The sequence below is a fragment of the Chiloscyllium punctatum genome, chromosome 14 (genome assembly GCF_047496795.1).
Source record: "Chiloscyllium punctatum isolate Juve2018m chromosome 14, sChiPun1.3, whole genome shotgun sequence".
NCBI lineage: Eukaryota > Metazoa > Chordata > Chondrichthyes > Orectolobiformes > Hemiscylliidae > Chiloscyllium > Chiloscyllium punctatum.
The window spans coordinates 87,717,348-87,786,363 of NC_092752.1; the positions used below are offsets into that span (position 1 = coordinate 87,717,348).

General features: G+C 55.6%; 1 long non-coding RNA gene across 1 annotated transcript; it reads right to left on the reverse strand.

The window, feature by feature from the left end:
- Window positions 1–1,365: 1,365 nt before the first annotated feature.
- On the reverse strand, window positions 1,366–58,822 carry LOC140485504 (uncharacterized). Its single transcript, XR_011962367.1, has 3 exons — window positions 58,713–58,822; window positions 40,119–40,247; window positions 1,366–1,575 (listed from the first exon to the last, which is right to left on the reverse strand). It is a non-coding gene; the product is annotated as an uncharacterized lncRNA (long non-coding RNA).
- Window positions 58,823–69,016: the final 10,194 nt, after the last annotated feature.

Sequence of the window (69,016 nt, forward strand, 5' to 3'; positions counted from 1 at the left end):
CCGCAATCCAGGCAGCATCAGGAGGTATAGAATTTGATGTTTCAGGTGTAGCCCTCCTTCAGGACTCTTACAGAATGGTTACACCTCCTGATGCTGGCAGGATTGCTGTGTTCTCACAGCTTCCTGCCTGTCTTCTTTGGACTCTAGCATCTGCAGCTTTTCTCTCTCTATCACAGCTTCCCAAACTGGACAGATGTCGAGCCTGCGTTTGAAGATAAGTGCCCTGACATGATCTGTGTGCAGTGTTCCCCTCTGGACAGATTGCTGGGTTGTATTGACCAGTGTAATGGATGAATCTGGACAGATTGCTGGGTTGTACTGAGCAGTACACTGGCCTGGTCTGTACAGTGTTCCCCAGTGAACAGATATCTCCTCTGGGTGTATGGTGTCTGGGCTGGTTCTGTGAGGTGGATTGAGAATGTGGTATATCTCACCATTTCAGCTGATCTGGGAATGCCTTTAGTTCCCATTCCTGTGATTGGACCCTCCGTCTCACACCCCATTAATGTTACAGTGTGTCCAGGCACAGGACATCAGGTTGGTGGGGTGGGTATGGGGGAAAGGTCATGGACAGATCAAGGGGTTACCTGGAACGTTCTGTCCCTGACATTCTATAACTGTCATTCCCTGGAATGTTCTGTCCCCGACATTCTATAACTGACATTCCCAGGAACGTTCTGTCCCTGACATTCTATAACTGACATTCCCCGGAACGTTCTGTCCCTGACATTGTTTGTGAACGGCCGGACGTCAGTGAATTGAACAAACGATAAGATCCCGAGCGAAGAGATCCCATTCCAGGGAGAAGGAGACTCTGTTCCGAAGGCCCCTCAGACAGTTAAAGGGGTGAATCCGTTTTCCCTGCGTTTACATTTCTCCACGACACAGGATCGACCACAATTTAGACCAAAATACAGGAATTCCCAAACTCCGTTTGTCTTCAGGAAACTGGGAGAGAATCCTTCAGGACAGCAACGTTTCCACCCTCCGTATTAGGAACTGGTAAGGAGTGACCTGTGTCTGCTCTCGAGTGATCGAGTGTGTGGGAATGTTCTAGAAACCATCTGTCCTGATGGATGTGTCTCTGTGTGTTTGGGGAGGGAGGGTTCCTTGTGGTTTATGTCACATTTTTGTCAGTAATTCCGACCTTCCCATCTGTTATTCCAGCTCCAATTATTTTAATAAATCCCTGAATGCAGGGACACATTTGAAAATCTCACTGGATCCCCAATCAAACGGGTCCCTTTGCCTCCAGGCTGATGGATAATGGGTTTGTTTTCCTTCCTCACAGTTAACGTAGTGACCATCTACGTCCTGCTTTATAAAGATTGTGGATTGTCTCCATGTGTCAGACGTTACCTGGGGGCCATGGCAGCGGCGGATCTCCTGGTCATTATCCTCGACCTGATCCTGAGACACATTCCCATTGTTTATCCGGAACAGTTTTATTTCCTGAGGTACTCCGTCCCCGTGTGTAATATCCACGCCGTCCTGCTTTATGCAGCCACTGACTGCTCTGTCTGGTTCACCGTCACTTTCACCTTTGATCGGTTTGTGGCCATTTGTTGGCAGAAGCTGAAAAGTAAATATTGCAGTGAGAAAACGGCGGCTGTGGTTCTGGGAGCAGTGACTGTGCTGAGCTGTTTAAAGAACATTTTCTGGTATTTTATGCTCGAGGCTTGGTATCGGCTGAGGAACCTCCCCTGGTTTTGTGATGTAACATTCGCTGTTCTATTCTCCAGTGTCTGGGTCACAATCGAGTCCCTCCACCACATTCTAACCCCGTGTGTCCCATTTCTCCTGATTCTGCTGCTCAATGTTCTCACCGTCAGACACATTTTAGTGACCAGCAGAGCCCACAGGAGACTCCGCGCTCACACCAATGGGGACGCTCAGTCTGATACTGAAATGAGAAACCGAAAAAAATCCATCATTTTACTGTTTGTGATCTCGGCCAATTTCATCCTGTTATGGTCAATGTTAATGCTGTATTCTATATGGAAACGGATGTGGTGGTTTGGATATCAGTCTGTGAATCTCCATCCCTTTGTGCAGGAATTGGGCTTCATGCTGCAGCTCCTCAGTTGCTGCACAAACACCGCGATTTATGCCGTGACCCAGAATAAGTTCAGGCAGCAGCTGAAGAATGTGCTGAAATATCCCTTCACCCAAATCCATCCATTCATCAAATTCCCTCATTAATCAATCCATCCGGGATTTTCTCATTTCAGTTCAGTGTTTCAGCGATGGAGCAGCCTGTCAGTATGGTAACAGACTGAGGGTAACGCTGGTTTGTCCATCCTTATCCCACAGGGGGGTTACAGGGAAACAATTCAATGTTTCTCACAACTCAGGGGCCAGTGAGAAAAGGCACCAAACCAATGACTGTATCCATCACTTCCATTTGTAACCAATAACAATGTTGATTAAATCGTGCCGAGCAGCAGAGTGACCGATGTTGTTGTGTGTCTTTGTGTTGGAGAAGCTGAGCTGGAGAGAGACAGACTCAGCCCCAAGTCCTGGTCCTCAGGGAAGGGGAGGGCACCACGCCCTGAGCTCAGGAGCTGGGTTTAACACCCTCTGTCCCCACACTGCAGCCTGGCCTCCCCATATCCTCACCCCCACTTTTCCTCCTCAATTCTCTCCCTCTCTTTCTGCACACTGTCTCTTTCTCACCACCTCTCCCTTTCACTCTCCCTGGTCCCCTCTCAGACATCCCCCCCAACCCCGGTTTCTCCACCTGCCTCCACTATTCTTTCTGCCTCACTCTCCCCTCTCTCTCACACCCCCAACATGAATTTCTCCACCTGCCTCCATTCTTCTCTCTCCCCCTCACCCTCACTCTCTCTCTCTCCTGCCGTCTCTGTCTCCCTCCTGCAATTCCGTCTCTACCCCCATTTCCCCCGAACTCCTACATCCCGCATCTCTCTATCGTCTCACCCCCACCCCCCACACGCAGCCTCAACACCACCCCCAGTCTCTGGGTCAGAGTAAGAGGGAAGGACCAGGGAGATCGGACTATGTCAGATCTAGAGGAAGGGTGGGAGAGAGATTCAGTCAAAGAGAAACGATGGGAGGTGGGGAGAGAGAGAGAGAAACGGAATTCAGGGGATCGAGAGTAAGAGAAGGTGGAGAGAGAGTGAAGGAACAGGGAGAGAGAGAGCAAGAGAGAAATAGGGTGAGAAGGGGAGAGAGAGAGAGAGAGAGAGAGACAGGGGAAGAGATAATAAAAAGGGGCGAGAGAGAAGGGCGAGAGAGTGAGGGTGAGAGAGAGGGGAAAAGGGTGGAAGAGAGGGGGAGAGAGGGGAGAGAGAGCAGGGGAGAGAGAGTGGACAGAGAGAGTGGGTAGAGAGAGTGCGGAGAGAGAAAGTGGGGGAGAGAAAGAGGGGAAGGAGAGAGAGGGGAGAGAGAAAGGGGAGAGAGCGCGGAGAGAGAGAGGGAAGAGAGAGCAGATAAAGGGAGAGGGAAATGAGCGAGAGGGGAGAGAGAGTGGGAGAGAGAGGAGGGAAGAAGGAGGAGGGGAGAGAGAGGGGGGACAGAGAGGAAGAAAGAGAGGAGGAAGGAGAGAGGAGGGGGAGAGTGGAGGGGACAGGAGGGCGTGAGAGAGGAGTGGGGGTAGAGAGAAGAGGGTAGAGAGAGGGGGTTAGAGAGAGGGTGAGGAGAGAGTGGGGTAGAGAAAGGGGCATAGAGGGAGGGGCATAGAGAGAGGGGGTAGAGAGAAGGGAGAAGACGGGGGGAGAGAGTGAGATGGGCAGAGAGAGGGCTGGGGAGAGAGACAGGGGAGGGAGAGGATGGGGGAGAGAGAGAGGGTGGGAGAGAGAGGGGAGGCCGAGGGAGTGGAGGGTGAGAGAGGGGGCGGGAGAGAGAGGGGGAGGGAGAGTAAGATGGGAGGGAGAGTAAGAAGGGAGGGCGAGAGAGGGGATGGAGAGAGAGGGGAGGGACAGGGAGAGGGGAGGGAGAGTGAGAGGGGAGGGAGATTAAGGGGAGGGAGAGTGAGAGGGGAGGGAGAGTGAGAGGGGAGGGCGAAAGAGGGGAGGGAGAGAGAGGGGAGTGGGTGAGAGGGGAGGAAGAGTGAGAGGGGAGAGAGAGTGAGAGGTGAGGGCAGGAGAGAGGAGAGGGAGTGAGAAAGGAGGGAGAGAGAGTGGAGGGGAAGGCGAGAGTGAGGGGAGGCGAAAGAGAGAGGGGAGGGCGAGATAGAGGGGAAGGCAGGGGTGAGGGTGAGAGGGGGAGGGCGAGAGAGGGGGAGGGAGAAAGAGAGCGGAGGGTGAGAGAGAGGGGAGGGAGAGTGAGAGGGGAGGGAGAGTAAGAGGGAAGGGAGAGTAAGGGAAGGGAGAGTGAGAGGGGAGGGAGAGTGAGGGGGAGGGTGAGAGAGGGGAGGGAGAGTGAGAGAAGAGCGAGAAAGAGAGGGGAGAGAGTGTGAGAGGAGAGGGAGGGTGAGGGGGAGGGAGAGTAAGAGGGGAGGGAGAGTAAGAGGGGAGGGCGAGAGAGGGGATGGAGAGAGAGGGGAGTGGGAGAGAGTGGAGGGAGAGTGACAGGGTAGGGAGAGTGAGAGGGGATGGAGAAAGAGAGGGGAGGGTGAGTAAGAGGGAAGGGAGTTTGAGAGGGGAGAGAGAGTGAGATGGGAGGGCGAGAGAGGGGGAGGGCGAGAGGGGGGAGGGGAGGGCGAGAGAGAGGGGAAGGACAGTGAGGGGGAGGGAGAGAGAGGGGAGGGAGAGTGAGAGGGGAGGGAGAGTGAGAGGGGAGGGAGATTAAGGGGAGGGAGAGTGAGAGGGGAGGGAGAGTGAGAGGGGAGGGCGAAAGAGGGGAGGGAGAGAGAGGGGAGTGGGTGAGAGGGGAGGAAGAGTGAGAGGGGAGAGAGAGTGAGAGGTGAGGGCAGGAGAGAGGAGAGGGAGTGAGAAAGGAGGGAGAGAGAGTGGAGGGGAAGGCGAGAGTGAGGGGAGGCGAAAGAGAGGGGGAGGGCGAGATAGAGGGGAAGGCAGGGGTGAGGGTGAGAGGGGGAGGGCGAGAGAGGGGGAGGGAGAAAGAGAGCGGAGGGTGAGAGAGAGGGGAGGGAGAGTGAGAGGGGAGGGAGAGTAAGAGGGAAGGGAGAGTAAGGGAAGGGAGAGTGAGAGGGGAGGGAGAGTGAGGGGGAGGGTGAGAGAGGGGAGGGAGAGTGAGAGAAGAGCGAGAAAGAGAGGGGAGAGAGTGTGAGAGGAGAGGGAGGGTGAGGGGGAGGGAGAGTAAGAGGGGAGGGAGAGTAAGAGGGGAGGGCGAGAGAGGGGATGGAGAGAGAGGGGAGTGGGAGAGAGTGGAGGGAGAGTGACAGGGTAGGGAGAGTGAGAGGGGATGGAGAAAGAGAGGGGAGGGTGAGTAAGAGGGAAGGGAGTTTGAGAGGGGAGAGAGAGTGAGATGGGAGGGCGAGAGAGGGGGAGGGCGAGAGGGGGGAGGGGAGGGCGAGAGAGAGGGGAAGGACAGTGAGGGGGAGGGAGAGAGAGGGGAGGGAGAGTGAGAGGGGAGGGAGAGTGAGAGGGGAGGGAGAATGAGAGGGGAGGGTGAGTAAGAGGGGAGGGAGAGTGAGAGGGGAGCGTGAGGGAGAGGCGATAGAGAGAGAGGGGGAGAGCGAGGGGGGAGGTCGGGGAAGGGCGAGAGAGGTGAGGAGAGGGCGAGAGAAAGGGGAAGGACAGTGAGGGGGAGGGTGAGTGAGGGGGAGGGAGAGTGAGAGGGGAGGGAGAGAGGGGAGGGCGATAGAGCAGATGGCAAGAGTGGGGAGGGCGAGAGAGGCGAGGGAGAGAGAGTGGAGGGAGAGTGAGAGGGGAGGGAGAGAGGGAGGGAGAGTGAGAGGAGAGGGTGAGAGACAGGAGGGAGGGAGGAGGGAGCTAGAGAGTGGAGAGCGAGAGTGAGAGGGGAGAGAGGGGGTGGGATGGAGACGGGAAGGAGAGGGGGAGAGTGAGAGGAGGGTGAGAGAGGGGAGGGAGAGTGAGAGGGGAGAGCGAGAGAATGGAGGGGAGGGTGAGAGAGATTGGAGGGAGAGTGAGAGGGGATGGAGAGAGGTGAGGGCCAGAGAGGGGAGGGTGGTAGAGCGGATGGTGAGAGTGGGGAGGGCGAGAGAGGGGAGGGAGAGAGAAGGGAGGGAGAGTGAGAGGGGAAGGAGAGTGAGAGGGGAGGGAGAGTGAGGGGAGGGAGAGAGAGGGGAAGGAGAGTGAGGAGAGGGAGAGTGAGAGGGGAAGAAGAGTGAGAGGGGAGGGAGAGTGAGAGGGGAGGGCGAGAGAGATGCAAGGAGAGAGAGAGGGGAGGGAGAGAGAGGGGAGGGAGAGAGAGGGGAAGGAGAGAGAGGAGAGGGAGAGTGAGAGGGGAAGAAGAGTGAGAGGGGAGGGAGAGTGAGAGGGGAGGGCGAGAGAGATGCAAGGAGAGAGAGAGGGGAGGGAGAGAGAGAGGGGAGGTCGACAGAGCGGAGGGAGAAAGAGAGGGATGAGAGAGTGAGAGGAGAGGGAGAGTGAGGGGGAGACAGAGTAAGAGGGGAGGGAGAGTGAGAGGGGAGGGAGAGTGAGAGGGGAGGGAGAGAGGGGAGGGATGGAGACGGGCGGGAGAGAGAGGGGAGGAGGAGTGAGGGGAGGGTGATCAATGAGAGGGTGAGAGAGATGGAGGGAGAGTGAGAGGGAAGGGAGAGAGAGGGGAGGGAGGGTGAGATGGGAGGGCAAGAGCGAGGGGAGAGAGAGTGAGAGGGGAGGGCAAGAGAGGGGAGGGAGAGTGAGAGGGGAAGGAGAGTGAGAAGGGAGGGCGAGAGAGGGGAGGGAGAGAGAGGGGAGGGAGAGAGGGGAGGAATGGAGACGGTAGGGAGGGAGAGAGAGGGGAGGGAGAGAGAGGGGAGGGTGATCAATGAGAGGGTGAGAGAGAGGGATGGAGAGTGAGAGGGAAGGGAGAGAGAGGGGAGGGAGGGTGAGATGGGAGGGCAAGAGCGAGGGGAGAGAGAGTGTGAGGGGAGGGAGATTGAGAGGGGAAGGACAGTGAGAGGGAAGGGCCAGAGCGAGGGGAGGGAGAGAGAGAGGCGAAGGAGAGAGAGGGGAGGGAGAGTGAGAGGGGAAGGAGAGTGAGAGATGGAGGGAAAGAGAGAGGGGTGGGAGAGAGACAGGGAGGGAGAGAGGGGAGGGAGCTTGAGAGGGGAAGGACAGTGAGAGGGGAGGGCCAGAGCAAGGGGAGCGAGAGAGAGAGGCGAAGGAGAGAGAGGAGAGGGAGAGTGAGAGGGGAAGGAGAGTGAGAGGGGAGGGAGAGAGAGAGGGGAGGGAGAGAGAGATGGAGGGAGAGAGAGAGGGGAGGGAGAGAGAGATGGAGGGAGAGAGAGAGGGGAGGGATGGAGACGGTAGGGAGGGAGAGAGAGGGGAGGAGGAGTGAGGGGAGGGTGAGAAATGAGAGAGTGAGAGAGAGGGATGGAGAGTGAGAGGGAAGGGAGAGAGAAGGAGGGAGATTGAGATGGGAGGGCAAGGGCGAGGGGAGGGAGAGTGAGACGGGAAGGAGAGTGAGGAGGGAGGGTGAGAGAGAGGAGGGAGAGTGAGTGGGGGAGGGAGTGAGAGGGGAGGGTGAAAGAGGGGTGGGAGAGAGAGTGGGGAGCGCGAGAGAGAGGGGACGGAGAGTGAGAGGGGAAGGAGAGTGAGACGGGAGGAAGAGTGAGAGTGGAGGGCGAAAAGAGGGGAGGGCGAGAGTTGGGGGAGGGAGAGAGAGTGGGAAGCGCGAGAGAGAGGGGAGGGAGAGTGTGAGGGGAAGGAGAGTGAGAGGGGAGGAAGAGTGAGAGGGGAGGGCGAGAGAGAGGGGAGGGCGAGAGAGGGGAGGGAGAGTGAGAGGGGAGGGAGAGAGGGTAGGGATGGAGACGGGAAGGACAGAGAGAGGAGGGAGAGTGAGGGGAGGGCGAGAGAGGAGAGGGTAAGAGAGAGGGTAGGGAGAGTGAGAGGGGAGGGAAAGTGAGAGGGGAGGGCGCGAGCAAGGGGAGAGCGAGAGAGGGGAGGGACAGTGAGAGGGGAAGGAGAGTGAGAGGGGAGGGAGAGAGAGTAAGGGGAGGGAGAGTAAGGGGGAGGGAGAGTGAGAGGGGAGGGAGAGTGAGAGGGGAGGGCGAGAGCAAGGGGAGGGCGAGAGAGGGGAGGGACAGTGAGAGGGGAAGGAGAGTGAGAGGGGAGGGAGAGTGAGAGGAGGGGAGGGCGAGAGAGAGGGAAGGGAGAGTGAGTGGGGAAGGAGAATGAGAGTGGAGGCAGAGAGAGGGGAGGGTGAGAGAGGGGAGCGTGAGAGAGGGAAGGGCAAGAGATGGGAGGGGGAGAGAAGGGAGGGCGAGAGAGAGAGAGGTGAGCGAGAGAGGGGGTTGAAAGACAGGGGAGGGTGAGAGAGAGGGTAGGGAGAGTGAGAGGGGAGGGATGGAGACGGGAGGGAGAGAGAGGGGAGGAAGAGTGAGGGGAGGGCGAGAGAGGGGAGGGAGTGCGAGAGGGGAGGGCAAGAGCGATGGGAGGGAGAGTGAGAGGGGAGGGAGAATGAGAGGGGAGGGCGAGTGACACGGGAGGGATAGTGAGAGGGGAGAGTGAGAGAAGGGAGGGAGGGAGACGGGAGGGAGAGAGAGAGGAGGTAGAGTGAGAGGGAAGGGAGAGTGAGAGGGGAGGGCCAGAGCGAGGGGAGGGTGAGAGAGGGGAGGGCGAGAGAGGGGAGGGCGAGAGAGAGAGAGGTGAGCGAGAGAGGCGGTTGAAAGAGAGGGGAGGGTGAGAGAGAGGGAGGGTGAGTGAGGGGGGAGGGAGAGAGGGGAGGGCGATAGAGCAGATTGCAAGAGTGGGGAGGGCGAGAGAGGCGAGGGAGAGAGAGTGGAGGGAGAGTGAGAGGGGAGGGAGAGAGGGAGGGAGAGTGAGAGGAGAGGGTGAGAGACAGGAGGGAGGGAGGAGGGAGGTAGAGAGTGGAGAGCGAGAGTGAGAGGGGAGAGAGGGGGTGGGATGGAGACGGGAAGGAGAGGGGGGAGAGTGAGAGGAGGGTGAGAGAGGGGAGGGAGAGTGAGAGGGGAGAGCGAGAGAATGGAGGGGAGGGTGAGAGAGATTGGAGGGAGAGTGAGAGGGGATGGAGAGAGGTGAGGGCCAGAGAGGGGAGGGTGGTAGAGCGGATGGTGAGAGTGAGGTGGGCGAGAGAGGGGAGGGAGAGAGAGGGGAGGGAGAGAGAGGGGAAGGAGAGAGAGGAGAGGAAGAGTGAGAGGGGAAGAAGAGTGAGAGGGGAGGGAGAGTGAGAGGGGAGGTCGACAGAGCAGAGGGAGAAAGAGAGGGATGAGAGAGTGAGAGGAGAGGGAGAGTGAGGGGGAGGCAGAGTAAGAGGGGAGGGAGAGTGAGAGGGGAGGGAGAGTGAGAGCGGAGGGAGAGAGGGGAGGGATGGAGACGGGCGGGAGAGAGAGGGGAGGGAGGGTGAGATGGGAGGGCAAGAGCGAGGGGAGAGAGAGTGAGAGGGGAGGGCAAGAGAGGGGAGGGAGAGTGAGAGGGGAAGGAGAGTGAGAAGGGAGGGCGAGAGAGGGGAGGGATAATGAGCGGGAGAGTGAGAGATGGGTGGGAGGGAGACGGGTGGGAGACAGAGGGGAGGTAAAGTGAGAGGGGAGGGACAGAGGGTAGGGATGGAGACAGGAGTGAGAGAGAGGGGAGGAAGAGTGAGGGGAGGGTGAGAGATGAGAGGGTGAGAGAGAGGGAGGGAGAGTGAGAGGGGAAGGACAGTGAGAGGGGAGGGCCAGAGCGAGGGGAGGGAGAGAGAGAGGCGAAGGAGAGAGAGGAGAGGGAGAGTGAGAGGGGAAGGAGAGTGAGAGATGGAGGGAAAGAGAGAGGGGAGGGAGAGAGAGGGGAGGGAGAGAGAGGGGAGGGAGAGAGGGGAGGAATGGAGACGGTAGGGAGGGAGAGAGAGGGGAGGGAGAGAGAGGGGAGGGTGATCAATGAGAGGGTGAGAGAGAGGGATGGAGAGTGAGAGGGAAGGGAGAGAGAGGGGAGGGAGGGTGAGATGGGAGGGCAAGAGCGAGGGGAGAGAGAGTGTGAGGGGAGGGAGATTGAGAGGGGAAGGACAGTGAGAGGGAAGGGCCAGAGCGAGGGGAGGGAGAGAGAGAGGCGAAGGAGAGAGAGGGGAGGGAGAGTGAGAGGGGAAGGAGAGTGAGAGGGGAGGGAGAGAGAGAGGGGAGGGAGAGAGACAGCGGAGGGAGAGAGAGGGGAGGGAGAGAGAGGGGAGGGAGAGAGGGGAGGGAGCTTGAGAGGGGAAGGACAGTGAGAGGGGAGGGCCAGAGCGAGGGGAGGGAGAGAGAGAGGCGAAGGAGAGAGAGGAGAGGGAGAGTGAGAGGGGAAGGAGAGTGAGAGGGGAGGGAGAGAGAGAGGGGAGGGAGAGAGACAGCGGAGGTAGAGAGAGGGGAGGGAGAGAGAGGGGAGGGAGAGAGGGGAGGGATGGAGACGGTAGGGAGGGAGAGAGAGGGGAGGAGGAGTGAGGGGAGGGTGAGAAATGAGAGGGTGAGAGAGAAGGATGGAGAGTGAGAGGGAAGGGAGAGAGAAGGGAGGGAGATTGAGATGGGAGGGCAAAGGCGAGGGGAGGGAGAGTGAGACGGGAAGGAGAGTGAGGAGGGAGGGTGAGAGAGAGGAGGGAGAGTGAGTGGGGGAGGGGAGGGCCAGAGCGAGGGGAGGGAGTGAGAGGGGAGGGTGAAATAGGGGAGGGAGAGAGAGTGGGGAGCGCGAGAGAGAGGGGACGGAGAGTGAGAGGGGAAGGAGAGTGAGAGGGGAGGAAGAGTGAGAGTGGAGGGCGAAAAGAGGGGAGGGCGAGAGTTGGGGGAGGGAGAGAGAGTGGGAAGCGCGAGAGAGAGGGGAGGGAGAGTGTGAGGGGAAGGAGAGTGAGAGGGGAGGAAGAGTGAGAGGGGAGGGCGAGAGAGAGGGGAGGGCGAGAGAGGGGAGGGAGAGTGAGAGGGGAGGGAGAGAGGGTAGGGATGGAGACGGGAAGGACAGAGAGAGGAGGGAGAGTGAGGGAAGGGCGAGAGAGGAGAGGGTAAGAGAGAGGGTAGGGAGAGTGAGAGGGGAGGGAAAGTGAGAGGGGAGGGCGCGAGCAAGGGGAGAGCGAGAGATGGGAGGGTCAGTGAGAGGGGAAGGAGAGTGAGAGGGGAGGGAGAGAGAGTAAGGGGAGGGAGAGTAAGGGGGAGGGAGAGTGAGAGGGGAGGGAGAGTGAGAGGGGAGGGCGAGAGCAAGGGGAGGGCGAGAGAGGGGAGGGACAGTGAGAGAGGAAGGAGAGTGAGAGGGGAGGGAGAGTGAGTGGAGGGGAGCGCGAGAAAGAGGGGACGGAGAGTGAGAGGGGAAGGAGAGTGAGAGGGGAGGAAGAGTGAGAGTGGAGGGCGAAAAGAGGGGAGGGCGAGAGTTGGGGGAGGGAGAGAGAGTGGGAAGCGCGAGAGAGAGGGGAGGGAGAGTGTGAGGGGAAGGAGAGTGAGAGGGGAGGAAGAGTGAGAGGGGAGGGCGAGAGAGAGGGGAGGGCGAGAGAGGGGAGGGAGAGTGAGAGGGGAGGGAGAGAGGGTAGGGATGGAGACGGGAAGGACAGAGAGAGGAGGGAGAGTGAGGGAAGGGCGAGAGAGGAGAGGGTAAGAGAGAGGGTAGGGAGAGTGAGAGGGGAGGGAAAGTGAGAGGGGAGGGCGCGAGCAAGGGGAGAGCGAGAGAGGGGAGGGTCAGTGAGAGGGGAAGGAGAGTGAGAGGGGAGGGAGAGAGAGTAAGGGGAGGGAGAGTAAGGGGGAGGGAGAGTGAGAGGGGAGGGAGAGTGAGAGGGGAGGGCGAGAGCAAGGGGAGGGCGAGAGAGGGGAGGGACAGTGAGAGGAGAGCGAGAGTGAGAGGGGAGGGCGAGAGCAAGGGGAGGGCGAGAGAGGGGAGGGACAGTGAGTGGGGAAGGAGAATGAGAGTGGAGGCAGAGAGAGGGGAGGGTGAGAGAGGGGAGGGTGAGAGAGTGAAGGGCAAGAGATGGGAGGGGGAGAGAAGGGAGGGCGAGAGAGAGAGAGGTGAGCGAGAGAGGGGGTTGAAAGAGAGGGGAGGGTGAGAGAGAGGGTTGGGAGAGTGAGAGGGGATGGAGAGAGGGGAGGGATGGAGACGGGAGGGAGAGAGAGGGGAGGAAGAGTGAGGGGAGGGCGAGAGAGGGGAGGGAGTGCGAGAGGGGAGGGCAAGAGCGATGGGAGGGAGAGTGAGAGGGGAGGGAGAATGAGAGGAGAGGGCTAGTGACACGGGAGGGATAGTGAGAGGGGAGAGTGAGAGAAGGGAGGGAGGGAGACGGGAGGGAGAGAGAGAGGAGGTAGAGTGAGAGGTAAGGGAGAGTGAGAGGGGAGGGCCAGAGCGAGGGGAGGGTGAGAGAGGGGAGGGCGAGAGAGGGGAGGGCGAGAGAGAGAGAGGTGAGCGAGAGAGGCGGTTGAAAGAGAGGGGAGGGTGAGAGAGAGGGAGGGAGAGTGAGAGGGGAGGGCGAGTGACACGGGAGGGATAGTGAGAGGGGAGAATGAGAGAAGGGAGGGAGGGAGACGGGAGGGAGAGAGAGAGGAGGGAGAGTGAGAGGGGAGGGAGAGTGAGAGGGGAGGGAGAGTGAGAGGGGAGGGCCAGAGCGAGGGGAGGGTGAGAGAGGGGAGGGCGAGAGAGAGGGTAGGGTGAGAGAGAGGGGAGGGTGGGAGAGGGGAGGGCGAGAGATGGGAGGGTGAGAGAGATGGGAGGGAGAGAGAGGGGGAGGGTTAGAGAGGGGGATGGAGAGTGAGAAGGGAGGGCGAGAGAGGGGCGGGCGAGAGAGATGGGAGTGAATAGAGAGGGGAGGGCGAAAGAGGGCAGGGAGAGAGAGGGGAGGTAGAATGAGAGTGGAGGAAGAGTGACAGGGGAGGGAGAGAGATTGGAGGGCGAGAGAGAGGGAAAGGCGAGCGAGAGGGTAGGGCGAGAGAGAGAGGGGAGGGTGAGAGAGAGGGGAGTGTGAAAGAGAGAGTGGAGGGTGAGCGAGAGGGGAGGGTGAAAGAGAGAGGGGAGAGTGAGAGTGCGGAGTGCGAGAGAGCGGAGTGTGAGAGCGCGGAGGATGAGAGAGGGGAGGGCGAGACAGAGGGGTGAACGAGAGAGGGGGTGAGAGAGAGGGGAGGGCGAGAGAGAGATGGGAGTGCGAGAGAGAGGGGAGGGCAAGAGAGAGCGACAGGGAGAGAGAGAGGGGAGGGAGAGAGAAGGCGACAGGGAGAGAGATGAGAGAGAAAAGGGTGCAAGAGCGTGATTGAGAGGGTATGAGAGATCGAATGAGGGAGAGAGTTTACGAGAGAGATGGGGGAGCAAGGGGGAAGACTGAGAGAGAGGGAGGGGATAATTGAGTGACAGAGACAAGAGACAGAGAGACAGAGAGAGGTGGGGTGGGAGAGAGAGGGGTGTAGAGAGAGACAGAGAGAGGGGAGTAGAGAGAGAGAGGGAGGGGGATAGAGAGAGGGAGAGAGGGGACAGATACGAGAGAGAGTGTCTGACAGAGAGAGAGAAAGAGAGACAGTGAGCGAGCAAGAGAGATGGTTGAGAGAGAGAGAGAGAGAGAGAGAGAGAGAGAAGGGGCGGGATAGAGAGAGAGAGAGAGAGGACTGCAGAGAAAGAGAGGTGGGAGAGTGAGAGAGAGAGGCTGTGAGAGAGAGAGAGAGTGAGAGAAGGGAGAGCATGATAGAGAGACGGGCCAAGTGAGAGGTAGAGAGTTGAGAGAGGGGCGAAAGAGAGAGAGGTCGCAAGAGGCGGAGGGAAGGCCGAGAGACACAAAGACAGACCGAGACAGAGGGGTGAGAGATGAAGAGAGGGTGCGAGAGCGATGAGGCAAGAGCGAACGGGGGAGAGAGGTGGCGAGAGAGAAAGAGAGAGGCAAGAGAGAGAAGCAAGAGAGAGGGGCGAGAGAGAGAGCGAAACTGATGGGAGAAAGACAAGAGCGAGACAGATTGAGAGAGGAGAGAGAGGCGGGTGATAGAGGGAGGGATAGAGAGAGAGAGGGAGAGAGTGACTGAGAGTGGGGTGAGACAAGGGTAAGAAAGAGTGAAAAAGAGAGAGAGAGAAAACGAGACAGAGAGGGAGAGAGGTGAGAGTGAGAGAGCAAGAGAAAGGACAAAGCAAGGGTGGGAGAGAGGGAGAGTGTATATGGAAGAGAGGGTGAGGGAGAGAGGGAGAGAATGAATGAGAGAGAGCAAGAGAGGGACGACAGAGGGGCGAGAGAGGTGCGACAGAGAGAGAAAGGGGAGGAGAGAGGGGGAGAGAGAGGGACAGAAACTGCGAGGGGGAATAGAGAGAGGGATAGAGAGAGAGCACAAGCGAGCGAGGGAGACCAAGCGAGTGAAAGAGAGACGGGGAGAGCGAGAGAGAGGAGGACAGAGAGAGAGAGATGGGGACAAGCGAGAGACAGAGTAATGAGAGAGAGGGGTGCAAGAGAGAGAGGAGCTGGGGTGGGGGGAGGACTGAGAGAGAGAGAGAGAGAGACGGAGAGAGAGAGCAACAGACAGACAGAGAGAGAGAGAGAGAAAGAGCAAGAGTGAGAGAGAAGAGTTGAAAGAGGGAGGGAGGGCAGAGAGAGGGAGACAGAGAGACAGACAGACAGACAGAGCACAAGCAATAGAGAGAGAGCACGAGTGAGAGAGAGCGAGCAAGAGAGAGAGTGAGATGAGACAGAGAGGGAGGCAAGAGAGAGGGAGAGAAGGAGGGAGAGAGAGACCGTGAGAGCGTAAGGGAGGGTGAGAGGTTGAGAAAGCGCGAGCGAGATGAAGAGAGCGAGAGGAAGAGTGAGAGAGAGAGAGGGGGCAAAGAGAGGGATAGAGATAGAGCGGGAGAGAGAGAGAGGAAGAACAAGAGAGAGAGGATGCAAGCGAGGGACAGAGGGATGAGAGAGAGAGAGGGCACAAGAGCGAGACAGAGGCAGTGAGAAAGGGAGGGAGAGCTGAGAGAGCTGAGAGAGACAGAGAGACAGACGGTGTGAGAGAGATAGAGGGGGCGAGAGAGAGATAGAGGGATTAGAGAGAGGGAGAGAGGGGCAAAAGACACAGACAGAGGCAGCAAGAAAGGGAGGGAGAGCTGAGAGAGCAAGAGAGTCCGGGAGACAAAGAGACAAAGTGAGAGAGAAAGAGGGGCGGTGGGGGGGGGGGGAGCGGGAGGCAAGAGGGGGATGGAGAGGGGGAGGGAGCGGGAAGGGGGCAAGCGAGATGGCAGAGAGAGAGGGCAGAGAGAGTGGGGGAGAGAGAGGGGGGAGAGAGGGGAGAGAGAGGGGAAAGAAAGAGGGGGAGAGAGGGTAGAGAGAGTGGGGAAGAGAGGGGGAGAGAGAGGGTGAGAGAGAGGGGAGAGAACGGGTGTAGAGTGGGAGTGAGATTTTGGGGAGAGGGTGGGAGAGACAAGGAAATAGAGGGGGGAGAGAGAGGGGAGGAGAAGGGGGAGAGAGAAGGGGAGAGAGGGGTGAAAGAGAGGGGCGAGAGAGAGACGGGGAGAGGGAAGGGGAGAGAGAGGGGAGAGAAAGGGTGTAGAGAGGGAGTGAGAGTTGGGGAGAGAGTGGGGGAGCGACAGGGAGAGAGTGGGAGAGAGAGAGGGGAGGAGAGAGATAGGCGTGAGAGAGCGAGGGTGAGAAAGAGAGAGAGTGAGTGAGAAAGAGAGCGTGGGTGAGAGAGAGGAGGGTGAGAGAGGGGTTGGGGGTGAGAGGGGTGTGAGAGAGAAGGGGTGAGAGACAGAGGGGGTGGGACAGAGAGAGAGAGAGAGACAGTGTGGTGAGAGAGTGACATGGGAGACAGAGAGGGTGAGAGAGAGAGAAAGAGAAGGTAAGAGAGAGAGAGGGGTGAGAAAGAGGGAGAGTGAGTGAAACAGAGAGAGTGTAAGTGAGACAGAAAGAGCGTGAGTGAGAAAGAGAGAGCTGGTGAGAGAGAGGAGTTTGAGAGAGAGGGGGGGTCGGGGTGAGACGGGGATGAGAGATAATGGGTGATGGAGAGAGTGAAAGTGGGGAGGGGGAATAGGGAGAGTGGAGTGAGAAGGAGAGGGTGTGAGAGAGAGTGGGGTGAGCGAGAGGGGTGAGCGAGAGGGGTGAGAGGGGGAGGAGTTAGAGAGAGATCGCGGGGTAAGAGAGAAAGTGTGTGAGAGGCGATGAGAGAGAGGGGTGAGAGTGAGGGCGTGAGTGACTGAGGGTGTGAGAGAGTGAGGGGCTGAGAGAGTGAGGGGGTTTGAGAGAAGGGGTGGTGAAAGAGAGAGAGGCAGTGAGAGAGAGGGAGTGTGAGAGAGAGGGGTGTGAGAGTGAAGGGTGAGAGAGAGGTTGAGAGAGAGGGGGTGAGAGAGAGAGGTGGGTTGAGAGAGAGGGAGGGTGGGGGTGAGAGAGAGAGGGATGAGAGAGAGAGAAGGTTGAGAGAGAGGGGTGGGAGAGAGCGGTGAGAGAGAAGAAGGGGTGAGAGAGTGACAGGGTGGAAGAGAGGGGTGGTGGGAGAGAGGGAATGAGAGAGAGAGAGCTGGGTGAGAGGTCGGTGAGAATGAGAGGTGGGAGTGAGTGACAGCGAGGAGGTGGGGGAGAGAGAGGGGGAGAGAGAGGGAGGGTGAGAGAGAGAGATGGATGTGAGAGAGAGCGAGGGGTTGAGAGAGAAGGGAAGAGACTGAGGGGGTGAGAGAGTGAGGGGATGAGAGATTGAGGGGGGTTGAGAGAGCAGGTGGTGAGAGAGAGGGGTGTGAGAGAGAGAGGCTTGACAGAGAGGGGTTGAGAGAGAAAGAGAGGGGTGAGAGAGAGTGTGAGAGAGAGTGATGAGAGAGAGGGGGGTTGAGAGAGAAAGAGAGGGGTGAGAGAGAGAGGGGAAGAGAGAGAGAGGGATTGGTGAGGGGGTGAGAGAGTGAGAGGATGAGAGAGTGAGGGGGGTTGAGCGAGAGGGTGGGGGGTGAGAGAGAGAGGGGTGAGAGAGAGCGGGGTCGAGAGGGAGGGGTTGAGAGAGAGAGAAGGGGGTGAGAGAGAGTGAGGGGTTGAGAGAGTGGTGTGAGAGAGGGGGCCGAGAAAGGAGGGCAGAGAGGAGGGGAGAGAGCGGGAGAGGGGGCAGAGGGAGTGAGAGGGGGCAGGATTGGGGGCAGAGAGAGAGGGCGCAGAGAGTGGGGAGAGAGATGGGGAAGAGAGAGGGGGAGAGAAGGGTGAGAGAGAGGGGAAGAGAGAGGGGGAGAGAGGGGGAGAGAGATGGGGAGAAGAGGAGGAGAGAATGGAGGAGATGGGGAGAGGGAGAGAGAGGGGGAGAGAGGGGGTGAGAGAGAGTTGTTGAGAGAGAGGGTGTGAGAGAGAGGAAGTCGGAAAGAGCGGGTGAGAAACATGGGTGTGAGAGAGAGAAGGGGTGTGAGAGAGAAGGGGTGTGAGACAGAGGGAGTGGGAGAGAGAGGGAGATGTCGGCTAAGAGAGAGAGAGAGTGGGGTGAGAGAGTGAGATGGGAGTGATAGAAAGAGGGTGTGAAAAACAGGGGGAGAGTGGGTGTAGAGAGTGGGGTCAAGAGAGGGGGTAGAGAGAGGGGAGAGAGAAGGGAGAGAGTGTGGGAGAGAGAGGGGGTGAGAGAGAGGGGGTGATAGAGAGTGGGTTAGAAAGAGAGAGAATGTGAAAAAGAGAGAGTGGGAGAGAGAGAGGTGTTGAGAGAGAAGGGTGGGTGAGGGGGTGAAAGAGAGAGAGTGAGAGAAAAAGAGAGAGAGTGAGAGAAAAAGAGAGAGAGTGTTGAGAAAGAGAGAGTGTGAGTGAGAAAGAGAGAGCAGGTGAGAGAGAGGGGGTGAGAGAGGGGTGTGGGGTGAGAGGGGGTGAGAGACAGAGGGGGTTGGACAGAGAGAGAGAAACTGTGGTGAGAGAGAGAGGGTGAGAGAGTGAGATGGGAGTTAGAGGGGATGTGAGATAGGGCTAAGAGAGAGAGGGAGTGAGAGACAGGGAGTGTGAGAGAGCGGGGTGAGAGAGCGAGGGGTGAGAGAGAGAGAGAGGGATGAGAGAGAGAGGATTGAGTGAGAGGGAGGTGGGAGAGAGTGGGGTGTGAGAGAGAGAGGGGTGAGAGGGTGAGAAGGTGGAAGGGAGGGGGTGTGAGATAGAAGGGGGTGTGAGAGAGAGAGGGGGTGAGAGACAGTGGGTGTGAGAGAGACGGGGATGTGAAAGAGAGTGAAGGAGATGGGGAGAGAGGGGGTGAGAGAAAGGGGGAGAGAGGGGTAGGGAGAGGGGGAGAGAGGGGGGTGAGAGAGAGTTGGTGAGAGAGATTTGTTGAGAGAGAGGGTTGTGAGAAAGGGGGTGAGAAACAGGGGTGTGGGAGAGAGAAGGGGTGTGAGAGATAAGGGGTGTGAGACAGAGGGGGTGGGAGAGAGAGAGAGATGACGGTTAAGTGAGAGAGAGAGTGGGGTGAGAGAGTGGGGGTGTGAGACACAGGGGGAGAGAGGGAGTAAAGAGTGGGGTGCAAGAGAGGGAGGGGAGGGAGAGAGTGGGAGAGAGAGGAGTTGAGAGAGAGGGGGTGAGAAAGAGGGGGTGAGAAAGAGAGAGTGAATGAAAAACAGAGAGAGTGTAAGTGAGAAAGAGAGAGCGTGAATGAGAAAGAGAGAGTGGGTGAGAGAGTGGGGGTGAGAGAGGGGGGTGGGGTGAGCGGGGTATGAGAGAGAAGGGGTGTGAAACAGAGGGAGTGGGACTGAGAGAGAGAGAGACTGTGGTGAGAGAGAGAGGTGAGAGAGTGAGATGGGAGTGACGGGGGTGTGAGAGAGGGCTAAGAGAGAGAGGGAGTGAGAGAGATGGAGTGTGAGAGATAGAGGTGAAAGTGCGAGGAATGAGAGAGAGGGGTTGAGAGAGGGGTTGAGAGAGGGGGAGAGAGAGAGGGAGCGAGAAGGAGAGAGAAGGGAAGAGAAAGAGGCAGAGAGATGGTGGGAGAGAGGGAGGGGGTGAGAGAGCGAGGATGTGTAAGAATGTGTGTGAGAGAGAGGGTGATGTGAAAGAGATTGGGGTGGGGGAGAGAGGGGTGATGGAGAGAGAGGGGAGAGAAAGAGGAGGTGAGAGAGAGATGGATGTGAGAGAGAGGGGGGTGAGAGAGAGAGGGGTGAGAGAGAGTGGTTGAGAGAGAGGGGTTGAGAGAGAGAAGGGGTGTGAGAGAGAAGGAAGGTGAGAGAGAGGGGAGTGAGAGAGACGGGGGTGAGAGAGAGTTGACGAGAGAAAGGGTTTGAATTAGAGGGGGGGAGAGAGGATGAGAGAGAGAGGGGTTGAGAAAGATGGGTTGAAACAGAGAGGAGGTGAGGGGGAGGACTAAGAGAGAGAGAGACGGAGAGAGAGCGACAGACAGAGAGAGATATAGAGCAAGAGTGAGAGAGAAGAGTTGTGAGAGGTAGGGTGGACTGAGAGAGATGGAGGGAAAGAGACAGACAGAAAGAGCATGAGCAACAGAGAGAGAGAGCGAGCACGAGCGAGAGAGAGTGAGCGAGAGAGCGTGAGATAAGAGAGGGAGGAAGGCAAGAGGAAGGGAGAGAGGCAGGGAGAGAGAGAGAGCGTGAGAAGAGGGTGAGAGAGTGAGAGAGAGAGAGCACGAGGAAGAGAGCGAGTGGAAGAGTGAGAGAGAGAGGATGCGCGAGAGAGAGAGGGGGTGAGAGAGTGGTGCGAGAGAGGCAGGCGAGAGTGGAGGGGAGAGAGGGGGCGAGGGAGCGGGAGGGAGAGGGGCGGGATTGGGGCAGAGAGACGGCACAGAGAGGGGGGAGACAGATAGGGAAGAGAGAGGGGGAAAGGAGGGGGAGAGTGGGGGAGTGAGATGGGGAGGAGAGGGGGAGAGAGTGAAGGAGATGGGGGAGAGAGGGAGTATGAGAGAGCCGAAGTTCGAGAGGGTGAGAGAGGGGGGTGAGAAACAGGGGTGTGAGTGAGAGAAGGGGTGTAAGAGAGAATGCGTGAGAGACAGAGGGGGTGGGAGAGAGAGAGAGAGAGACGATGGCTGAGAGAGAGAGAGTGGGGTGAGAGAGTGAGAGTGGGGTGTGAGAGAGGGGGTGTGAGAGACAGGGGGAGAGAGGGGGTGGGCAAGAGAGAGGGTAGAGAGAGGGGAGAGAGAGGGGAGGGAAAGAGTGGGAGAGAGAAAGGAGTTGAGAGAGCGGGGGTGAGAGAGAGAGGGGGTGACAAAGAGAGAGCGGGTGAGAGGGGGTGAGAGAGAAGGGGTGAGAGACAGAGGGGTTGGGACAGAGAGAGAGACTGTGGTGAGAGAGAGAGTGAGATGGGAGTGAGAGGGGGTGTAAGAGAGGGCTACGAGAGAGAGAGTTAGAGAGAGGGAGTGTAAGAGAGAGGGGTGAGAGACGGAGGGGTGATAGAGAGTGGTTGAGAGAGAAGGTTGAAAGAGAGAAGGGGTGAGAGAGAGAAGGAGGGTGAGAGAGAGGGGAGTGAGAGAGAGGGGGGTGAGAGAGAGAGACGGTGGAAGAGAGGGGGTGTGGGAGAGAAAGGGGGGAGAGAGCTGGGTGAGAGGGTAGTGAGAGGGAGAGGTGGGAGTGAGTGACAGAGAAGGGGTGCGAGAGAGAGGGGTGATAGAGAGAGGGGATGAGAGAGGGAGCGAGAAGGAGAGAAAGGGATGAGAAAGAGGCAGAGAGTTGGTGGGAGAGAGGGAGGGGCTGAGAGAGCGAGGGTGTGTGAGAGTATGTGTGAGAGTGTGTGTGAGAGAGGGGATGTGAAAGAGATTAGGGTGGGAGAGAGAGGGGTGACGGAGAGAGAGGGGAGAGACAGAGGGTGTGAGAGAGGGATGGATGTGAGAGAGAGAGACAGGGGTTGAGAGGGGGTGGTGAGAGAGAGAGGGGGTGTGAGAGAGAGGGGTTAGAGAGAGAGGGGAGAGAGAAGGGTTGAGAAAGATGGGCTGAAAGAGAGAGGAGATGAGGGGGAGGACAGTGAGAGGGAGAGAGAGAGAGAGCGACAGACAGAGAGAGAGAGATAGAGCAAGACTGAGAGAGAAGAGGTGAGAGTGGCAGGTTGGACTGAGAGAGAGAGAGAGTGAGACAGACAGAGAGAGCATGAGCGACAGAGAGAGAGAGAGCACGAGCGAGAGTGAGCGCGAGTGAGACAGACCATGAGATGAGAGCGAGAGGGTGACAAGAGAGAGTGAAAGAGGCAGGGAGAGAGAGAGAGAGAGCGTGAGAAGAGGGTGAGAGAGTGAGAGAGACCGCAAGAGGAAGAGAGAGAGCGGAAGAGTGACAGAGAGAGGATGCGAGAGAGAGGGGTGTAAGAGAGAGGTGCGAGAGAGGGGGCTGAGAGAGGAGGGGAGAGAGGAGGGGAGACAGGGGGCGAGGGAGGGTGAGTGGGTGGGATTGGGGGCAGAGAGACAGCACAGAGAGGGAGGAGAGAGGGGGCAGAGAGGGGGGAGAGAAAGGTGAGAGCGAACTGGAGAGAGAGGAGGAGAGAGACGAGGGAGGGGGGGAGAGAGAGGGGGGAGAGAGGGTTTGAGAGAGAGGTGTTGAGGGAGAGGGGGTGAGAGAGAGGAAGTGAGGGAGAGGGGTGAGGAAGAGAGGTGTGAGAGAGAGAGAGAAGGGGTGTGAGACAGAGGGGGTGGGAGAGAGAGAGACGTGGGGTGAGAAAGAGAGTGAGTTGAGAGAGTGAGAGTGGGGTGAGAGAGTGAGATGGGAGTCAGAGAGGGGGGTTTGAGAGACAGGGAAGAGAGGGGGTAGAGATTGGGGACAAGAGAGGGGGTAGAGAGAGGGGAGAGAGAGAGGGCAGGAGAGAGGGGAGAGAGAAGGGAGAGAGGGGAGAGAGAGAGGGGGTTTGAGAGAGAGGGGGTGAGAGAGAGGGCGTGAGAAAGAGAGAGAGTGAGTGAAAAAGAGAGAGAGTGTAAGTGAGAAATAGCGAGCATGAGTGAGAAAGAGAGCGGGTGAGAGAGAGGGGGTGAGACAGGGGGGGGATGAGAGGGGGTTGAGAGAGGAGGGGTGCGAGACAAGGGGGGGACAAAGAGAGAGAGAATGTGGTGAGAGAGAGGGGATGTGAGAGAAGGCTAAGAGAGAGAGAGGGAGTGAGAGAGAGGGGTTGAGAGAGTGGGGCGAGAGAGCGAGGGGGATTGAGAGAGAGGGTTGGTGGTTGGAGCGAGAGGGGTGAGGGAGAGAAAGGGTTTAGAGAGAGGGAGGTGGGAGAGAGAGGGGGTGAGAGAGAGAGCTGGCTGAGAGGGCAGTGTGATGGAGAGGTGGGAGTGAGTGACAGAGAGGGGGTGGGAGAGAGAGAGGGGTGAGTGAGGGAGGGGGTAAGAGAGAGGGAGCGAGAGAGTGGGTGATGTGAAAGAGATTGGGGTGGGAGAGAGAGGGGTGATGGAGAGAGAGGGGAGAGAGAGGCGGGTGAGAGAGAGATGGACGTGAGAGAGAGAGGGATTGAGAGAGAGGGGGTGAGAGACTGAGGGGGAGACAGAGTGAGGGGATGAGAGATTGAGGGGTGTTGAGAGAGGGGGTGGTGAGGGGAGTGAGAGAGAGAGGGAGTGGGAGAAAGAGGGGTGAAAGAGAGGGGTTGATAGAGAAAGAGAGGGGTGAGAGAGAGACAGGTGAGAGAGAGGGTGTGAGAGAGTGTGGTGAGAGAGAGGGGTTGAGAGAGAAAGAGAGGGGTGAGAGAGAGAGGGAAAGAGAGAGCGGGGTGAGCCATGGGGGTGAGGGGGGAGGAGTTAGAGAGAGAGCGCGGGTTAAGAGAGAAAGAGTGTGAGAGAGAGAGGAGTGGTGAAAGACGGTGAGAGAGTGAGGGTTTGAGAGCAAGAAGGGGGTCAGAGAGAGAGAAGGGGGTGAGAAGGAGGGTTAAGTGAGAGGGGTGAGAGAGAACGGTTGAGAGAGAGGGGGGTTGAGAGAGAGACGGGGGAAAGAGGAGGTGTGTGTGAGAGAGAGAGGATTAGAGAGAGGGGGAGAGAGAGGGGTTGAGAAAGATGAGTTGAGAGAGAGGAGGTGAGGGGGAGGACTGAGAGAGAGAAAGACGGAGAGAGAGAGTGACAGACAGAGAGAGAGATAGAGCAAGAGTGAGAGAGAAGAGGTGAGAGAGGTAGTGTGGACTGAGAGAGAGAGAGAGAGTGAGACAGACAGAGAGAGCATGAGCGACAGAGAGAGAGAGAGCACGAGGGACAGAGAGCGAGCGAGAGAGACCGTGGGATAAGAGAGAGGGAGGCAAGAGAGAGGGAGAGAGGCAGGGAGAGAGAGAGCGTGAGAAGAGGGTGAGAGAATGAGAGAGAAAGAGCAAGAGGAAGAGAGCGAGCGGAAGAGTGAGAGAGAGAGGACGCGAGAGAGAGAGAGATGGGGGTGAGAGAGTGGTGCAAGAGAGGGGACGAGAGAGGAGGGGAGAGCGGAGCGGAGAGAGGGGGCGAGGGAGGGGGAAAAGGGCAGGATTGGGGGCAGAAAGATGGTGCAGAGAGAGGGGGCAGAAGGGTGAGAGAGAAGGGGAGAGAGAGGGGGTAGAGAGAGGAGGGAGAGAGAGGGGGAGAGCGGGGAGAGAGAGGGGTAGAGAGAGGAGGGAGAGAGGGGGGGTGAGATAGATGAAGTGCGAGAGAGGCGGTGAGAAAGCGGGATGTGAGAGAGAGAAGGGGTTTGAAACAGAGGGGCAGGGGGAGAGAGAGAGAGGGGTGAGAGTGACAGTGGGGTGAGAGAGTGAGATGGGAGTAGAGAGAGGGGGTGTGAGAGACAGGGGAGAGAGGGGGTAGAGAGTGGGGGTAGAGAGAGGGGAGAGAGAGAGGGGGAGAGAGAGGGGGAGAGAGAGAGGGGGAGAGAGAGAGGTGTTGAGAGAGAGGGGGTGAGATAGAGGAAGTGCGAGAGAGGCGGTACGAAAGCGGGGTGTGAGAGAGAGAAGGGGTTTGAAACAGAGGGGCAGGGGGAGAGAGAGAGAGGGGTTAGAGTGACAGTGGGGTGAGAGAGTGAGATGGGAGTGAGCGAGAGGGGGTTTGAGAGACAGGGGAGAGAGGGGGTAGAGAGTGGGGGCAAGAGAGGGGGTAGAGAGTGGGGGCAAGAGAGGGGGTAGAGAGAGGGGAGAGAGAGAGGGGGAGAGAGAGTGTGGTTTTGAGAGAAAGGGGGTGAGAGAGAGAGGGAGTGAGAAAGACAGAGAGTGAATACAGAGAGAGTGTAAGTGAGAAAGAGAGAGTGAGTGAGAAAGAGAGAATGGGTGAGAGGGGGGAGAGACAGGGTGTGATTGAGGGAAAGAAAGTGGGGTGGGGGGTAAGAGAGAGTGGAGTGAGAAGGAGATGGTGTGAGAGAGAGAATAGGCGAGAGAGAGAGGGGGTGAGCGAGAGGGGTGGGGGGAGGGGTTAGAGAGAGAGAGAGTGAGGGGTAAGAGAGAACGTGTGTGAGAGAGGGTGAGGGGGTGAGAGAGAGAGGGTTGAGAGACAGAGGGGGTGTGTGTGAGGGTGTGAGAGAGTGAGCGGATGAGAGAGTGAGGGTGGTTGAGAGAGATGGTGGTGAGAGAGAGGGAGTGAGAGAGAGGGAGTGAGAGAGAGAGAGTGAGAGAGTGGGGTGAGAGACAGAGGGGGTGAGCGATAGTGGGGTTGAGAGAGAGACAATGGGATGAGAGGGAGGGGTCTGGGGGTGAGAGAGAGGGGTGAGTGAGAGGGTTGAGAGAGAGAGAGCGTGGAAGAGAGAGGGGGTAGGAGAGAGAGGGGGTGAGAGAGAGAGAGCTGGGTGAGAGGGGGTGAGACAGAGGGGGGTGAGAGAGAGAGGGGGAGTGCGAGAGAGAAGGGTGTGTAAGAGAAAGTGGTTGAGAGAGAAAGAGGGGTCTGAGAGAGAGAGAGGGGTGAGAGAGAGGGGAGTGAGGGACAGAGAGGGGTGGGAGAGAGTGAGGGGGATGAGAGAGCGAGGGCGTGTGAGAGTGCGTTTGAGAGAGAGGGGATGTGAAAGAGATTGGGGTGGGAGAGAGAGGGGGTGACAGAGAGAGAGAGGGGGAGAGAGAGAGGGGTGAGAGACAGAGAGAGTGCGAGAAAGAGGGGTGATAGAGAGAGGGGTTGAGAGAGAAAGAGGGGGGTGAAAGAGGGGGAAGAGAAAGAGGGGGAGAGAGAGAGGAAGAGAGCAAGACGAAAAGTGAGAGAGGATGCGAGAGATTGAGGGGGGCAAGAGAGGGGAGCGAGGGGGGTGAGGGAGGGGGAGGGAGAGGGGGTGGGAGTGGGGGCAGTGAGAAGGGGAGAGAGAGGGGAGAGAGAGGGGGAGAGAGGGGAGAGAGGGGGAAGGGGGAGAGAGATGGCGAGAGAGAGGAGAGAGTGGGGAGAGAAGGGGAGAGAGAGAAGGGGCAGAGGGGGGAGAGAGAGGGGGAAGGGGGAGAGAGAGGGGAAGAGAGGGGGAGAGAGGAGAGAGATGGGGAGAGGGGGGAGTAATGGGGAGAGAGAGTGGAGGAGAGGTCGTGACAGAGATGTGTTGAGACAGAGGGGGGAGAGAGAGAGGGAGTGAGAGAGTGGAAGTGAGAGAGAGGGTGTGTGAGAGAGGTGGGGTGAGAGAGGAGGTGAGAGAGAGGGGCTGAGAGAGTGTGTGTGTGATAGAGGGGGTGGGAGGGAGGGGATGGGAGAGAGAGGGTTTGGGAGAGAGAGCTGAGTGAGAGGGGGTGAGAGAGAGAGAGGTGAGAGGGGGAGTGGGGAGAGAGAGTGGGGAGAGAGGGGGGAGGGGGTAAGTGGAGGGTGACAGAGAGAGGGGGTTTGAGAGAGATCACGTTGTTAGAGAGTGGGGGAGTGAGAGAGAAGGGGAGTGAGACAGAGGGGGTTGGAGAGAGACAGAGACGGGTGAGAGAGAGGGGTAAGAGAGAGGGGGGTGTGAGAGAGAGTGCGAGTGAGAGGGTAAGAGAGAGGAGGTTTGAGAGAGAGAGGGGAGAGAGAGAGCGAGTGAGGGGGTGAGAGACAGAGGGGTGGGAAAGAGAGGGGGAATGGAAGAGAGTGGGGGGTGGGAGAGAGAGGTGGGTGGGAGAGAGAGTGGGGGGGTGAGAGAAAGGGGGAGAGATAGAGAAGGGATTGAGAGAGAAAGGGGGACAGCAAGAGAAAGAGGGATGAGAGAGATGGGACGCGAGAGAGAGAGAGCAAAAGTAGTGAGAGAGGTGGTGAGATAGACAGTGAATGACGGGTTGAGAGAGAGAGAGAGAGACAGCGAGAGAGAGAGAGAACGAGTGCACGGATGAAAGAGTTAGAGGGGTGTGAGGGAGATGGGGTGAGAGAGTGGGCGGTAGAGAGAGAGACAGAACGAGAGCAAGGAGGAGGGAGGAAGAAAGGGGTCAAAAGAGAGAGAGAGAAATGGGGCAAACGAGAGAAAAAGGGAGTGAGAGAGGGAGTATACAGAGAGAGAGAGAGAGCGGGGTGTGAGACAGAGTGCGAGAGGGAAAGGGAATGAGAGAGAGAAAAAGGGAGCGAGAGACAGAAGGCAATAGAGCGAGAGAGAGGGCGGGATAAGAGAGAGGGCAGGGGAGAGAGGGGTGAGAGAGAGAGAGGGGAGAGAGAGAGAGACAGAGAGGTGGGTAAGAGAGAGAGGGTGTGAGCTGGGGAGAGAGGGTGAAGGGGTGTGTGTGAGTGAGAGAGGGGTGAGGGAGAGGGTGTAACGGGGAGAGAGGGTGAGCGGTGACAGAGAGAAAGGGGTGAGAGAGAGAGGGTGAGAGACAGCGAGGGGGAGAGATATAACAAGGTGAGAAAGAAAGAGGGTGTGTGAGAGAGAGGGCTGAGAGAGAGAGAGGGGCTTAGAGAGAGAGAGCGTGAGAGAGAGAGGAGGTGAGAGACAGGGGGTGAGAGAGATAGTGAGTGGGGAGAGAGAGGGAGTTAGTGGGGAGAGAGATGGAGTGAGAAAGAGAGTGGGTGAGAGAGGGGGTGAGGTGGTGGAGAGAGAGGGGTGTGAAGAGGTGAGAGAGTTAGAAGGGCGTGAGAGAGAGGGTGTAATAGAGAGGGGGCGAGAGAGTGGGTTGAGAGAGAGGGGGGGTGAGAGAGAGCGAGGGGAAGAGTTATAACAAGGTGAGAAAGAAAGGGGGAGTGTGAGAGAGAGGGGCTGAGAGAGAGAGGGGCATAGAGAGAGAGAGGGGGTGAGAGAGAGGGGGTGAGATAGGGAGAGTGAGAGAGAGGAGGGATGAGAGTGGGAGGGGAGAAAGAGGGACGGGACGAGAGAGGGAGGGTGAGAGAGAGGGGGGTGTGAGAAGGGAGGGAGGGGGAGAGACGGGGAGCGAGAGAGGTGGGAGAGAGGGGGAGAGAGGGAGGGTGTGAGAGAGAAGGGTGTGAGAGAGAGGTGAGAGAGAGGGTGAGAGAGAGGGGTGGGGGGGAGAGAGAGAGAGGGGAAGAGAGAGGGGGAGAGAAGGTTAGAGAGTTAGAGTGGTGAGAGAGGGATGACAGAGAGAGGAGGTTGAGGGGGGTGTAAGAGGAGGGTGGGGGGATGAGAGGGGGCGGTGCGTGAGGGAGTGTGTGGGGGATGGGGTGGAAGAGGGGGTGAGAGAGGGGGGTGAGGGAGGTGGGGGGAGATAGCGGGGTTTTGAGAGGGAGATGGGAGAAAGAGAGGTGTGTGAGAGAGCTGGGTGAGAGGGCGGTGAGGGGGGCTGAGAGAGAGAGAAGTGGATGAGAAAGAGAGTGGGGGTGAGAGAGAGAAGTTGGTGAGAGAGGGGGGATGAGAGAGAGCGGAGGGTGTGAGAGAGGGAGATGGGAGTGAGAAAGAGGGTGGTTGAGAGAGAGAGGTTGAGAACGAGGGGGGTGAGAGAGAGGGGGTGAGAGAGAGGGAGTCAGAAAGAGAGAGGGGATGAGAAAGAGATAGAGAGAGGGAGGGGGTGAGGGAGAGAGGCTGTGTGCGAGTGTGTGTGTGAGAGAGACAGTGATAGAGGGAGGTCAGACAGAGGGGATGTGATTAGATTACTTACAGTGAGGAAACAGGCCCTTCGGCCCAACAAGTCCACACCGCCCCGCCGAAGCGCAACCCACCCATACCCCTACATTTACCCCTTACCTAACACTACGGGCAATTTAGCATGGCCAATTCACCTGACCTGCACATCTTTGGACTGTGGGAGGAAACCGGAGCACCCGGAGGAAACCCACGCAGACACGGGGAGAACGTGCAAACTCCACACAGTTAGTCGCCTGAGGTGGGAATTGAACCCGGATCTCTGGCACTGTGAGGCAGCAGTGCTAACCACTGTGCCACCGTGCCGCCCACTTTTCTTTTTTTTTTCTAAGAAGAAGAAAATAGGGATGTGAGAGACATTGGGGTGGGAGAGGGAGGGGGTGACAGAGAGAGAGGGTAAGGGTGTGAGAGAGGGTGTGAGCGAGGGAGAGAGTGAGGGGTGTTGAGAGGTGAGGGTTGAGAGAAGGGGTGAGAGGGAGGGGTTGAGCGAGGGGGTGAGAGAGAGCGGGTGAGACAGAGGGTGTGAGAAAGAGAAGGGTGAGAGAGAGGGGTGAGAGAGAGAGAGGGGTTGAGAGGGGTGGGTGAGGGGGGTGAGAGAGATAGGGTTCGAGAGAGAGGTGGCGAGAGAGGGTGGTAGAGAGAGAGGGGGTGACAGAGAGAGAGAGGGTAAGGGGGTGAGAGAGGGTGTGAGCGAGAGAGAGGCTGAGGGGTGTTGAGAGGTGAGGGTTGAGAGAAGGGGTTGAGAGAGGGGGTGAGAGAGAGCGGGTGAGACAGAGGGTGTGAGAAAGAGAAGGGGTGAGAGAGAGGGATGAGAGAGAGAGGGGTTGAGAGGGGTGGGTGAGGGGGGTGAGAGAGAGAGGGTTCGAGAGAGAGGTGGAGAGAGAGGGTGGTTGAGAGAGAGAGGGAGAGAGAGAGGGGGTTGAGAGAGAGGGGTGAGAGAGAGAGAGTTCGAGAGTGAGGGGGTAAGAGAGAAAGGGGCTGAGAGAAAGGGGGTGAGAGAGAAGGGGTGAGAGAGCGAGGGGCTGACAAAGAGAGAGAAGGGTGAGAGAGAGCGAGGGGTGAGAGAGGGGGGTTTAGAGAGAGAGGGGGTTTGAGAGAGCGAGAGACAGCGGGTGAGAGAGAGGAGGAGGAGGGGGTGTGAGAGAGAGAGGGTGAGAGGAAGGGTGAGAGAGAGGGTTTGAGAGAGAGGGGGTGAGAGAAAGAGGGGTGAGAGAGAGAGGGGTTAGAGAGAGAGAGAGGTGAGAGAGGTGTGAGTGAGAGAGGTGTTGAGAGTGAGGTGGGTTGTGAGAGAGAGAGGGAGTAAGAAGGAGAGTGGGGGATGAGAAAGAGACAGAGAGAGGGTGGGAGAGAGGGAGGGGGTGAGAGAGAGAGGGGTAAGAGAGAGGGGCAGTTTGAGAGAGTGCGAGTGAGAGGGTAAGAGAGAGGAGGTTTGAGAGAGAGAGGGTGAGAGAGAGCTAGTGAGGGGGTGAGAGACAGAGGGGTGGGAAAGAGAGGGGGAATGGAAGAGAGTGAGGGTGGGAGAGAGTGGTGGGTGGGAGAGAGAGTGGGAGAGAGGGGGGGTGAGAGAGAGGTATTGAGAGAAAGGGAGACAGCGAGAGAAAGAGGGATGAGAGAGATGGGACCCGAGAGAGAGAGAAAGTGAAAGGGGTGAGAGAGGGGGAGAGATAGACAGTGAATGAGGGGTTGAGAGAGAGAGACACAGAGACAGAGAGAGAGAACAAGTGAACGGATGAGAGAGTTAGAGGCGTGTGAGGGAGAGTGTGTGAGAGAGTAGGGCGCTAGAGAAAGACAGAACGAGAGCAAGGAGGAGGGAGGAAGAAAGGAGGCAAAAGAGAGAGAGAGAAATGGGGCGAACGAGAGAAAGAGGGTGCGAGAGAGGGGGTATAACAGAGAGAGAGAGAGTGGGGTGTGAGACAGAGCACAAGAGAGAAGGGGAATGAGAGAGAGAAAAAGGGAGCGAGAGACAGAATGTAATAGAGCGAGAGAGAGGTGGGGATGAGAGAGAGGGCGGGGGAAAAAGGGGTGAGAGAGAGAGACAGAGAGGCGGGTAAGAGAGAGGGTGTAAGCGGGGAAGATAGAGTGAAGGGGTGAGAGAGAGAGAGAGGTCAGAGAGAGAGGGTGAGGGGTGACAGAGAGAGAGAGGTGTGAGTGAGAGAGCAGGGTGGAGAGAGAGAGGATGTGAGAGAGAGGGGGTCAGAGAGAGCAAGGGGGAGAGATATAACTAGTTGGGTGAGAAAAGGGGTGTGAGAGAGAGGTGCATGAGAGAGAGGGCCTTAGAGACGCGGTGAAAGAGAGGCGGTGAGAGAGAGGGGGTGAGAGAGATAGTGAGTGGTGAGAGCGAGAGGGAGCGAGAAAGAGTGGGTGAGAGAGAGGGTTGAGAGAGAGGGGTGAGAGAGGGGGAGAGAGGGGGGAGTGGTGGTGGAGAGAGGGAGGTGTGACGGGTATGAGAGAGAGGGTGTAATAGAGAGGGGGAGAGAGAGTGGGATGAGAGAGTGGGGTGAGAGAGAGGGGGGCTGTGAGAGCGGGAGGGCCTGAGAGAGAGAGATGGGCTGAGAGAGAGGGGTTGAGATAGGGAGAGTGTGAGAGAGGAGGGAAGAGAGTGGGAGGGGGAAGAGGGACGGGACGAGAGAGGTAGGGTGAGAGAGAGGGGTGTGAGAGGGGTAGAGAGGGGGAGAGAGAGAAGGGGAGAGAGGGGGGTAGAGAGTGGGGACAGAGGGAGGGTATGAGAGAGGGACGGGATGAGAGAGGGACGGCGTGAGAGAGAGGGCTGTGTGAGAGAGAGGTGAGAGAGAGTGAGAGAGAGGGGTGGGGGAGAGAGAGGTGAGAGAGAGTGAGAGAGAGGGGTGAGAGAGGGGGAGAGACTTAGAGTGGTGAGAGAGAGAGGGATGACAGAGAGAGTGGGTTGAGTGAGGGGGGTGTAAGAGGAGGGTGAGGGAGGGGGAAGAGGGAGGGGAGTGAGAGGGGGCGGTGTGTGAGGGAATGTGTGGGGGATGGGGGTGGGAGAGGGGGTGGGAGAGGGGGATGAGGGAGGTGAGGGGGAAGATAGAGGGACTGTGAAAGGGGGATGGGAGAGAGAGAGAGGTGTGTGAGAGAGCTGGGTGAGAGGGTGGTGAGGGGGTGCTGAAAGAAAGGTGGGTGAGAGAGAGAGTGGGGTTGAGAGAGAGACGTTGGTGAGAGGGGGATGAGAGAGAGGGGAGGGTGAGAGAGAGGGGTATTGAGAGAGAGAGATAGATGGGAGTGAGAGAGAGAGGGTGTGAGAGAGGGGAAGAGAGAGAGAGGGTGAGAATGAGGGGGGTGAGAGAGAGAGGGGGTTAGAGAGATGGAGTCAGAAGGAGAGAGAGGTAATGAGAAAGGGATAGAGAGAAGGTGGGAGAGAGGGTGGGGGTGAGGGAGCGAGGGTGTGTGTGAGTGTGTGAGAGAGAGAGTGAGAGAGGGAGGTGAGAGAGAGAGGGGGAGAGAGGGAGGGTGTGAGGGTGGGAGGGTGTGAGAGAGGGACGGGATGAGAGAGGGAGGGTGTGAAAGAGAAGGGTGTGAGAGAGAGGTGAGAGAAAGGGTGAGAGAGAGGGGTGGGGGAGAGAGAGGGGTGAGAGAAGGTTAGAGAGTTAGTGTGGTGAGAGAGAGACGGATGACAGAGAGAGGAGGTTGAGGGGGGTGTAAGAGGAGGGTGAGGGGGGTGAGAGGGGGCGGTGCGTGAGGGAGTGTGTGGGGGATGGGGTGGAAGAGGGGGTGAGAGAGGGGGGTGAGGGAGGTGGGGGGGAGATAGCGGGGTTTTGAGAGGGAGATGGGAGAAAGAGGTGTGTGAGAGAGCTGGGTGAGAGGGCGGTAAGGGGGGGGCTGAGAGAGAGAGAGGTGGATGAGAAAGAGAGTGGGGGTGAGAGAGAGAAGTTGGTGAGAATTGGGGGGAAGAGAGAGAGCGGAGGGTGTGAGAGAGGGAGATGGGAGTGAGAAAGAGGGTGGTAGAGAGAGGGGAAGAGAGAGAGAGGTTGAGAACGAGGGGGGTGAGAGCGAGGGGTGAGAGAGAGGGAGTCAGAAAGAGGGAGGGGCTGAGAAAGAGATAGAGAGAGGGTTGGAGAGATGGAGGGAATGAGAGAGAGAAGGGTAGGAGAGAGAGATGGTGTGAGAGAGCGGGTGAGGGGGTAAGAGAGCGCGGAGGTTTGAGAGAGAGAGAGAGAGGTTGAGAGAGGGTTTGAGAGAGAGAAGAGGGGTGTGAGATAGAGAGTGAGAGAGGGAGGTGAGAGAGAGGGGATGTGAGAGACATTGGGGTGGGAGAGAGAGGTGGTGACAGAGAGAGATAGAGTGTGTGAAGGGTTGAGAGGGGGAGTGAACGAGGAAGAGAGTGAGGGGTGTTGAGAGATGAGGGTTGAGAGAAGGTGGTGAGAGAGAGGGGTTGAGCGAGGGGGTGAGAGAGAGGGTGAGACAGAGGGTGTGAGAAAGAGAAGGGGTGAGAGAGAGGGGTGAGGGAGAGAGGGGTTGTGAGGGGGGGTGAGAGCGAGGGATGTGAGGGGGGTTTGAGAGAGAGGTGTGAGAGAGAGAGGGTTCGTGAGAGAGGGAGAGAGAGGGGGTGGGACAGATGGGGAATGGAGAAAGATGGGGTGGGAGAGAGAGGGAGAGAGAGAGAAGGGTGAGAGGGAGAGTGAGTGAGAAAGAGGGGAAGTGGAAGAGAGAGAGGGGTGGGAGAGAGAGAGTGGGGAGAGAGAGAGTGGGGTGAGGGAGAGAGCGGGTGAGTGAGAGAGTGGGGTGTGAGAAAAAGGGGGAGAGACAAAGTGGGAGTGAGAGTGGGTCAGAGAAAGAGTGGAGGTAAGACAGAGAAGGGGTGGGAGAGAGAGCGTGGGAGAGAGAGGGGTTGAGAGAGAGACGGTGAGAGGGAGATGGGGGTAAGAGAGAGAGGAATGAGAAACAGACAGAGAGAGGGTGGGAGAGAGGGAGGGAATGAGTGAGAGAAGGATAGGAGAGAGAGAGATGGTGTGAGAGCACGGGTGAGGGGGTAAGCGAGCGCGGAGGTTTGAGAGAGAGAGGGGTTGAGAGAGGGTTTGAGAGAGAGAAGACGGGTGAGAAAGAGAAGGGGTGAGAGAAGGGGGTGGGAGAGAGAGTGGTTGAGAGAGGAGGCGTGAGAGCGAGGGGTGTGAAGGGGGTGAGAGCGAGGGGTGAGAGGGAGAGGGTTCGAGAGAGAGGGAGAGAGAGAGATCGGGATGGGAGAGAGAGGGGTGAGAGAGAGAGAGAGAAGGGTGAGAGAGAGAGACGGTGAGAGTGAGATGGGGTAAGAGAGGGAGTGAGGAGAGAGGGGGGTGAGAAAGAGACTGGGAGAGAGGGTGGGAGTGAGAGAAAGAGAAAGGTAAGAGAGAGAGGGGGTGTGAGAGAGAGTGGGTGAGGGGTTAAGAGAGAGAGGAGGTTTGAGAGAGAGAGACGGGTGAGAGACAGTGCGGGTGAGGGGGCGAGAGGGGGTGAGATATGGGGTTGATAGAGAGAAGGGGGGTGAGAGAGTGGGGGGCTGAGAAAGATAGAGAGGGAGGGTGAGAGAGAGAGGGGGTTTGAGAGAGCGAAAGAGAGTGGGCGAGAGAGAGAGAGGGGATGAGGGGGTGAGAGAGAGAGTGTGAGAGAGAGAGGGTGAGAGAGAGGGAAGGGGGTGAGAGAGTGGGTGAGAGAAGGGTGAGAAAGAGAGAAGGGGAGAGAGAGAGAGGGCTGAGAAAGAGAGAGAAGGGGAGAAAGAGAGGGGGTCAGAGAAAGAGTGGATGTGAGGGGTGTGGGAGTGGGGGTGAGAGAGAGGTGGTGAGAGAGCGGGGATGAAAGAGGGCAGGGTGAGGGAGAGGGGGGCTGAGAGAGAGAGGGTGAGAGAGAGAAAGGGTGAGAGAGAGAGGGGTTGAGAGAGAGGGCTTGAGAAGAGGGGTTGAGAGAGAGGGGATGAGAGAGAGAGGGGGTTTGAGAGTGAGAGGGATTGAGAGAGAGGGGAGTAAGAGAGGGGGTTGAGAGAGAGGGTGTGAGAGAGAAAGGGGTTCGAGAGAGACGGGATGGGGGAGAGATGGGGATGGGAGAGAGAGGGGTGAGAGAGAGAGAGGGGTTGAGAGAGAGGGGTTGAGGGAGGGGTTGAGAGAGAGGGTTCGAGAGAGAGGTTTTGAGAAAGAGTGGTTGAGATGAAGAGGGGGTGGGAGAGAAATGGGGATGGGAGAGGGGGTGAGAGAGAGAGAGAAGGGTGAGAGAGAGAGTGGGGTGAGAGAGAGAGAGGGGGTGAGAGGGAGAGGGAGTGAGAAAGAGAGGGAGTGGAAGAGAGAGAGAGAGGGTGAGAAACAGAGGGGTGGAAGAGAGAGAGGTGCCAGAGAGAGAGTGGGGTGAGAGAGAGAGTGGGGTGAGAGAGAGGGTGTGAGTGAGAGAGAGGGGTGAGAGAGAGAGAGAGCAAGGTGAGTGGGGTGAGGGAGAATGGAGGACAGACAAAGTGGGATCGAGAGTGGGTCAGAGAAAGAGTGGAGGTGAGACAGAGAGGGGGTGGGAGAGAAGGGGTGGGAGAGAGGGGGTGGGAGAGAGGGGGTGGGAGAGAGAGAGAGCGGTTGAGAGAGAGAAATGGGAGTGAGATGGAGTAAGAGAGAGAGGGATGAAAACTAGACAGAGAGAGGGTAGGAGAGAGGGAGGGAGTGAGAGAGAGAAGGGTATGAGGGAGAGGCGGTGTGAGAGAGAGCGGGTGAGGGGGTGAGAGAGAGCATGTTTGAGAGTGAGAGGGGTTGAGAGAGAGGTGTTGAGAGAGAGAAGAGGGGTGAGAAAGAGAGGGGGTGAGAGAGAGGGGTGAGAGAGAGGGGGATTGAGAGTAGGGGTTGAGAGCGAGGGGTGTGAGGGGGGGTGAGAGCGAGGGGTGAGAGGGAGAGGGGTTGAGAGAGAGAAGAGGGGTGAGAAAGAGAAGGGGTGAGAGAGAGGGGTGAGAGAGAGAGGGGGATTGAGAGTAGGGGTTGAGAGCGAGGGGTGTGAGGGGGGGTGAGAGCGAGGGGTGAGAGGGAGAGGGGTTGAGAGTAGGGGTTGAGAGCGAGAAGAGGGGTGAGAAAGAGAAGGGGTGAGAGAGAGGGGTGAGAGAGAGAGGGATTGAGAGTAGGGGTTGAGAGCGAGGGGTGTGAGGGGGGGTGAGAGCGAGGGGTGAGAGGGAGAGGATTCGAGCGAGAACGGGAGAGAGAGAGATGGGGATGGGAGAGAGAGGGGTGAGAGAGAGAGAAGGGTGAGAGTGAGAGACGGTGAGAGTGAGATGGGGTAAGAGAGGGAGTGAGAAGGAGAGAGAGGGGATGAGAAAGAGACTGGGAGAGGGTGGGAAAGAAGGAGTGACTGAGAGAAAGAGAAGGCTAAGAGAGAGAGGGGGCGCGAGAGAGAGCGGGTGAGGGCTTAAGAGAGAGAGGAGGTTTGAGAGAGAGAGGGGGGTGAGAGACAGAGCGGGTGAAGGGGCGAAAGGGGGGTGAGTTATGGAGTTGAGAGAAATAGAGAAGGGGGATGAGAGAGAGGGCCTGAGAAAGAGAGAGAGGAATGAGAGAGAGAGGGTGAGAGAGAGAGAGGGATAAGGGGGGTGAGAGAGAGGGTAAGAGAGAGAGAGTGAGAGAGAGAATGGGGTGAGAGAGAGAGCGGGTGAGTGACAGAGAGGGGATGAGGGAATGAGAGAAAGGGTGAGAGAGAGAGACGGGGTGAGAGAGAGGGTGAGAGAGAGAGTGGGGTGAGAGAGAGTGGGTGAGTGAGAGAGAGGGTTGTGAGAGAGAGAGGGCGATGTGAGGGGGTGTGTGAGAGAAAGGGGGAGAGAGAAAGGGGAGGAGAGACAAAGGGGGAGACAGAGTGTGTCAGAGAAAGAGTGGTAGTGAGACAGAGAAGGGGTGGGAGAGAAGATGTGGGGGAGAGAGAGAGATTGAGAGAGAGGGTGAGAGTGAGTTGGGGTGAGAGCGAGAGGGAGTGAGAAAGAGAGAGGGGAGGAGAAAGAGAGAGAGTGGGAAAGAGGGAAGGAGTGAGAGAGAGAGAGTAAGAGAGAGAGATGGGCTGAGAAAGAGAGAGGGAGTGAGAGAGAGGGGGTGAGAGAGTGGGGGATTTGATGGAGTGAGAGAGCGGGTGAGAGAGAGGGGATGAGGAGGTGTGAGAGAGAGAGGGTGAGATGAGAGGGTATGAGAGAGAAGAGGGTGAGAGAGAGAGGAGGTGAGAGAGTGGGTGAGAGAGAGAGGGGTGAGAAAGGGAGAGAAGGGTGAGAAACAGAGAGGAGGAGAGAGAGAGGGCTGAGAAAGAGAGAGGAGGTAGAAAGAGAGGGGGTCAGAGAAAGAGTGGATGTGTGGGGGGGTGAGAGAGGGGGTGTGGGAGAGGGAGTGGGAGAGAGAGAGAGTGGGGGTGAGAGAGAGGTTGGTAAGAGAGCAGGGATGAGACAGAGGAGGGTGAGACAGAGTGGGCATGAGAGAGAGAGATGGGAGTGAGAGAGAGGGGGGTGAGAGAGAGGGGAGTGAGAGAGAGGGGGGTGAGAGAGAGGGCAGTGAGAGAGAGGGGGGTGAGAGAGAGGGGGGTGAGAGAGAGGGGAGTGAGAGAGAGGGGAGTGAGAGAGAGGGGAGTTGAGAGAGAGGGTGTGAGAGAGAAAAGGGTTCGAGAGAGACAGGGTGGGAGAGAGATGGGGATGGGAGGGAGAGGTGTGTGAGAGAGAGAGAAGGGTGAGAGAGAGAGTGGTGAGCGAGAGGGGGGTGAGATAGAGAGGGAGGGGTGGGAGAGAGAGTGGAGTGAGAAAGAGAGTGGGCTGAGAGTGACAGCGGGTGAGTGAGAAAGAGGGATGAGAGATGGGGCGATGTGAGGGAGTGAGAGAGAAAAGGGGAGAGACAAAGGGGGACAGAAAAAGGGGGAGTGAGAGTGGGTCAGAGAAAGAGTGGAGGTGAGACAGAGAGCAGCTGGGAGAGAGAGAACGTGGGTAAGAGAGGGGTTGAGTGAGATACGGTGTGAGTGAGATGGGGTGAGAGAGAGAGACATTGAGTGGGAGAGAGGGAGGGAGTGAGAGAGAGAAGGGTAAGAGAAAGAGGAGGTTTGAGAGCAAGGGAGAGGGGTGAGAGAGAGTGCGGGTGAGGGGTTGAGAGGGGGTGAGAGAGGGGTTGAGAGAAGGTGAGAGAGAGAGTTGCTGGGAAAGAGAGAGGGGTGAAAGAGAAAGAGAGAGGGGAGAGAGAGATATGGTTTGGAAGAGCAAGAGAGAGCAGGTGAGAGATAGAGGGGATGAGGGAGGTGAGAAAGAGGGTGAGATGAGAGGGTGAGAGAGAGAAGGGGTGAGAGGGAGAGCGGGTGATGTGAGGGGAGTGAGAGAAAGGGGAGAGACAAAGGGGAGAGAAAGAGTGGAGTTAGAGAGGGGGGGAGAGAGGGTGTGGGATTGAGAGAGAGGGGGTAAGAGAGAGAGGTGGTTTGAGAGAGCGAGAGAGAGCAGGTGAGAGAGAGAGGGGTGAGGGGGGATGAAAGAGAGAGAGTGAGAGAGAGGGGAATAAGAATAAGAGAGATTGGGGTGGGAGAGAGAGGGGGTGACAGAGAGAGGAGTGAGGTGGGAGAAAGTGAGGGGTTGAGAGATGGGGGTTGAGAGAGGGGGATGAGAGAGAGGGGGGTTGAGACAGGAGGGTGTGGGAGAGAGGTGGTGAGGCAGAGGGTGTGAGAGAGAGAGGGGGGTGAGAGAGAGAGAGAGAGGGGTGAGAGAGGGGGAGTGAGAGAGATGGGGTTTGGGAGAGAGGGGTGAGAGAGAGAGGGGGTAAGAGAGAGAGGGGGTGAGAGAGAGAGGGGGTGAGAGAGAGGGGTGTGAGAAAGGGTAGTGAGAGAGAGGGGATGAGAGAGAGAGGGAGTGAGAGAGAGGGGTGTGAGAAAGGGGTAGTGAGAGAGAGGGGGGTGAGAGAGGGGGTGGTGAGAGAGAGCGGGGTGAGAGAGAGGGGGAGAGAGAGAGGGTGAGAGAGAGTCGGGGTGAGATAGAGAGTGGGTATGAGAGAGGGGGGAGTGAGAGAGAGGGGGTTGAGAGAGAGGGGCAGTGTGAGAGAGGGGTGAGAGAGAGAGGGAATGAGAAAGAGAGAGGGTGGGAAGAGGGGGAGAGAGGGGGTGAGAGATGGGGTGAGAGAGAGAGGGGAGAGAGTGACGGGTTGAGAGAGAGTGATGGGTTGAGAGAGAGAAGAGGGTGAGAGAGAGAAGGAGTGAAAGCGAGGGTTGAGATGGAGAGGGGTTGAGAGGGAGGGGGGTGAGAGAGAGGGGGTTTGAGAGAGAGGCTGTGAGAGACAAAGTGGTTCGAGAGAGACAGGGTGGGAGAGAGATGGGGATGGGAGAGAGAGGAGTGAGAGAGAGAAGGGTGAGAGAGAAGTGGTGTGAGAGAGAGAGTGGTGAGAGAGAGGGGGTGGGAGAAGGAGAGGGGTGAGAGAGTGGAGTGAGAGAGAGTGGGGTGAGAGAGACAGCGGGTGAGTGAGAAAGAGGGGTGAGAGAGAGGGGTGTGAGAGAGAGGGGTGAGAGAGAGATCGGGTGAGAGAGAGACAGGCTGAGAGAGAGAGAGAGGGTGAAAGAGAGTGGGTGAGAGAGAAGGGGTGAGAGAAAAGGGGTGAGAGAGAGGTGAGAGATAGTGAGGGGTGAAAGAGAGAGAGGGGTGAGAGAGAGAAGGCCTGAGAGAGAGGAGGTGAGAGAGACTGGGTGACAGAGAACTGGTGAGAGAGAGGGAGAGAGAGAGATTTGTGTTAGAGAGAGGGATAAGAGAGAGAGGGGTGAGAGAGAGAGAGAGGGATGAGAGAGAGGGGTGCGGTAGAGAGAGTGGTGGAAGTGAGAGCGGGTGAGAAAGAGACAGGGGGTGACAGAGATACAGGCTGAGAGAGGGGGGAGGGAGAGAGTGGGTGAGAGAGAGGGGGTGAGAGAGAGAGGAGTGAGGGAGAAAGAGGGGTGGAAGAGAGAGCGGGTGAGAAAGAGACAGTGGGTGACAGAGAGACAGGCTGAGAAAGAGAGGAGGTGAGAGAGAGAGAGGGCCTGAGGGAGAGGGGGTGAGTGAGAGGGGGTGACAGAGAAGGGGTGAGAGAGAGAGGTGTGTGTGAGAGAGAGGGGTGAGAGAGGGGGTGTGTGAGAGAGATCAGGGTGGGAGAGACTGGGGAGAGAGAGGGGGCTGAGAGAGAGAGGGGTGTGAGAGAGATCGGAGTGGAAGAGAGAGCGGGTGAGAAAGGGAGGGTGAGAGAGAGACAGACTGAGAGAGGGTGAGAGAGAAGGTGAGAGAGAGGCGTGAGAGAGAGGGGATGAGAGAGGGGGTAAGAGAGAGTGAGTGGAAAGAGAGTGAGGGGTGAGAGGGTGAGGGCGAGAGGGGCGATGAGAGAGATCGGGGTGGAAGAGAGAGCGGGTGAGAAAGAGAGAGGGGGTGAGAGAGAGTGGAGGAGTGAGAGTGAGTGAGAGAGGGGTGTAGAGAGTGGGAGAGTGGGGGAGTGATGGAGACAGGGGTGAGGGGTGAGAAAGGGGTGAGAGAGAGGGGTGTGAGAGAGAGGAGAGAGAGGTGAGAGAGAGGGGGTAGAGAGAGGGGGGAGAGAGAGGGGTGGGGAGGGGAATGAGAGAGGTGGAGAGAGGGGTGTGAGAGAGGGGTGAGAGAGAGTGGAAGAGAGAGAGGGGGAGAAGGGGGAGATAGAGGGAGGTGAGAGAAAGTGGGTGAGAGAGAGGCGGAAGAGAGAGGGGGGAGAGAGACAGGGGACGGGAAGGGGGAGGGAGAGGGGTGAAAGAGAGGCTGAGAGAGAGGGGGAGAGAGAAAGGGGGTGAGAGAGGGGGGAAGAGAGGGGGAGAGAGAGGAGGGAGAGAAAGGGGAGAGGGTGAAAGGGGGAATGAGAGCGATAGGGTGAGAGAAAGGGGGTGAGAGGGGGGAGAGAGCACGAGAGGGGCAGAGAGAGAGGGTAAGAGAGTGAGAGGCGGGGAGAGAAACAGGGTGAGAGAGATGGGTTGAGAGTGCGAGGGGGTGTGAGCGAGAGAGAGAGGGGGCAAGAGAGAGAGAAAGGTGCAAATGAGCAGGAGGGAGGGGATGGAAATGAGACAGAGAGGTTGAGAGCGAGAGAGCGCACGAGAAGGGGACAAAGAGAGAGAGAGCGAGCGAGAGAGAGAGAAAGAGAGATAGCGAGGAGGCAGAGCATGATAGGGAGAGATAGAGGGCGATCCAGTGACAGAGGGATGAGAGAGAGAGGGATGGGAGGGGAGAGAGAAGTCGGGTGAGAGAGAGAGTTTGGGTGGAGAGTGAGTGAGGGGGTGAGAGAGAAAGAGAGGGTGAGAAAGAGAGAATGAGAGTGAGGGGGTGAGAGAGAGAGTCAGAGAGAGAAGTCTCAGGGAGGACTAGTACAGCAGAGGTGAAAGCAGGTCCCTCACAAGATGATGTGAATGAAGCCTAGAATGTAGCTGTTCCTTCCCCAGCTCTGTGTCTATGTCCTCTCTTCCAGGTCTGAATACAGAAGGTCACTAACCCCTCACTGTGCTGTTTACTGTGAGTGATCTTACCGGCTGCAGGATTTACTGAAGGCTCCAGACCTCCCTCTTCATGTCTCTCTGACTGACCAACCGTCTTTGATGTGGTTATGGACGAGACAGGAGTTCGGAATTCGGCTGAGACAGGAACATCCAGATGACCTACAGGAGACAGAGAAACAGACAGAATGGGGAATTAGACTGATGCAGTGAGGGTTACACATGGAGAATGGCCCTGAGTCCCACAGAGATCTGGAAAATCCCAGTCTCCATCCCTGGCCTGTGCTGCTGTGTCTCTCTGGAATGGGGTATTCCATTGGCTCAGGATCTGGAGGAGCTGCAAGAGTGAGAGACGCTGACAGAGGCAGCAATTAGACCCACACAGTGAGGGATACCACATGGAGAGAGACTGAGTGATATCAGCAGAGTGCAGGAAGGTATCAGGATCACACAATGGTCATGATAAAAGGGTTGTGATTCGTAGTGCACGGGGATCAGTACTCAGTGACTGGTGAGCTACGAGTGGGACAGGTGATGGCCTCGTACTATTCTCACCCGACTGTTCATCCAGATGTTAATGCCGGTGTCCAGTATAACCCATCTAACTGCCTAATATCCTTTTAGGAAGGAAATCTATTATAGACAGTGGGCCTGGTCTACACATGATCCAGACCCAGAGCGATGGGGTTGACTCTAAACTGATCTCTGTAATGATCCAGCAAGGCACTCAGCTCAAGGGCAGCTTGGGGTGGGCATGCGATGCTGGCCAGCCAGAGACAGCAACATCCCATGAGTGAATTAAACACAACACTGCTGGGAGCAGTGTCCTGGTCAACCATGTCGGTAAGCTTATGGACAGGGCTTTAAACTGACAGAGAGGATGCAGGGCCAGGGTTCAGGTGAAAGGAACTTTCCAAATCCAAAGAGAAAATGGTGATGTAGCTGAAGACAAGCAGAAAGGAACAGGAAGAGACAGAGTTTAACTGAAACTGTACATCAGTGAATTGGACTGTGACAAGAAATTGTGGAAAGAGTCAATTGTAATGTTCTTTTTTGGATTGGATAAAGTCTCTGCAATAAGGTGGATGGACTGTGGCACAGAGATAAATGAGGTTTAGTGGTGACAGGGTGAACAAAAGGTGGAACATGAATATTCTATTGTTCACCTCCTTGAGGGATGTCAGGGAGTGCAGGATGGGTAACCCTGACAGTAATGGGTAACAAAGGCATGACAGAGAAAGCATTTGGCCTCAGATGATGCAGCTGAATCAGCCTGAATGGAGATTCTGGGTAACACGTGTCAAAAACACAAGCAGGAGAACAGTTTAGAGGCTGCCTAACAGCATTTCATTGCTCAACCCTGTTACACATTCCAATGTATTCCTGTGTAATGCAAAGGCACTGTGATAATTCTGGGAGACTTCAGTCTTTGTATAATCTGGGACAGTCACATCGGCAAAAGGGATGTTCTCCGAACTCCTCTTTGGATGTTTCTGTCAGTGTTTCTTTGAATAACACGTTGTGCAAATGGCCAGGGAGGTGACTATCTCAGATCGACCGTTGGGTGATGACGCTGAGGGAAGGAGTAATGTCACACTGAGATATCCTCTGGGAAATTGTAGTGTAGTGGAATTCAGTGAGATGATGGATTTTTAAAGTGACCATAAAGCACATCCAACAATCACAACCAAAGCCATTGACATGTGTTTGAGAGGAGAACTGACCAAGGTAAACAGGGGAAACAGTGAAGTGTACGGCTGGAAATGGACAGTACAAAACATTTACAGTCAGAGAGATGGACAGCACAGAAACAGGGCCTTCGGTCCAACTCATCCACACCATCCACATATCCTAACATAATCTCGTCATATTTGGCAGCACTTGGCCCAAATCCCTCTCAACCCTTCCTGTTCGTATACCCATCCAGATGCCTTTTAAATGCAGTAATTGTACCAGTCTCCACCACTTCACCAGGCAGGTCATTCCATACAAGCAACACCCTCCACATCAAAACGTTGTTCCTTACGTTCCTTTTATATCTTTCCCCTCTCATCCTGAACCTAGGCCCTCCAGTTCTGGACTACCCCACCCCAGGGAAAAGACCTTGTCAGTTAATCCTAACCATGCCTCTCATAGCTTTATAAACCTCCATATGGGTTACCCCTCAGCCTCAGACATTCCAGGGAAAACATCCCCAGCCCATTTAACCTCTCTCTTTAGCTCAAATCCTCCAATCCTGTCAGCGTCTTTGCTGTTAGTGTGGATGGGCCAATTTGGGCCAAAGAGCCTGTCTCCATGCTGTAGAACTCTATGACTCTATGAACATACCCAGGTGTCCCATAATACAGAAGCAGCCAAAACCATAGGAACACAAGCCGGTACAAATGTGAAACAGTCCTGCAGAATTTCACAGGAAGCCAGCCTGGCCTTGCAGTGAAGGATTCCTGATACAGGAGCTGTGGTGAGATGCCCATAGAGAACTGGGGAAGGAAGCTGGAAAGATCACTCCACTGTCGATAGCCTGGAGGACCCCCAGCTGGGATAAGGCCGCTGGGATCCGGTCACCCCAGGGAAAACTACAGGCTGTGACAGAGCTCGGTCTCCGACACAATGAGCAGGACAGAAGGTTGCAGGAAAATCTCACCCACATGGAACTACTCCAGTTACAATTGGGAAGAGCCCAATCCAGTGAAAGGAGGGTCTCTGGGGCTGGGGAGGCAGCCTCAGGTTACATTGACAATCTGGAAGGACAGTGTATGAGTTCCAAGCAGCTGCATGGGTCCTGTACACCTGCAACATGGAACAACACACATCAGGCCCTAGTCGGAGGTGAGAGGAGCAAATACAATCCCTAGGGAACTAGGACTCCTCCCAGAATGGGATAAAGTGTGCCTTCGGGGTTCTACCTCCCCAGGGAAATAACAACAGTCCCCACACTGACACATCCACACCCTCCCACAGATGGGGACTCCCACTGCCTGTCTCCCAGGTAACTGCAACTTTTGCCCCCATCCCTGACCCACAGACGGACCCAGATTCCATGAATCCTGTGGTTCCCCAGTGTAAAGCAGCTTATGGTCTCACTCCATACACAACAGCCATTCCAGGCACCCAGCTGGTGGGCAGCACCAAAAAGGCCACTCTGTTTGATCCTGTCACAAACCCAGATACATTTTTGGATGAGACAGACCGACAGTCTGTCATACACGGACTGGATGCTGACAAACAAACTAAATTAATCACCATGTGACTTTATCCACCAGGCCATTCAGCCCTCCCTGAGGGACAACAGTGAGGGAGGGGCATCCATGATGAAATGAAGGCAGCAGTCCTCACTGCTCGAGAGAAGTCCCATCCCGGATTAGTGACAAACAGTGTAAATATTTGTTCCAGGAGAACACCCACACGAACATGTCTCACTGTCAGTTACAGCAGCTCACCAAGGACTGGGTTAAAGACAGCTGTAAGGACACTTTCAGTGGGGCACTGGGCTTGGTGCGAGGGATTCCAATTATCCCAAGTGACAATGTTCGGATGGGGATCTTTGAAGTCGAAAGTATCGGAATTACATTAAAGAAGCTATTTGGATGGGTTATCATGATTCCCTCCCACATGCTGTGGAGATAGAGGGGACATTGACAAGGACCACACTTACGTAAATGTGAAGGAACAGGCCAGACCATGGCATTCCCACCGCCTGTCATTAACGAATTCGGCTCCTCTCACATCAAGCTGTGGTCCTAACCGCACTCACCTTGATATATCTCGGGATACCGGTGGTTAGGATTGCAGGCTGTAACAGATGGGTACGATCATGGTGAATAATGCCTGGACACACCCCCAGGGACTGGAAGGTAGATGGAACTCCCCGGGTGATCACCTTAGTTTCATTCATTTGCAGTTATTGAGTGTTCCTGGCTGGGCCCAGTATTGATTGCCTGTCCGTAGCTGCTTGGGAGCTGGTTTTGGTGGTGAGCTGCACATTGAACTGTTGCAGGTGGTGGACCCACAATGTCCTTAGGAAGGGAATTCCTGGAGTTTGAGCCAGGAGGTCTCATTCACTTGCATTTATTCTGCTCACCGGATGTTGGCTATGCATCACAATTCTGTATGGATTCTCAGAACGGAATATGTTTTGTCAAAACAGTTAGGAGAGCCACAGTCACTCAGTGGTTAGCACTGTCACATCACATCGCCAGAGACCTGGGATTGATTCCACTCCTGAGCGACTGTCTGTGTGGAGTTTGTACATTCTCTCTGCATCTGTATGGGTTTTCTCCCACTGTTCAATGGTGGGCATTTTTGACAGATTGCCCATAGTGTCGAGGGATATTCCGGTTAGCTGGAATAGCCATGGGAAATGCAGGGTTTCACAGATATCATCAGGGGATAGATCTGAGTTGGATTCTCTTCAGAGGGTCATTGTGGTCTCGATGGGCTGAAGGGCCTGTTTCTGCTCTGTAGGGATTCTATGATATCACTTATCAGCCATATGACAATCGGTTTGACCAATGTACAAAATGGTTTTCGCTCAAACAGCAGGCTACTCTGACAACAAACATAACCAGCTTTTAAAATTAGGTTTGTAATTCATTGTATAAGCTTCTTTCTATTCAAAAGACTGGGTGGGGGAGGGGGAATGGGTGAAATGTTCCTGCCTCCTTGCTAAAACACAGATAGACAGCTAAGAGATGCTGGTTATATTGGACAAGTTATACTCCCAAATCACAAAAGCCAGACAGCAGCCAGATGGTTATCCCATCAGCATAATGTCAAAGGCAACAGTTCCCCTGGGCAGACATATCCCTAATAACGTCTCCACTAAACAAAGGAGGGCCCAAACAGGAAGGTACCGGGTCCTGCTACACAAAGAAACTAACAGGAAAAAGCCATCCAAATGATTAGCAACGCTTCAAACTATTAACTGATTCTTTGAATTGGCCAGAAGTATAGAAAGTTCGGAGAAACCATCCAGAAATGAACAAAACCAGGGATCACCTGCAGACTGATCTCTTGAATTTTCTGGAGGCTTTCTGAGGTGACCAACATGGCAAGGGACAGAGACCAGCTCACCATCCAGAGAGAGGGAGAGAGAGAGGGAGAGAGAGACAAGCTGAAGGAAACCCCAGGAGCATGGGAGAGAGGGAGTGTGAAAAACCATTGAGAGAGAGAGAGCTGGAACCAACTGGAATACTGAGTGTCACCCCTTCAGTCTGTCCATGCATTAACGCCTGTTTGTCTCAGTCTGACTTCCCCTTCTCTCTTTGTCCTTCTCTCTCCCTGTCTGTCTCTTTCTCTCAATCTGCCTTTCTCTCACACCCTCCCTCTCACTGTCTGTCTCTGCCCCATCTTTCTCTCATCCCCCTTCTCCATCTCCACTCGCTCTACCTCTCTCTTTTTTTCTCACCCTCCCTTTCTCTTTTTCTTTATTTCAGACCTGAAAGTGCTCACCCAATTTTGACCCCGCTAAAAACATTTGCCCCTCATTTTAACTCTCCTCAGAAATTTATTCCCTTCCCCAAAAACCTTCCCTCCCAAATACCTACCTTACCAACTGTGCCCCCCTCAAATATTTTGCTGCCCCCAACATTGCTGTGATCCCCACTCCCTGGGGCAGAGGGAAATGAGTGGAAAAGTGTGGAGCTGGAAAAGCCCAGCAGGTCAGGCCTGACCCATCGACTCTCCTGGCTGACCTGCTGCTGTGCTTCTCCAGCTCCACACTTTGTAACTCTGACTCTCCAGCATCTGCAGTCCTCACTTTCTCACACAGGTAAATGAGTCTGGGTTGACTGACTCGCCTGAGACGATTTTAATGTGCAGCAAGATCCCAGTCCGAGAATTACAGAAGGTTTACATCACAGATGGAGTCCTTTCTGCCCATCATCCCCCCTCACCCATTAAATGATCCTGGACCGGTTCAGGATCCTCAGGATTGGCCCCTGAATGGCCTCATTGACTATCCTTCCTGTGGAGACCTCTTCACAACCCTGTCTCAAATTTTGCATCACATGTTATCCCTCCCTCCATCTCTCTCTGACAACAGCCCCTCCTTTCTCCAGCAACCCCAAAACTCCATCAAACCCTCCCCCTGTCTCTGGCTGTCCCACTCTCTCCTTGTCTCCCACTCTCCCCCTTCCCATGCAGACTCACAGTCCCTGGGCTGGAGGACATAGTGCAGAGACTAACTCACCTTTTGACTGACTGCTGTAATGCACAGCAAGATCCCACTCTGAAACCGTCGCCAAGTACACACACTGTCCTTCTCCCTCAATAGATGTCCTTCCCACTCTCTATCTCCCTGTCTCTCTCACTCTGTCCTTTTCTAACTCCACGTCCCTGACTCTTACTGCCCATTTCTCTCTCTCCACTTTCTCCAACTCCACTCTCTCCATGTCTCTCTCTCTTTTTATCACTCTCCCTTTCTCTTTCTCTTTTTCTTTATTTCAGACACACTCAGAAAAGTACTTCATGTTCCTTCCACTCACCCCCTCCCCACAGTGGGGGTAAAACCTAGGAGAGACCAGGCACTGAGGCAAGCTCTTCCCAATGCCCCTTCCCCCAGTCACTGGGACAGAGCAGAGGGGTCCAGGGAGAAAGAGGGAGAGCAACTACACGAGAGAAAGAGAGATGGATGGACAGACAGTGAGAGGGAGGGAGAGAACAAGAGAAAGACAGGCAGGCAGAGGGGGGTAGAGGAAGTGAGAAGAACTGAGAGAGAGCAGACAGAGACAGAGAGAGAGAGAGAGAGAGAGAGAGAGAGTTAAACTCCAGGAAGAGAAATACAATGTCAGACAGATACAAGGAGAAAATGGGAGGAGAAAGACAGGGAGAGTTCAGGCAGACAGCAAGACAGAAATCCCAGGGAGAGATATAGGACAGAGAGAGAGAGGAGTTAAAACAGCAGAGAGATAGAGCTGAGAGAGTGGGGTGGTAGTGGGGGCTATGATGTTGCTAGAGTGATGTACAGACAGGAATAGCAAGATCCCACAGAGCTGAGAGAGAGATGCAGAGAGAGATGAGCAAGGTGTTAGTTTTGTGAAAGACTGAATGATTAAGCATTCCTGAAAAACCAGGTGAGGTGACAAAGGGGGAAGGGAATCTACTGGGAAATGTAAACAGGACAGAGATGTGAAGGATGGTGAGAGATAGAGATTGAAGGAAAGATGTGGGAGAGAGAACTGGGAAAAACAAAAACAGACATGAGAGCTGCAGAGAGAGAGGGAAGGAGTGAGATCTGTGGGATCAGATCCCTCTCTAGCATTTTGCTCCTTTGTCTCTCCCCGTTCCCACAGATGGCCTGAATCCCATGATTTGTCTGTGTGTGTGTGTGTGTGTGTGTGTGTGTGTGTGTGTGTGTGTGTGTGTGTGTGTGTGTGTGTGTGTGTGCTCTCGTCTGATAATTCCTTATCGCAGAATAATTTGATTCTCTGTCTCTGTACTGTCCGGGTTTCAGCTCCCAAATCAATACTAAATCATTCACGATTCTATTGAATAGTAGAGCAGGCTCGAGGGGCTGAATGGTCTCCTCCTGTTCCTATTTCAGATGGTCTTATGTCCTTAACACTACCTCCCAGCTCTTGGTCCCCACACTGGAGGTTATGACTCCACAAGGCCCTGATCTGTAGAGTGCTGCACTCTTCCGTGAGTCTCGGAGGGAACCAGCCTGATTTGGATTGGAGTTGGAGCCTCTCAGTGAGAAGTGAAATCTCCTCGAGGTTCCCCTCAGTCTCTTACTGTAAGGTGGAGCAGGCCAGTCTCGGGGAAGCAAACAGCAGGCCAGGTCTGCCCTGTCCTCCAGCTCCATTTCAGAAGGCCACATGGGAGGGGCTTGGTTCCTTCATCAGCTTCCCGTGCTCTCCCTTCTGGGTTAGAGTGGGGGCCGAATGGCCTTGCTCCTGGCTCTTCTTGAGGTGCAGGCTGGCAATGATTGTGTTATACACGGCATGCCCCTGGAGTGAGGTTGGTTAGCTCAGTTGGCTGGTCAGTTAGCTTACCACACTAGCTAAAGTTACCCTGAAGGACTCTCCTTCCCAACCTCTCCCCTCAGCTGGGCCATGGTGACCCTCTGATTAAATCCCCACCAGACCCCGCTCTGTAATGAGGAGCTGTCCCATGCTCTGGTAAGACTACGGTGACATTACATTGGTTTGTACCTGGAGCACTGTGTGCAGGACTAGTCACTGCATTGCCAGAGGGATGTTAGTGTGTGGGGAAGGTTTACTGGATGTATCCCCACTGGAATGAACAGCACTCTCTTTCCCCCAGTTAATTCACTCTTGCAGCCTTTGTGTCATTGGAGACACGAGGACCACCTCACCTGAAACAGCAGATGGATTTTATATTCATTAGATTGGCTAGTTTACACACACACAGACACACACACACAGACACACACACACAGACACACACACACACAGACACTCACACACATATACCCACACACACACACACACACACACACACAGACACACACAGACACTCACACACAGACAGACAGACAGACACACACACGCACAGACACACACACAGACACACACAGACACACACAGACACACACACACAGACACACACACACAGACACACGCACACACAGACACTCACACACAGACAGACAGACACACACACACAGACACACACAGACACACACACACAGACACACACAGACACACACACACATACACACACACACAAACATACACACACACACAAACACTCACACACAGACAGACAGACAGACACACACCCACACACAGACACACACACAGACACACACACACACAGACACACACACAGACACACACCCACACACAGACACACACACAGACGCACACACACATACACACACACAGACACACACACAGACACACACACACTCACACACACTCCCTCAAACACACACACACAGACACACACACACTCCCTCAAACACACACACACACAGACACACACACACACTCCCTCAAACACACACACACAGACACGCACACATACACACACACACATACACACACATACGCACACACACACATATACACACACACATACACACACACCTACACACACACACAGACACACACACACATACACACACATACGCACACACACACAGACACTCACACACAGACAGACACACACACACACGCACAGACACACACACAGACACACACAGACACACACATACAGACACACACACAGACACACACAGACACACACACACAGACACACACACAGACACACACACACACTTACACACACACACATACACACACACAGAGACACTCACACACAGACAGACAGACAGAAACACACACGCACACACACAGACACATACAGAGACACACACAGACACACACACAGACACAGACACACACAGACACACACACACTTACACACACACACATACACACACACAGAGACACTCACACACAGACAGACAGACAGAAACACACAGACACACACACAGACACACACTCCCTCAAACACACACACACACAGACACACACACACTCCCTCAAACACACACACACACAGACACACACACACACTCCCTCAAACACACACACACAGACACACACACACACACACACACACACATACACACACACACATACACACACATACGCACACACACACATATACACACACACATACACACACACACCTACACACACACATACACATACACACACAGACACACACACAGACACACACACATATACACACATACGCACACACACCTACACACACACATACACATACACACACAGACACACACACAGACACACACACATATACACACATACGCACACACACACACATATACACACATACGCACACACTCATACACACACACATACACAAACACACATACACACACACACACATACACACTAAGACACACACTCAAACACACACAGCCACACACTCTCACATGAACATTCACTTTCTCTCTCACACAAACATATACAGACACACAGAGATACACATGCATCCACTCTGTCACACACACAAACACGGGCAGTCTCTCTCTCTCTCTCTCTCACACACACACACACATACACACACACGGCTGTAAAGGCATGGTTGAGGTATTGCTGGAGAAATGATTTCTCCGAGGACTGAACCCTGATCTCACTTGATGACTGCTCCGGGGGACAGACAACAGCTACAGAAGACTTGTTGGATCTTCCTGTGCACCACCTCTTGTATCGACAGCATTATTCTGTTTAGGTGCCTGCTTTTCTAAAACATCTCCAAGCAACAAGTAACAATAGATTGATGAAAGTTTTCACCCAAACCATGTTTCAGACACATGCTGCTGATCATGCTGTTCGTGACCCTCTGACAGTGTGGCACTCCCTCAGTACTGACTCTCTGACACTGCAGCACTCCCTCAGTACTGACTCTCTGACACTGCAGCACTCCCTCAGTACTGACCCTCTCACAGTGCAGCACTCCCTCAGTACTGACTCTCTGACACTGCAGCACTCCCTCAGTACTGACCCTCTGACAGTGCAGCACTCCCTCAGTACTGACCCTCTGACAGTGCAGCACTCCCTCAGTACTGATCCTCTGACACTGCAGCACTCCCTCAGTACTGACTCTGTGTCAGTGCAACACTCCCTCAGTACTGACATTCTCACAGTGCAGCACTTCCCCCAGATTGATCCTCTGACATTGCGGCAATCCCCCATTACTAATCCAACTGATAGCGCAGCACTCCCGCAGTCGTATCCTCTGACAGTGCAGCATTCCCTCAGTACTGACCCTCTGATAGTGCAGCACTCCCTCAGCACTGACCCTCCAACAGTGCAGCACTCCTTCCGTACTGACACTCTGACAGTGCAGCACTCCCTCAGTACTGACCCTCTGACAGTGCAGCACTACCTCAGTAATGACCCTCTGACTGTGCAGCACTCCCTCAGTACTGACCCTCTGACAGTGCAGCACTACCTCAGTACTGACCCTCTGACAGTGCAGCATTCCCTCAGTACTGACCCTCTGAGAGTGCAGCACTCCCTCAGTACTGATCCTCTGACAGTGCAGCACTCCCTTGGTACTGACCCTCTGACAGTGCAACTCTCCCTCAGTACTGTTCCTATGACACTGCAGTACTCCCTCAGAACTGACCCTCTGACACTGCAACAGCTCCTTGGCACTGCGCCCCTGACGGTGCTGCAATCCCTCAGTACTGACCCTCTGACAGTGCAGCACTCCATCAGTACTGACCCTTTATCAGTGCAGTTCTGCCTCAGCACTACTCCTTTGACACTGCAGCACACCCTCAGAATTGACGCTCTGACACAACAGCATTCCCTCAGTACTGACACTCTGACTCCGCAGCACTCTCTTTGTACAGACATTTCTACAGTGCAGCATTCCCTCTGTACTGATACTCATACAGTGTGGCATTCCCTCAGTACTGACCATCCGACAATATAGCCCTCCCTCAATACAGATGCTCTTACAGTGCAGCACTCCCTCGATACCGACCCTCCAATAACGTGGCATTTTCTCAGTACTGACTCTCCGACAGAGCAGAACTCCCTCATCACTGACACTCTGACAGTGCGGCACTGCCTCAGTCCTGCACTTCTGATAGTCTGGCAATGCCTCAGTACTGAGCGTTTGGCAGTGCAGCACTCCCTCAGTACGGACCCTCTGAAACAACACTCCCTCAGAACTGACACACTGACCATGTAGCGCTCCCTCAGTAATGAACCTTTGAGTGTGCATCACTCTCTCAGTACTGACCCTCTGGCAATGCAGCAATCACTCAGTACTGACTGTCTGACACATAGTGTGGAGCTCCCTCAGTATTGACCCCCTCACAGTGCGGTGATCCCTCAGTACTGACCCCCTCAGAGTGCGGTGATCCCTCAGTACTGACCCCCTCACAGTGCGGTGATCCCTCAGTACTGACCCCCTCACAGTGCGGTGATCCCTCAGTACTGACCCCCTCACATCGCGGTGATCCCTCAGTACTGACCACCTCACAGCGCGGTGCTCCCTCAGTACTGACCCCCTCACATCGCGGTGATCCCTCAGTACTGACCCCCTCACAGTGCGGTGATCCCTCAGTACTGACCCCCTCACAGTGCGGTGATCCCTCAGTACTGACCCCCTCACATCGCGGTGATCCCTCAGTACTGACCCCCTCACAGCGCGGTGATCCCTCAGTACGAATCCCCTCAGAAGCGTGGTGCTCCCTCAGTACTGACCTCCTCACAGCGCGGTGATCCCTCAGTACTAATCCCCTCAGAGTGTGGTGCTCCCTCAGTACTGACCCCCTCACAACGCGGTGATCCCTCAGTACTAATCCCCCTCAGAGTGTGGTGCTCCCTCAGTACTGACCCCCTCACAGTGCGATGATCCCTCAGTACTGACCCCCTCACATCGCGGTGATCCCTCAGTACTGACCCCCTCACAGTGCGGTGATCCCTCAGTATCGACCCCCTCACATCGCGGTGATCCCTCAGTACTGACCCCCTCACATCGCGGTGATCCCTCAGTACTAATCCCCTCAGAGTGTGGTGCTCCCTCAGTACTGACCCCCTCACATCGCGGTGATCCCTCAGTACTAATCCCCTCAGAGTGTGGTGCTCCCTCAGTACTGACCCCCTCACATCGCGGTGATCCCTCAGTACTAATCCCCTCAGAGTGTGGTGCTCCCTCAGTACTGACCCCCTCACATCGCGGTGATCCCTCAGTACTAATCCCCTCAGAGTGTGGTGCTCCCTCAGTACTGACCCCCTCACATCGCGATGATCCCTCAGTACAAATCCCCTCAGAGTGTGGTGCTCCCTCAGTACTGACCCCCTCACATGGCGATGATCCCTCAGTACAAATCCCCTCAGAGTGTGGTGCTCCCTCAGTACTGACCCCCTCACAGCGCGGTGGTCCCTCAGTACTAATCCCCGCAGAGTGTGGTGCTCCCTCAGTACTGACCCCCTCACATCGCGGTTGTCCCTCAGTACTAATCCCCGCAGAGTGTGGTGCTCCCTCAGTACTGACCCCCTCACATCGCGGTGGTCCCTCAGTACTGACCCCCTCACAGCGCGGTGGTCCCTCAGTACTAATCCCCGCAGAGTGTGGTGCTCCCTCAGTACTGACCCCCTCACATCGCGGTGGTCCCTCAGTACTAATCCCCTCAGAGTGTGGTGCTCCCTCAGTACTGACGCCCTCACATCGCGGTGGTCCCTCAGTACTAATCCCCGCAGAGTGTGGTGCTCCATAAGTACTGACCCCCTCAAATCGCGGTGGTCCCTCAATACTAATCCCCTCAGAGTGTGGTGGTCCCTCAGTACTGACCCCTCACAGCGCGGTGGTCCCTCAGTACTAATCCCCGCAGAGTGTGGTGCTCCCTAAGTACTGACCCCCTCAAATCGCGGTGGTCCCTCAGTACTAATCCCCGCAGAGTGTGGTGCTCCCTAAGTACTGACCCCCTCAAATCGCGGTGATCCCTCAGTACTAATCCCCTCAGAGTGTGGTGCTCCCTCAGTTCGAACCCTTTCACAGTGCGGTGCTCCCTGAGTAGTAACCCTCTCACAGTGCGACACTCTGACAGCATGGCCATCCATTAGTACTGACCGTCAGAGAGTGCGCACTTCATCATTACTGACCCTCTCACTGCACAGCATTCCCTCCATCCTGACTCACTGACAATGCAGCACGACCTCCACACTGATCCTCTGACAATGCTGCACTCCCTCCATACTGATCCTCTGACAATGCTGCACTCCCTCCACACTGATCCTCTGACAATGCTGCACTCCCTCCACACTGATCCTCTGACAATGCTGCACTCCCTCCATACTGATCCTCTGACAATGCTGCACTCCCTCCACACTGACCCTCTCACAATGCTGCACTCCCTCCATACTGACCCTCTGAGAATGCTGCACTCCCTCCATACTGACCCTCTGAGAATGCTGCACTCCCTCGACACTGACCCTCTGAGAATGCTGCACTCCCTCCACACTGATCCTCTGACAATGCTGCACTCCCTCCATAGTGATCCTCTGACAATGCTGCACTCCCCCCACACTGACCCTCTGACAATGCTGCACTCCCTCCACACTGACCCTCTCACAATGCTGCACTCCCTCCATACTGACCCTCTGAGAATGCTGCACTCCCTCCATACTGACCCTCTGAGAATGCTGCACTCCCTCCACACTGACCCTCTGAGAATGCTGCACTCCCTCCACACTGACCCTCTGACAATGCTGCACCCCCTCCACACTGATCCTCTGACAATGCTGCACTCCCTCCACACTGATCCTCTGACAATGCTGCACTCCCTCCACACTGACCCTCTGATAATGCTGCACTCCCGCCACACTGATCCTCTGACAATGCTGCACTCCCTCCACAGTGATCCTCTGACAATGCTGCACCCCCTCCATACTGACCCTCTGACAATGCTGCACTCCCTCCACACTGACCCTCTGATAATGCTGCACTCCCTCCACACTGATCCTCTGACAATGCTGCACTCCCTCCACACTGATCCTCTGACAATGCTGCACTCCCTCCACATTGACCCTCTGACAGTGTAGCACTTCCTCAGTACTGACCCTCTGACAGTGTAGGACTCCCTCAGTACTGACTCTCTGACAGTGTGGAAGTGGCCCGATACAGACCCTCTGACAGTGTGGCCCAATCTCAGGACAAAACCTCTGACAGTACTGCACTCCCTCAGCACTGACCCATTGACAGTGTAGGACTCCGTCAGTACTGACTCATTGACAGTGTAGTACTCTCTCAGTACTGACCCATTGACAATGTAGCACTCCCTCAGTACTGACCCATTGACAGTGTAGTACTCTCTCAGTACTGACTCATTGACAGTGTAGCACTACCTCAGCTCTGACCCATTGACAGTGAAGTACTCCATCCACACTGATCCTCTGACAATGCTGCACTCCCTCCACACTGACCCTCTGACAGTGTAGCACTTCCTCAGTACTGACGCTCTGACAGTGTAGCACTCCCTCAGTACTGACTCTCTGACAGTGTGGAAGTGGCCCTATACAGACCCTCTGACAGTGTGGCCCAATCTCAGGACAAAACCTCTGACAGTACTGCACTCCCTCAGCACTGACCCATTGACAGTGTAGGACTCCCTCAGTACTGACTCATTGACAGTGTAGTACTCTCTCAGTACTGACCCATTGACAATGTAGCACTCCCTCAGTACTGACCCATTGACAGTGTAGTACTCCCTCAGCCCTGACCCATTGACAGTGTGGTACTCCCTCAGTACTAACCCACTGACAGTGCAGCACTCCCTCAGTACTGACCCTCAGACAATGAGGCACTCCCTCAGTACTGACCCTCTGACAGTGCAGCACTCCCTCAGTACTGACCCTCTATCAGTGCAGCACTCCCTCAGTACTGACCCTCTGACAGTGCAGCACTCCGTCAGTACTGACCCTCTGTCAGTGTTTCACTCCCTCAGTACTGATCCTCTGACAGTGCAGCACTCCGTCAGTACTGACCCTCAGACAATGAGGCACTCCCTCAGTACTGACCCTCTGATGGTGCAGTGCTCTCTCAGTGCAGATCCTCTGATAGGGAGGCTTGCCGTCTGGACTGACCCTCTGACAGTGTGGTGCTCACTCAGTACTGACCCTCCGACAGTGCAGCACTCCCTCAGTACTGACCCTCTGACAGTGCAGCACTCCGTCAGTACTGACCCTCAGACAATGAGGCACTCCCTCAGTACTGACCCTCTGATGGTGCAGTGTTCTCTCAGTGCAGATCCTCTGATAGGGAGGCTTGCCGTCTGGACTGACCCTCTGACAGTGTGGTGCTCCCTCAGTACTGACTCTCTGACAGTGCAGCACTCCCTCAGTACTGACCCTCTGACAGTGTGGAAGTGGCCCTATACGGACCCTCTGACAGTGTGGCCCAATCTCAGGCCAAAACCTCTGACAGTACTGCACTCCCTCAGCACTGACCCATTGACAGTGTAGTACTCTCTCTGTACTGACCCATTGACAATGTAGCACTCCCTCAGTACTGACCCATTGACAGTGAAGTACTCCCTCAGTACTGACCCATTGACAGTGTAGCACTCCCTCAGCACTGACCCATTGACAGTGTGGTACTCCCTCAGTACTGACCCATTGACAGTGTAGTACTCCCTCAGCACTGACCCATTGACAGTGTAGTACTCTCTCAGTACTGACCCATTGACAATGTAGCACTCCCTCAGTACTGACCCATTGACAGTGTAGTACTCTCTCAGTACTGACTCATTGACAGTGTAGCACTCCCTCAGCTCTGACCCTCTGCCTCAGTCCTGCACCTCTGACAGTCCAGCAGTGCCTCAGGGTACTGTCTATCTGACAGTGTAGCACTCTCTCTGTACTAACCCTCTGACAGTGCAGCACTCCCTCAGTACTGACTCTCTGACAGTGCAGCACTCCCTCAGTACTGACCCCTCTGACAGTGCAGCACTCCCTCAGTACTGACCCTCCGACAGTGCAGCACTCCCTCAGTACTGACCCTCTGACAGTGCAGAACTTCCTCAGTACAGACCATGTGACTGTGTGGCTCTGCCCCCATACCGACCATGTGACAGTGTGGTACACCTTCAGTACTGACCCTCTGACAGTGCAGCTCTTTGGCAGTGCAGCACTCCTTTAGTTCTGACATTCTTAGAGTGTAGTGCTCCCTCCGTAATAACCCTCTGAGAATTCACCGCTCCATCAGTACTGACCTCTCTGACAGTGCAGCACTCCCTCAGTACTGACCCTCTGACAGTGCAGCGCTCCCTCAGTACTGACCATCTGACAGTGCAGCACTCCCTCAGTATTGACCCTCTGACACTGCAGCACTCCCTCAGTACTGACCCTCTGACAGTGCAGCACTCCCTCAGTACAGACCCTCTGACAGTGTGGCACTCCCTCATTACTGACCCTCTGACAGTGCAGCACTCCCTCAGTACTGACCCTCTCACAGTGCGGCGCTCCATCAGTACTGACCCTCTGACATTGCAGCACTCCCTCAGTACTGACCATCTTACAGTGCAACACTCCCACAGTACTAACCCTCTGACAGTACAGCACTCCCTCAGTACTGACCCTCCGACAGTGCAGCTCTCCCTCAGTACTGACCATCTTACAGTGCATTACTCCCACAGTACTAACCCTCTGACAGTACAGCACTCCCTAGGTAATACCCTCTGGCAGTGCAGCACTCCCTCAGGGCTTCATCGCAATTTCAGACATGATAGAGATTGAACCAACAATGTTGGCAGAACGAACCTGTTAGCTGAGGTTAATGACCCCCCTTTGTAGCAGAGGGATTCAATCCCTCTGACAGTGCAGCACTCCCTCAGTGTTGACCTTCCGACAGTGCAGCACTCCCTCAGTGTTGACCTTCCGACAGTGCAGCACTCCCTCAGTACTGACCCTCTGACAGTGCAGCACTCCCTCAGTACTGACCCTCTGAGTGTGCAGCACTCCCTCAGTACTGACCTTCCGACATTGTAGCACTCCCTCAGCACCGACCCACTTTTTTTCTATTTAACAGAGTCTTGTGGAAATTTGGAGACATAGGGTTTGCAGATTCTGAGGAAGCATGAGAGAGACACACAAACCAAACCCTGTCTGAAACTCTCTGCAATAGAGTATTCAGAGGCACAGAGTCACTGAGATGAAACTCTCTGCAATAGACTATTCAGTGGCACAGAGTCACAGAGATGCACAGCTTGGAAATGGACGGTCCTATCCAACTTGTCCATACCAACCAGATATTCTCATCTCATTTCATCCCATTTGCTAGCACTTGGCTGATATCCCTCTAAACCCTTCCTATTCACATACTCATCCTGATGCCTTTTAAATGTCGCAATTCTACCAGCCCCATCACTTCCTCTGGCAGCTACCTGCATGCCCTTGAATAAGTGCTGAAACATTCATACTGTCGATACAAACTCTAATAAACACCAACCTACGAAAGGATATCATTGTCATTTTTAACTGACCCTTTGCTTCTTCATTACGCTGATTTGAACACAGGTAAAGAAACAGAGTTAGCGACCATCCACCGTCACCCTGTTATGAAACTTATTTTCAAATGTGGCTTGTATGTGATTCCCACCCCCTCTAATAGTTGCCTGGAAGGTGGGGGTGGGGTGTCCTCTCCTGCTGCAGTCCTTGGGTATCCCACAGTGATGTTAGCTAGGGAGCTCCAGGAGTTTGACCTGAACCATGTAAAGAGCTCTCTTACTGGAGTGTCCTTTTTAAAGTTGGGAAGTTATTATAGACCAGGAGGACCCGAGAGCTGCTGTCTTGTCAGAGAGAGAGGTTGGTGGGTCACACACCTCAGGTAAGGGGCGAGGTTGAGAAGCTGGGGCCTTCATGGTCATTTCAGACATGATAGAGATTGAACCAACAATGTTGGCATCACGAACTTGTTAGCTGTGGTAACTGACCCCCCTTTGTAGCAGAGTGATTCAATCCTTTGAACAGAGCAAGCTTTAGAATTCAACACTAAAATCAATCTGTACGGACGCACTAGAGACCTGAAACATCAATACAGAGATTGCTGAAGAAGCTCAGCATGTCCGGCAGCATCTCTGAAGGGAGATGGAGAAAGAGACAGAGAGTTCACCTTTCAATCCAGTGATTTCTGCGGGAAAGTTCCTTCAGAACAGACCGTTTTGAGGAAGGGTCACTTGACAAAGGCACTTCACAAAGATCCTGATCAATGTAACTTTGTGATGTTAGTTCAGAAGGAACAGCTCAGACCTAATGTGCCTGTGTTCTGTATCTGTTCTCCCATATAGCCCGCCCTCCGAATACAATACCTTACAAAGCCTTAAACCTGTTTGTCAACTTTCAGCAGAAGCAGCCTCAGGGCATTGAACACAGACTGAATTACTCAGTGACACTTGGATCAGGTCAAGTTCTCAAGTAAACAGATGGTGGGGAAATTCAGCACAATTCAGCAGGTAGCAACGGTGAAGAGAGAGGAACAATTCGCATTTCAAGTGACTCTTCCTCAAAACGGTCTGCTCTGAAGGAACTTTCCCGCAGAAATCACTGGATTGAAAGGTGAACTCTCTCTCTGTCTCTTTCTCCCTCTCCCTTCAGAGATGCTGCCAGACATGCTGAGCTTCTTCAGCAATCTCTGTATTGATGTTTCAGGTCTCTAGCGCGTCCGTACAGATTGATTTTAGTGTTGAATTCTCCAGCTTGCTCTGTTCAAAGGATTGAATCCCTCTGCTACAAAGGGGGGTCAGTTACCACAGCTAACAGGTTCGTGATGCCAACATTGTTGGTTCAATCTCTATCATGTCTGAAATTACCATGAAGGCCCCAGCTTCTCAACCTCGCCTCTCACCTGAGGTGTGTGACCCACCAGCCTCTCTCTCTGACAAGACAGCAGCTCTCGGGTCCTCCTGGTCTATAATAACTTCCCAACTTTAAAAAGGACACTCCAGTAAGAGAGCTCTTTACATGGTTCAGGTCAAACTCCTGGAGCTCCCTCCCTAACATCACTGTGGGTCACCCAAGGACTGCAGCAGGAGAGTACACCCCACCCCCACCTTCCAGGCAACTATTAGAGGGTGTGGGAATCACATACAAGCCACATTTGAAAATAAGTTTAAGAACAGGGTGACGGTGGATGGTCACTAACTCTGTTTCTTTACCTGTGTTCAAATCAGCGTAATGAAGAAGCTCAGGGTGGGTTGAAAATGACAGAGGGTCAGTACTGAGGGAACAGCACACTGTCAGAGGGTCAGTACAGAGGGAGTGCCACACTGTCAGAGGGTCAGTACAGAGAGAGTGCTACGCTGTCAGAGGGTCAGTACAGAGAGAGTGCTACACTGTCAGAGGGTCAGTACTGAGGCACTGCTGGACTGTCAGAGGAGCAGGACCGAGCCTGAGGGTCAGTACTGGGGGAGTGCTTCACTATCAATGAGTCAGTACTGAGGGAGTGCGACACTGTCAATGAGTCAGTACTGAGGCAGTGCTGTACTGTCAGAGTATCAGTTATGATGGAGTGCTGTACTGTCAGAGGTTTTGTCCTGAGATTGGGCCACACTGTCGGAGGGTCAGTATAGGGCCACTTCCACACTGTCAGAGAGTCAGTACTGAGTGAGTGCATCACTATCAGAGGATCAGTGTGGAGGGAGTGCAGCATTGTCAGAGGATCAGTGTGGAGGGAGTGCAGCATTGTCAGAGGGTCAGTGTGGAGGGAGTGCTGTATTGACAGAGGATCAGTGTGGAGGGAGTGCTGCATTGTCAGAGGGTCAGTATGGAGGGAGTGCAGCATTATCAGAGGATCAGTGTGGAGGGAGTGCAGCATTATCAGAGGATCAGTGTGGAGGGAGTGCAGCATTGTCAGAGGGTCAGTGTGAAAGGAGGGCAGTATTGACAGAGGATCAGGGTGGAGGGAGTGCAGTATTGTCAGAGGATCAGTGTGGAGGGAGTGCAGTATTGTCAGAGGATCAGTGTGGAGGGAGTGCTGCATTGTCAGAGGGTCAGTATGGAGGGAGTGCAGCATTATCAGAGGATCAGTGTGGAGGGAGTGCAGCATTATCAGAGGATCAGTGTGGAGGGAGTGCAGCATTGTCAGAGGGTCAGTGTGGAGGGAGTGCTGTATTGACAGAGGATCAGTGTGGAGGTAGTGCTGCATTGTCAGAGGGTCAGTATGGAGGGAGTGCTGCATTGTCAGTGAGTCAGGATGGAGGGATTGCTGTGCAGTGAGAGGGTCAGTAATGATGAAGTGCGCAGTCTCTGATGGTCAGTACTAATGGATGGCCATGCTGTCAGAGTGTCGCACTGTGAGAGGGTTACTACTGAGGGAGCGCTGCACTGTGAAAGGGTTCGAACTGAGGGAGCACCACACTCTGAGGGGATTAGTACTGAGGGATCACCGCGCTGTGAGGGGGTCAGTACTGAGGGATCACCGCGCTGTGAGGGGGTCAGTACTGAGGGATCACCGCACTGCGAGGGGGTCAGTACTGAGGGATCACCGCGATGTGGGGGGGTCAGTACTGAGGGAGCACCTCACTCTGACGGGATTAGTACTGAGGGACCACCGCGCTGTGAGGGGGTCAGTACTGAGGGAGCACCACACTCTGAGGGAATTAGTACTGAGGGATCACCGCGATGTGAGGGGGTCAGTACTGAGGGAGCACCACACTCTGAGGGGGTCAGTACTGAGGGATCAACGCGCTGTGAGGGGGTCAGGACTGAGGGAGCACCACACTCTGAGGGGATTAGTACTGAGGGATCACTGCGCTGTGAGAGGGTCAGTACTGAGGGATGACCGCACTGTGAGGGGGTCAGTACTGAGGGAGCACCACACTATGTGTCGGACAGTCAGTACTGAGTGATTTCTGCATTGCCAGAGGGTCAGTACTGAGAGAGTGATGCACACTCAAAGGGTCATTACTGAGGGAGCGCTACACGGTCAGTGTGTCAGTTCTGAGGGAGTGTTGTTTCAGAGGGTCAGTACTGAGGGAGAGCTGCACTGCCAAAGGGTCAGTACTGAGGGAGTTCTGCTCTGTCGGAGAGTCAGTACTGAGAAAATGCCACGTTATCGGAGGGTCGGTATCGGGGGAGTGCTGCACTGTAAGCGCATCGGTATTGAGGGAGGGCTACATTGTCGGAGGGTCAGTACTGAGAGAATGCCACATTGTAGAAATGTCAGTGCAAAGAGAGTGCTGCAGTGTCAGAGTGTCAGTACTGAGGGAATGCTGTTGTGTCAGGGCGTCATTTCTGAGGGTGTGCTGCAGATTCAAAGGAGCAGTGCTGAAGGTGTGCTGCACTGTCAGAGGGTCAGTACTGAGGGATTGCAGCACCGTCAGGGGCGCAGGGCCAAGGGGCTGTTGCAGTGTCAGAGGGTCAGTTCTGAGGGAGTACTGAATGATCAGAGAATGTGCCGCATCATCTGAAAGTCAGTATGAAGGTGCCCCACACTGTGGGAGGGTCAGTATACGTGCAATGCCTCACTGTCAGAGGGTCAGTACTGAGGGAGTGCTGCACTGTCAGAGGGTCAGTACTGAGGGAGTGCTGCAGTGTCAGAGGGCCAGTACTGAGGGAGTGCTGCACTGATAGAGGGTCAGTACTGAGGGAGAGCTGCACTGTCAGAGGGTCAGTACTGAGGGAGTGCTGCACTGATAGAGGGTCAGTACAGAAGGAGTGCTGCACTGATAGAGGGTCAGTACTGAGGGAGTGCTGCACTGTCAGAGGGTCAGATCTGAGGGAGTGCTTCACTGTCAGAGGGTCAGTACTGAGGGAGTGCTGCACTGTCATCGGAACAGTATTGAGGGAGAGTTGCACTGCCAGAGGGTCAGTACGGAGTGGGTGCCACACTGTCAGAGGGTCAGTACTGAGGGAGTGCCACACTGTCAGAGGGTCAGTACTGAGGGAGTGCTGCACTGTCAGAGGATCAGTACTGAGGGAGCGCTGCACTGTCAGAGGGTCATTTCTGAGGGAGTGCTTCACTGTCAGAGTGTCAGTACTGAGGGAGTGCTGCACTGTCAGAGGGTCAGTACTGAGGGAGTGCTGCACTGTCAGAGGGTCAGTACTGAGGGAATGCTGCACTGTCAGAGGGTCAGTACTGAGGGAGTGCTGCACTGTCAGAATGTCAGTACTGAGGGAGTGCTGCACTGTCAGAGGGTCAGTACTGAGGGAGTGCCGCACTGTCGGAGGGTCAGGACTGAGGGAGTACTGCAATGTCAGAGGGTCAGTACGGAGGGAGTGCTGCACTGTCAGAGGATCAGTACTGAGGGAGTGCTGCACTGTCAGAGGGTCATTACTGAGGGAGTGCTGCAATGTCGGAGGGTCTGTACTGTTGAGTGCTGCAATGTCGGAGGGATTGTACTGTAGGAGAGCTGCACTGTCAGAGGGTTAGTACTGAGGCAGTGCTGCACTGTCAGAAGGTCAGTTCTGAGGGAGGGCTGCACTGTCAGAGAGTCAGCACTGCAGGTGTGCAATACTGTCGGAAGGTCAGTACTGTGGAGATGCTGCACTGTCAGAGGATACGACTGAGGGAGTGCTGCTCTATCGGGGGGGTCAGTAATGGGGGATTGCTGCAATGTCAGAGGGTCAATCTGGGGGCAGTGCTGCACTGTGAGAAGGTCAGTACTGAGGGAGTGCTGCAGTGTCAGAGAGTCAGTACTGAGGGAGTGCTGCACTGTCAGAGGGTCAGTGCTGAGGGAGTCCTGCAGTGTCAGAGGGCCAGTACTGAGGGAGTGCTGCACTGTCAGAGGGCCAGTACTGAGGGAGTGCTGCACTGTCAGAAGGTCAGTACTGAGGGAGTGCTGCACTGTCAGAGGGTCAGTACTGAGGGAGTGCTGCACTGATAGAGTGTCAGTACTGAGGGAGTGCTGCACTGTCAGAGAGTCAGTACTGAGGGAGCGCTGCACTCTCAGAGGGTAAGTACTGAGGGAGTGCCGCACTGTCGGAGGGTCAGTACTGAGGGAGCGCGGCGCTGTTGGAGGGTCAGGACTGAGGGAGTACTACAATGTCAGAGGGTCAGTACGGAGGGAGTGCTGCACTGTCAGAGGATCAGTACTGAGGGAGTGCTGCACTGTCAGAGGGTCATTACTGAGGGAGTGCTGCAAATTCGGAGGGTCTGTACTGTTGAGTGCTGCAATGTCGGGGGGATTGTACTGTAGGAGAGCTGCACTGTCAGAGGGTCAGTACGGAGGGAGTGCTGCAATGTCGGAGGGTCTGTACTGTTGAGTGCTGCAATATCGGAGGGATTGTACTGTAGGAGAGATGCACTGTCATAGGGTCAGTACTGAGGCAGTGCTGCACTGTCAGAAGGTCAGTTCTGAGGGAGGGCTGCACTGTCAGAGAGTCAGCACTGCAGGTGTGCCATACTGTCGGAAGGTCAGTACTGTGGAAATGCTGCACTGTCAGAGGGTCAGTGCTGAGGGAGTGCTGCAGTGTCAGAGAGACAGCACTGTGGGAGCGCTGCAGTGTCAGAGTCAGTACTGAGGGAGTGCTGCACTGTCAGAGGGTCAGTACTGAGGGAGTGCTGCACTGTCAGAGGGCCAGTAATGAGGGAGTGCTGCAGTGTCAGAGGGACAGTACTGAGGGAGTGCTGCACTGTCAGAGGGTCAGTACTGAGGGAGTGCTGCACTGTCAGAGGGTCAGCACTGAGGGAGTGCTGCAGTGTCAGAGAGTCAGTACTGAGGGAGTGCTGCACTGTCAGAGGGTCAGTACTGAGGGAGTGCTGCACTGTCAGAGGATCAGTACTGAGGGAGTGCTGCACTGTCAGAGGGCCAGTACTGAGGGAGTGCTGCACTGTCAGAGGGTCAGTACTGAGGGAGTGCTGCACTGTCAGAGGGCCAGTACTGAGGGAGTGCTGCAGTGTCAGAGAGTCAGTACTGAGGGAGTGCTGCACTGTCAGAGGGTCAGTACTGAGGGAGTGCTGCACTGTCAGAGGATCAGTACTGAGGGAGTGTTGCACTGTCAGAGGGCCAGTACTGAGGGAGTGCTGCACTGTCAGAGGGTCAGTACTGAGGGAGTGCTGCACTGTCAGAGGGCCAGTACTGAGGGAGTGCTGCACTGTCAGAGGGTCAGTACTGAGGGAGTGCTGCAGTGTCAGAGAGTCAGTACTGAGGGAGTGCTGCACTGTCAGAGGGTCAGTACTGAGGGAGTGCTGCACTGTCAGAGGATCAGTAATGAGGGAGTGCTGCACTGTCAGAGGGTCAGTACTGAGGGAGTGCTGCACTGTCAGAGGGTCAGTACTGAGGGAGTGCTGCAGTGTCAGAGGGTCAGTACTGAGGGAGTGCTGCACTGTCAGAGGGTCAGTAGTGATGGAGTGCTGCACTGTCAGAGGATCAGTACTGAGGGAGTGCTGCACTGTCAGAGGGTCAGTACTGAGGGAGTGCTGCACTGTCAGAGGGTCAGTACTGAGTGAGTGCTGGACTGTCAGAGGGTCAGTACTGAGGGACTGCTGCACTGTCAGAGGGTCAGTACTGAGGGAGTGCTGCACTGTCAGAGTGTCAGTACTGGGGGAGTGCTCCACTGTCAGAGGGTCAGTACTGAGGGAGTGCTGCACTGTCAGAGGGTCAGTACTGAGGGAGTGCTGCACTGTCAGAGGGTCAGTACTGAGGGAGTGCTGCACTGTCAGAGGGTCAGTACTGAGGGAGTGCTGCACTGTCAGAGGGTCAGTACTGAGGGAGTGCTGGACTGTCAGATGGTCAGTACTGAGGGAGTGCTCCACTGTCAGAGGGTCAGTACTGAGGGAGTGCTGCACTGTCAGAGGGTCAGTACTGGGGGAGTGCTCCACTGTCAGAGGGTCAGTACTGAGGGATGCTGCACTGTCAGAGGGTCAGTACTGAGGGAGTGCTGCACTGTCAGAGGGTCAGTACTGAGGCAGTGCTGCACTGTCAGAGGGTCAGACCTGAGGGAGTGCTGCACTGTCAGAGGGTCAGTACTGAGGGAGTGCTGCACTGTCAGAGTGTCAGTACTGAGGGAGTGCTGCACTGTCAGAGAGTCAGTACTGAGGGAGCGCTGCACTGTCAGAAGGTCAGTACTGAGGGAGTGCTGCACAGTCGGAGGGTCAGTACTGAGGGAGGACGGCGCTGTCGGAGCGTCAGGACTGAGGGAGTACTGCAATGTCAGAGGGTCAGTACGGAGGGTGTGCTGCACTGTCAGAGGATCAGTACTGAGGGAGTGCTGCACTGTCAGAGGGTCAGTACTGAGGGAGTGCTGTAATGTCGGAGGGTCTGTACTGTTGAGTGCTGCAATGTCGGAGGGATTGTACTGTAGGAGAGCTGCACTGTCAGAGGGTCAGTACTGAGGGAGTGCCGCACTGTCGGAGGGTCAGTACTGAGGGAGGGCGGCGCTGTCGGAGGGTCAGGACTGGGGGAGTACTGCAATGTCAGAGGGTCAGTACGGAGGGAGTGCTGCACTGTCAGAGGATCAGTACTGAGGGAGTGCTGCACTGTCAGAGGGTCATTACTGAGGGAGTGCTGCAATGTCGGAGGGTCTGTACTGTTGAGTGCTGCAATGTCGGAGGGATTGTACTGTAGGAGAGCTGCACTATCAGAGGGTCAGTACTGAGGGAGTGCTGCACTGTCAGAAGGTCAGTTCTGAGGGAGGGCTGCACTGTCAGAGAATCAGCACTGCAGATGTGCCATACTGTCGGAAGGTCAGTACTGTGGAAATGCTGCACTGTCAGAGGATACGACTGAGGGAGTGCTGCTCTATCGGGGGGGTCAGTAATGGGGGATTGCTGCAATGTCAGAGGGTCAATCTGGGGGCAGTGCTGCACTGTGAGAAGGTCAGTACTGAGGGAGTGCTGCAGTGTCAGAGAGTCAGTACTGAGGGAGTGCTGCAATGTTTGAGGGTCAGTGCTGAGGGAGTGCTGCAGTGTCAGAGAGACAGCACTGTGGGAGAGCTGCGGTGTCAGAGAGTCCGTACTGAGGGAGTGCTGCACTGTCAGAGGGCCAGTACTGAGGGAGTGCTGCACTGTCAGAGGGCCAGTACTGAGGGAGTGCTGCACTGTCAGAGGGTCAGTACTGAGGGAGTGCTGCACTGTCAGATGGCCAGTACTGAGGGAGTGCTGTACTGTCAGAGAGTCAGTACTGAGGGAGTGCTGCACTGTCAGAGGGTCAGTACTGAGGGAGTGCTGCACTGTCAGAGGATCAGTACTGAGGGAGTGCTGCACTGTCAGAGGGTCAGTACAGAGGGAGTGCTGCACTGTCAGAGGGCCAGTACTGAGGGAGTGCTGCAGTGTCAGAGAGTCAGTACTGAGGGAGTGCTGCACTGTCAGATGGCCAGTACTGAGGGAGTGCTGCAGTGTCTGAGAGTCAGTACTGAGGGAGTGCTGCACTGTCAGAGGGTCAGTACTGAGGGAGTGCTGCACAGTCAGAGGATCAGTACTGAGGGAGTGCTGCACTGTCAGAGGGCCAGTACTGAGGGAGTGCTGCACTGTCAGAGGGTCAGTACTGAGGGAGTGCTGCACTGTCAGAGGGCCAGTACTGAGGGAGTGCTGCACTGTCAGAGGGTCAGTACTGAGGGAGTGCTGCACTGTCAGAGGGTCAGTACTGAGGGAGTGCTGCACTGTCAGAGGGTCAGTACTGAGGGAGTGCTGCACTGTCAGAGGGTCAGTACTGAGGGAGTGCTGCACTGTCAGAGGGTCAGTACTGAGGGAGTGCTGCACTGTCAGAAGGTCAGTTCTGAGGGAGGGCTGCACTGTCAGAGAGTCAGCACTGCAGGTGTGCCATACTGTCGGAAGGTCAGTACTGTGGATATGCTGCACTGTCAGAGGATATGACTGAGGGAGTGCTGCGCTATCGGGGGGGTCAGTAATGGGGGATTGCTGCAATGTCAGTGGGTCAATCTGGGGGCAGTGCTGCACTGTCAGAGGGCCAGTACTAAGGGAGTGCTGCACTGTCAGAGGGTCAGTACGGAGGGAGTGCTGCACTGTCAGAGGGCCAGTACTCAGGGAGTGCTGCACTGTCAGAGGGTCAGTACTGAGGGAGTGCTGCAGTGTCAGAGAGTCAGTACTAAGGGAGTGCTGCACTGTCAGAGGGTCAGTACTGAGGGAGTTCTGCACTGTCAGAGGGTCAGTACTGAGGGAGTGCTGCACTGTCAGAGGATCAGTACTGAGGGAGTGCGGCACTGTCAGAAGATCAGTACTGAGGGAGTGCTGCACTGTCAGAGGGCCAGTACTGAGGGAGTGCTGCACTGTCAGAAGGTCAGTACTGAGGGAGTGCTGCACTGTCAGAGGGCCAGTACTGAGGGAGTGCTGCAGTGTCAGAGAGTCAGTACTGAGGGAGTGCTGCACTGTCAGAGGGTCAGTACTGAGGGAGTGCTGCACTGTCAGAGGATCATTACCGAGGGAGTGCTGCACTGTCAGAGGGCCAGTACTGAGGGAGTGCTGCAGTGTCAGAGAGTCAGTACTGAGGGAGTGCTGCACTGCCAGAGGGTCAGTACGGAGGGAGTGCCACACTGTCAGAAGGTCAGTACTGAGGGAGTGCCACACTGTCAGAGGGTCTGTACTGAGGGAGTGCTGCACTGTTAGAGGATCAGCACTGTGGGAGCGCTGCACTGTCAGAGGGTCATTTCTGAGGAGTGCTGCACTGTCAGAGGGTCAGTACTGAGGGAATGCTGCACTGTCAGAGGGTCAGTACTGAGGGAATGCTGCACTGTCAGAGGGTCAGTACTGAGGGAGTGCTGCACTGTCAGAGGGTCAGTACTGAGGGAGTGCTGCACTGATAGATGGTCAGTACTGAGGGAATGCTGCACTGTCAGAATGCTGCACTGTCAGAGGGTCAGTACTGAGGGAGTGCTGCACTGTCAGAGCGCCAGTACTGAGGGAGTGCTGCACTGTCAGAGGGCCAGTACTGAGGGAGTTCTGCAGTGACAGAGAGTCAGTACTGAGGGAGTGCTGCACTGTCAGAGGGTCAGTACTGAGGGAGTGCTGCACTGTCAGAGGATCAGTACTGAGGGAGTGCTGCACTGTCAGAGGGCCAGTACTGAGGTAGTGCTGCACTGTCAGAGGGTCAGTACTGAGGGAGTGCTGCACTGTCAGAGGGTCAGTACTGAGGGAGTGCTGGACTGTCAGAGTGTCAGTACTGAGGGAGTGCTACACTGTCAGTGGGTCAGTACTGAGGGAGTGCTGCACTGTCAGAGGGTCAGTACTGGGGGAGTGCTCCACTGTCAGAGGGTCAGTACTGAGGGAGTGCTGCACTGTCAGAGGGTCAGTACTGAGGGAGTGCTGCACTGTCAGATGGTCAGTACTGAGGGAGTGCTGCACTGTCGGAGGGTCAGTACTGAGGGAGTGCTGCACTGTCAGAGGGTCAGTACTGAGGGAGTGCTGCACTGTCAGAGGGTCAGTACTGAGGGAGTGCTGCACTGTCAGAGGGTCAGTACTGAGGGAGTGCTGCACTGTCAGAGGGTCAGTACTGAGGCAGTGCTGCACTGTCAGAAGGTCAG